This window comes from Nuphar pumila, chromosome 16, assembly GCF_984573655.1.
Source record: "Nuphar pumila chromosome 16, dmNupPumi1.hap1.1, whole genome shotgun sequence".
NCBI classification, from domain to species: Eukaryota; Viridiplantae; Streptophyta; class Magnoliopsida; order Nymphaeales; family Nymphaeaceae; genus Nuphar; species Nuphar pumila.
This window is the reverse complement of record NC_143264.1, coordinates 5,203,048-5,275,136: the sequence shown is the minus strand read 5'-3', so window position 1 is coordinate 5,275,136 and position 72,089 is coordinate 5,203,048. Positions and strand designations below refer to the sequence as shown.

Here is a 72,089-nt window from a genome sequence, read left to right as displayed (position 1 = left end):
CAATCTATTTTTGGTGGAAGCAATTCCACATCGATGAAAGTTTCTTCTTTTCATAATAAATGGGAAAGTCGGTCCGCTACATGTGCATCTGAAACAACAAACCAAGAGTTGTACGACTTTTTTCTTTATTTTTTTGGACTTACTTTATTTTTGGATTTATCTAGTTCGAGGTTAAGTTACCCGTGTCTGCAGTTCTTGGAAGACTTAGATGGAGTCGACAACTATGCATGGGGTTCTGCTTTGCTCGCACACTTGTACAATCAACTTTATCGTGCGAGTAAGGGTATAAAAACCGTTGAAGGGTTTCAGCCATTTGTTACAACAATTGTTTATTACATATTCAAAAATTGTAGACTAAGATCGTTGAAGGTTATAGTCTTATTAATATATTATTTTTGTAGGTCTGGGCGTGGAATCATATTGTCGCCTTGCGTCCTTAGTGTGGCCTTGCAATTTATTATTTTTCCAAGACCGGTCGGTGGGCTACAATAAATATCAAGGAGGATAATGCTAAGTTCATTTTAGATGGTCTACAATTGAATGATGTAAATGGTTTAAAATCGTTTACAATCATTTTAGCATTTATCATTTATTAGTATAAATCGTTGAAATATTTAGCATTCTTAAGTAATCATCGTTGCATAATTTTATCTTCATTAGTACAAGTCATTATCGCATTAGCATTTACCATTCATTAGTATAAATCATTCTAATGTTTAACATTCTTAAGTAATGATCATTGCAGGAATTTGTATTCTTTAGTACAAATCGTTATTACGGTAGCATTTAACTTTCATTAGTGTAAATCGTTGAAATTTTAGCATTCTTAAGTAATCCTCGCTGCAGAATTTTATCTTCGTTAGTACAAATCATTATCGCATTAACATTTAGAATTCATTAGTATAAATCATTATAATGTTTAACATTCTTAAGTAATGATCATTGCATGATTTTGTATTTTTTAGTACAAATCGTTATCGTGGTAGCATTTAACTTTTATTAGTGTAAATCATTAAAATGTTTAGCATTCTTAAGTAATCATCGTTGCAGGATTTTTGTCTTCGTTAGTATAAATTGTTATCACATTAGCATTTACCATTCATTAGTATAAATCATTCTATTGTTTAATATTCTTAAGTGATCATTGTAGAATTTTGTATTCCTTAGTATAAATTGTTATGGCTTTAGCATTTAACTTTCATTAATGTAAATTGTTGTAATGTTTAGCATTCTTAAGTAATAATCGTTGCATGATTTTGTCTTCATTAGTACAAAGCGTTATCGCTTTAACATTCAATATTGTAAATCATTGTAATATGTAGCATTCATTAATAAATCATTTTAATACAACACACTCATCAGTAACAATCGTTGTAATATATTTAACACTCATTATTATTAATTATTTTAATATTTAGCATTCATTAGCATGAATAATTATGTCTATACCTAAACCATAATCTCCAATGTATAGGTTGTGTGGAGATCGTATAAAGATGGGGAGGACGAGGACCAAGAGGATGTTGCTGAGGCTGCGAGACTGTCTAGCTGCGATATTTGGATGTTTAACAAATCTGAAGCCGAGTTGCAGCATGATAGTTAAGTTCTCCTACAAGCTGACTTGGGACAGTCAATCCCAAAGCAGCTTGTGGTATAGACAAGGAAGATGAATAGTGGTGGGGCCAGGAACATGAATTGACACAAACGCTTTAGGAAACAATTAAAGAGCTGAAACAAAGGAGGTGTTAGTGCCACAACATATAATTATAAAGAATAACAATGTGACCTCAACTATTTCAAAAATTATTGAGAACCCATGCATTGAAATCTAGATATTGAGAAGAAGCAACGTGGAAGTAAGGTCCCTCCTGTCCCCCATCATGTCATCTCCCAGCATAGAAAAAATATCTATCGTGTCCCTCCGGCTACAACTATGATTCACTCAATTGCAGTACACGATGATGAACCAACACAGCTCACAAAAACGAAGGTAGTCTCTGCCATATGGTTAGAGATGTTAGAGAGGGAGAATAGGAAGTTATGCAGGCACATAATTTGGGGAGACAAATGTTGTCACAATATGGTACACTGGTAGAGATGATTACCAGTGTTTTTAATAAGATTCTAAGAACCAAGAGGCCACCGAGAAAAGAGAGTCTACCAAGAAAAAGAAAGAGATGATTTGTATGTTATAGTCCACCTGAGTCGTCAAGTGCCACTGAGTAAACATTATATAATTTTTGGGCCCCGATAACTATTTATTGTAATTCTATAATTCTTTATTATAATTCTATAATTCTTTTTTGTAATGTGACATTCTATAGATGTATAATTCTTTTTTTAATAAATGTAACACACAAGTGCCACTGAACAAATCATTATAATGTTCGGCCTTCATAAATAAAAATCGAAGAATCGTTTAGCGTTGTGTACTGTGGAAAATATGATTTTCTTTTACGAGCTGTCTTCCTATCGCATTTAGCAATTTACATAATGATTGATAAAAGGCTGAAATGATTTGTACGTATGAAGGCTACATGCTATCACGATTTGCTTGATACCGATTCGCTTGCAACCATTTATAATTTTTTGTTGTAACATGACATTCTATAGTTATATAATTCTTTCTATAACAGATCACAATTTATTTTTTATAGAGAAAGTGTTCTATCATAATTTGTACAATTACGAAGATAAAGCAAAAATGATTTATCCTATCGCGGTTTGCGTTTATGAGCTTTGTCTATATGAATGATATGCCCTATTGTGATTTACATAAAGACTGATTCATAAAAGGAAAAAAAAAATAAACAAATCAACACGATGTTTAGACTTAGTAAAGTATAAATCGAGATAACTTCAACCATACAAATCAAGGTAACTTTGTAAATAAAATATCAATTTCATTCATAAAGACTAACAAAGATATATCATTGTTGCGGTAACTTCAAAACTATAAATTGACATGATTTACAACAACATTCATTTATAAAAAATATGAGTATTAGTTTACAGTACATCATGACCAATGATTTGACTTAGATACAATATATGACCATCATCATCGAAGGAAATAGACATAATTATTAGCATCATCCCCACGTCCAAATAGTGATGTGCTTCGAATGCAATCCAGGTTTGCAGGAAATCTAGCTTGCTAGTGCAGAAAGCTTCGAGGCAGAGTTGACGGTGCTATAAAATGTATGGGATTGCATCATCATCAATATATTTTTACAGGCAGAGAAAATGGAATTGCACGACTATAGCATATTTGTCATTGTTATATTTTGTGTAAACTTTGATATACTTCACGATAAATACGACACAATCATGGTCTTCTCATTTATTTTAGATTGAACACATATAAGGCTTCGTGTGACCAACATGCGATCAAGCCCTTCATATGTGTTATGAATATATTGATGTATATATCAATGTATAGATGAAATCCAACTTGCTACTGTAGAAAGTTTTGAGGCAGAGCTGACGAAGCTGCACAAGGTATGAATCCCAATAGGCAGAGAAGATGAATTTGCACGACTATAGCATATTTGTCATGAAGTATATTAAAGATTAGGCAAATATTTTTCCAATTGTGAAGGATGGTTTGCACACGATCGAGGGTCCGATAATAGGAATAGATCAAATAGATGGTCATCAATATCACCTCTTGTATATCATGCAGAATATATGGGCTTCCTTTGGTATGACAGCAATGATTGAGGATAATTATGGTTGTTATATTTAGCATAAACTTCGATATACTTCACAATAAATACACTGCAATCGTATATGTCATGAATATATCGATGTATACACAGAAGATAACCACCATAATCATCATCAAAGATTATCCAGATCTTTCCTCACGACGTAAAACAACTAGGATATCAACACAGGTAGAACGAACACCGAAGAGCAAAGAAGAAAGAAAAATATAAGAGAGAGAAGGAGAAGAAGAAGAAGAAGAAGAAGAAGAAGAAGAAGAAGAAGAAGAAGAAGAAGAAGAAGAAGAAGAAGAAGAAGATAAAGGCAAAGGAAAACAAAAAACTTGGAAGAAGAAGAAGTTGTGCTGCCACAGAAAAGAGGAAGAGAAGTAGATTAGGGCTTTAGTCCTGGACAACGAGTCAGGTAAGGTTTTATATAGAACAGGGTTTTATATAGATTTATATTAGGGTTTTACGCATGTGTACCTCTTCTTCTTCTTCTTCTTATGTCATTTTTTTTTCTTCTTCTTTATTTTTCTTCTTCTTATGTCTGAAACAATTTGTTCTATCATGATTTACACAATGACTGATAAAAGGCGAAAAAGAGAAAGAAAAAATAAATCGACATGATTTTTATTGGTAAAGTACAAATTGAGGTAACTTGATAAATACAAATCGACTTACAACCACATTGATTTAAGTTTTATACTATAACAATATTTTAGTAACAAAGGCAAATCGTTGTGGTAAACATAGTCGTCATTGCATAAATTGTGATATTTGTTTTTATATCTATATCTCACAACTATCTTGGATCAATACAAGCTACCTGGATCTGAAAGCACAAGTTGGTATGTTACTTAATGACTTCAAAGTACAAGCCAAAAATGATTTGTCCTATCGTGATTTACACAATGACTGATAAAAGGTGAAAAAGAGAAAAAATAAATCGACACAATGTTTATTGACACGACATTTGCATGCAATTTTAAAAATGAGCAGGATGTGAAACATCGTTTCCGTTATAAATGAGTGACACATCTCACAATTGTAGGAGGGCGTTGCTTAGCTTTGCTTCGTGAGTAAGTAACAAACAAATAAGTTTCCTTTATAATTGATAGGTTTGGGGGCCGAACATATAACCTACTTCATCGCAAAGGGGGTACCGATGTTGAGGAAGGAGACGATGACAACTACATGGTCGGCAACAACAAATCAATGGTATATTTTATAAACCTTGTGATGATTTGTTTGTCTCTTTTATATTGTATATTCAATTTATTTTATATACTGTAGAAAGAAATTGCAATATAATGTGATAGATTGTTTATTGAATATTCTGCTAATGTCAGTGAAACATCAATAAAAAAAAGTTGCCTAAAAACTCAATAAAGAGCTCCAAGAAAATATCAATCGGATGCGAGATAAATTTTTAAAAATAAACACTATCAGTCATTTTGTACATATTAAACTACTATCAGTTATACATTTTCGTATGCCATGGGTATGTATATTAACACGCGCATATTTATTGCAAACAGACTATATATGATTTTATCATGTATATTCAACGCAACACAACAACCAATACTAGAAGCATTGTCAACCCTTATTTCATGGTATATCAGTTCTCTTATATGTTTATTTTCTTTTTGATTCACTCTTGCTGCTTTGTGTTTTAACCTTACTATTATCATTGTTTCGTTCAACAGAGTTTCATCCACCGACTACCATTCGTCAGTAGATTTCAAGATGGACTACAATGCTGGGATAACGATGATCACTCCTGAGACTTTTGGTCAGGTGAAAAGGTAAGTGAAGAAACCTGTTGTCCAAGGATTATGAGACATAACAATCCTAACACGATTTATACTATCAATTTGTAAGATATTACATCGATTTAAGATATTTTTTTGATTCTTAATATTGATTTGTATGTTGATTCTTAATATTGATTTCTACACGATCAATAGAAATCTCCAAATCAATTTGTAAGATATTTTATCATCGATTTTTAGATATTGATTGCTACATTATGACGATCATCTAGGCATTGGGTCTTATACGTGATGGATTTACGAAAACAACAACTATGGTGCTACAACTCATTGAACTTTCACACTGATATAGAACGCGACATTATGCATTTGGTAAGTTTCTATCTATAAGTGTATTGTATCTTGTACGGTGGTTCAAAATTTACTTGCCTCTACATTAACCATAGATGGGATTCCTCAGAGACGTCTTGGGTGTCGACATTGGTGAGCGAAAGTTTTATTGCACAGTCGATGCTCCTTTACAAATTAATGGTGTTTAATATAGTGTATTTGTAATGAAGTATATTGAAGCAATATACAATGAGCGAGAACTTGATTTCGACGTTGTATGGTCTACACTAAAACATGTTTTATTATCCATTATTATTTGAGACTCAGTTTCTATATTGGTCTCACATTACCTTTTTATTATAAGATGATATACCTGAATTCTGCACAGAACTATGCAAAAAATTGATGGAGTTTCAAATTGCTAAAGAGAAAAGAACTCAGATGACAAGAATAACTAGAAGGCAACGAATGACGCGAGCCCTCCAGGAGTAATATGTTGTACAAAGATTTGTAACAGATTTTATAGAGAGCGTATATAAATTTTGTAAGACTGTGTATACAAATTATATAAATCTCTTAGGGTTGAAATATAAATTATGTTACCCCGATTTTACTAAATACGTCAATAAGTTAGACTATTATTTGTAGCAAAGGAAAATCGTTGTCTCTGACATAGACGTCATTGTATAAATTGTGAATCCGGATTGCATTCGAAGTACATCACTATTTGGACGTGGGGTTGATGCTGATGATGATGTATGTTTTCTTTGATGATGATGGTCAAATATTATATCTAAGCCAAACCGTTGGTCATGATGTATTGTAACCAAATACTCATATTTTTTGTAAATGAATATGATTATAAATCACGTCGATTTGTAGTTTTAAAGTTATTGCGACAACGATATATCTTTGTTGGTTTATATGAACAAAATTTATTTATATTTATGAAGTTACCTCGATTTGTACTTTACTAAGTCTAAACATCATGTCAATTTATTAATTATTTTTCTTTTCTGCCTTATATCAATCAATCATTGTGTAAATCGTTTCATGGCCAAACCATTGGTCATAATGTATTATAACTAAATACTCATATTTTTGGTAAATGAATGTGGTTGTAAATCATGTCATTTTGTATTTAAAAAGTTACCATGATAATGGCAATGATACATCTTTGTTTGTCTTTGTGAACGATATCGATATATAATATCACGATTTACTCATATCGATTTGCAATTGTTACTAAAATATTATTTTTATATAAAACATAAATCAATATCATGCTGTAAATTGATTTGTATTGTTAAAGTTACCTCGATTTGTTGAAGTTATCATTGATTTGTATTTATGGGTTTAGGTGAAGAATTGATTGGATTGGGTTGGTTGTGAAATCCATTTATCTCCCATGTACAATGCGATGTTCATCAAGTTGTTGCCGACAAAGACGTCCTTGTGTAAATCGCGATAGGTCATTACATTGTATAATGATTTATATACCAAATAAATCATCATAAAGGCGATTTACTAATGGTATAAAAATTAAGACCCAAATAAGTCTAATCTAATGTAAAGAGTATTTTAGGTCCATTTAGAGACCAAATTGGATTCTACTAAGAAAATAAGATATCAAATCTACTTGAAAACTCAATTAGATTCCATTATGTAAATTAACATTTGAACCCATTTGGAGATCCAATTGGATTCCATTAAGTAAAAAGGCTTTTGGATCTACTTGAGACCTAAATAGATCCCATGAAGGTAAAATAAATTTGTTTGGATCTGAATTCAATTCGAGACCCAAATAGATTCTACTTAAGAAAAAAAGATTTGGCTTTACTTATGATCTAAATGAATTTTTTTAGTGTACTGTGAATTTCACTAGAATATAATAAATTTTTGATCTGTCTAAATTCCAAATGGATCCTACTTAAATAAATGGAATTTGGGTTCATTTGAGACACAAATAAATTTAAGTCGCATATATATATATATATATATATATATATATATATATATATATGTATGTATTTAAATGTTTATCTCTCTCTCTATATATAATAGTTTAGATTGGGTTTGAATTTGATGAGAGCTAAATGTGTCTAAAAACCAAGCCAGTCCAATCAATCCCCCACCTTAACCCATCAATTTAATCGAATATATCACATCCCACCAAATCTATTTGATTATCCTATCGTGATTTGCCTTCACAAGCTTTGTCGATATGAACGATATGCCCTATCACGATTTACACAATGACTGATTCATAAAAGGCAGAAAAGAAAAACAATAAACAGATCAACACAATATTTAGACTTAGTAAAATACAAATACAGATAACTTCAATGATATAAATTGATTTACAACTTGATATCGATTTTAGTAACAATTGTAAATCAATATCGCTGTTTTGTTCACAATATTTTAGTAACAGCTGCAAACCGATATGAGTAAATCGTACTATTATATATCAATATCGTTCACAAAGACAAACAAAGTCATATCGTTGTCGCGGTAACTTCATAAATACAAATCAATGACTCGATAATTATTTGTTGTAATTTTATAATTCTTTGTTGTAATTCTATAATTCTCTTTTGTAACATAACTTTCTATAAATGATTTGTTTTTATGAGCTGTCTTCCTATCTCGATTTACACAATGATTGATAAAAGGTTGAAATGATTTGTTCGTATGAAGGCGATGTGCCATCACGATTTGGTTGATACCGATTGACTTGCAACCGGTTATAATTCTTTATTGTTACGTAACAATCTATAATTATATAATTCTTTCTGTAACAGATCGTGATTTATTTTTTATAGAGGAAGTATCTTATCACAATTTGTACAACCACAAACATAAAGTGAAAAAGATTTGTCCTATTTCGATTTTTCTTTACGAGCTTTATCTATGTAAACAATATTCTTATCATGATTTACACAATGACTGATTCATAAAAGGCAAAAAGAAAAACAATAAACAAATCGATACGATGTTTAGACTTAGTGAACTATAAATTGAGGTAACTTCATAAATACAAATCAATTTTGTTCACAAAGACAAACAAAGACATATCGTTGTCGCAATAAGTTCATAACTATAAATCGACATGATTTAGTACCACATTGATTTACAACAAATATGAGTATTTAATGACAATACATCATGAATACAATTTGACATCCCGATAATTCTTTGTTGTAATTTTATAATTTTTTTTTTGTAATGTGACATTCTATAAGTGTATAAATCTTTTTTTAATGTGTGTAACACATAATTGTCACTGAACAAATCGTTGCAATGTTTAACCTTCGTAAATAAAAATTGAAAAGGCATTTAGCATTGTGTGTTGTAGAAATTATGATTTACATAACGATCTGTCTTCCTATCACGATTTACACAATGATTGATAAAAGGCTGAAACAAATTATACGTTTGAAGGCTACGTGCTATCATGATTTGCTTGATACCGATTGACTTGAAACCAATTATAATTCATTAGAAGCTTTTTTTCTGAAAACTTACCAGTTGACTAGTTAGCAAATACATTATCGTAAAATTTCAATATTTTTTCAAGTTATTTAATGTTCAATTAAAAAAATTATGATATCTTTGTAGAGCATTTGGGTCGACCCAAATGGATATGGAAAGAGTTTTGATAAGACAGGGTTTGGACCAGCCATTAAGAGATTTGGATCATTTTAGAACCCAAATAGATCTTCTCGAATGTAAAAAGTATTTTAGATCTATTTAGAGATTAAATTGGATCCTACATAGAAAATAAGATATCAAATCACACGTTTAGCGATAGGACATTACATAGTATAATGATTTATATACCAAATAAATCGCCATAATGGCAATTTACTAATGGTATAAAAATTAAGACCCAAATAAATCTAATCTAATGTAAAGAGTATTTTAGATCCATTTAGAGACCAAATTGGATACTACTAAGAAAATAAGATATCGAATCTACTTGAAAACTCAATTAAATCCCATTATGTAAATTAACATTTGGACCCATTTGGAGATCCAATTGGATTCCAATACATAAAATGGCTTTTAGATCTACTTGAGACCTAAATGGATCTCATAAAGGTAAAATAAATTTGTTTGGATCTAAATTTAATTCAAGACCCAAATAGATCCTACTTAAGAAAAAAAAATTGGCTCCACTGATGATCTAAATGAATCTTTTTAGTGTACTGTGAATTTCACTAGAATATAATAAGTTTTAGATCTATCTAAATTCTAAATGGATCCTACTTAAATAAATAGAATTTGAGTTCATTTGAGACTCAAATAAATGTAAGTAACACACACACACACACACACACACACACACACACACACACACACACATATATATATATATATATATATATATATATATATATATATATATGCAAATGTGTATCTCTCTCTATATATAATAGTTTAGATTGAGTTCGGATTTAATGAGAGCTAAATGGGTCTCAAAACCAAGCCAGTCAAATTAATCCCCCACCTAAACCCATCAATTTAATCAAATATATCCCATCCCACCAAATATGTTTGATTATCCTATCACGATTTGCCTTTACGAGCTTTGTCAATGTAAATGATATGCCTATCGCGATTTACACAATGACTGATTCATAAAAGGCAGAAAAGAAAAATAATAAACAAATCGACATGATGTTTAGACTTAGTAAAGTATAAATTGAGGTAACTTTAATGATACAAATCAATTTACAATTTGATACCAATTTAAGTAACAATTGCAAATTGATATCACTGTTTTGTTCATAATATTTTAGTAACAATTGCAAATCGATATGAGTAAATGTAACGACATTTTTTAATTCATGCACAATGTAATTTATTTGTTTATTATATACTTTGTGCATGATTTTTAAAAATGAGCGGTATGTGAAACGACATTTTCTTTATAAATGAATGACACATCACACAAGTTTAGGAGCAGCTTTGCTTTGTGAGTAAGAAACAGACGAACTGACATTTCTTTTATAAACGATGGGTTTGGGGGCCAAACATATAACCTGCTTCGTCATAAAGGGAGTACCAATGTTAAGGAAGGAGACAACCACAACTACACGGCCAACGATGTCAAATCAGTGGTATATTTTATAAACCTTATAATGATTTGTTTGTCTCTTATATGTTGTATATTTGATTTATTTTGTGTACTTTAGAAAAAAACTTGCAATATAATGCTACAAATTATTTATTCAATATTCTGCTAATGTTAGTGGAACATACACAAAAAAAGTTACCAGAAAAATCAGCAAAGAGCTCCAAGAGAACATCGACCGGATGCGAGATGAATTTGCAGAAGGAAACACTATCAATAATTTTGTACGTATGAAACCACTATCAGTTATATATTTACGTATGCCATGGGTATGTATATTAACACGTTCATATTTATTGCAAACAGATTATATACAATTTCGTTATGTATATTCAACTCAACAACCAAAACTAGATGCATCGTCAGCCCTTATTTTATGGTACATCGGTTCTCTTATATGTTTATTATCTTTTTTATTTACTCTTGTTGCTTCATGTTTTAACCTTACTGTTATCACTATTTCGTTCAAAAGAGTTTTGTTCGCCGACTGTCATGCGTTATTGGATTTCAAGATAGATTACAATGTTGAGGTAACGATGATCACTGCGAAGACTTTTGGTCAAGTGAAAAGGTAAGTGAAGAAACCTGTTGTCCAAGGTTTATGAGGCATAACAGTCCTAACACGATTTGTACTATCAATTTGTAAGATATTATATCGATTTAAGATAGTGTTTTGATTCTTAATATCGATTTGTGTGTTGATTCTTAATGTCAATTTCAAAGCTTTCAATCAAAATTTCTATATCAATTTGTAAGATATTTTATTATCGATTTGCAGATATTGATTCCTACATTATGGCAATCTTCTGAGCATTGGATCTTATACATGATGGATTTACGAAAACAAAAACTATGGTGTTACAACTCATTGGACTTTCACACTGGTATACCATGTGACATTATGCATTTAGTAAGTTTCTATCTATAAGTATAGTGTATCTTATATGGTGACCCAAAATTTACTTGCTTCTACATTAACCACAGATGGGATTCCTCATAGACGTCTTGGGTGTCGACATTGGCGAGTGGAGGTTTCAATGTGCAGTTGATGCTCCTTTACAAAATAATGGCATCGATTGTGGCATATTTGTAATGAAGTATATTAAAGTAATATACAATAGACAAGAACCTGATTTTGATGCTGTATGTTCTACAGTTAAACATATTTTATTATCCTATATTATTGGGGACTCAATTTATATATTGGTCTCACATTACCTTTTTTTTGCACGATGATGTACCTTGATTTTGCACGAAACTCTGCAAAAAATTGGAGTTTCTAATTATGGAAGAAAAAAAAACTCAAACAACAAGAATAACTAGAAGGCAACGAACGACGCGACCCCCCCAGAAGTAATATGATGTACAAATATTTGTAACAGATTTTGTAGACTGTGTATACAAATTTTGTAAGACTGTATACAAATTTGTAAGACTGTGTATACAAATTATGTAAATCTCTCTAGGTTGAAATAAAAATTCAACAGTTACCCTGATTTTACTAAACATGTCAATAGGTTTGACCGTTATGTGTAGCAAAAACAAATTGTTGTCTTCGACATAAACGTTATTGTGTAAATCATTATAGGACACTATCTGGTATAATGATTTAAGTACAATATATGTACAACGATTTGTCATATCAGGATTTACACAATGACTGATAAAAGGCTAAAAAGAGAGAAAAATTAAATCAACATGATGTTTAATGGTAAAGTATAAATCTAGGTAACTTGATAAATACAAATCGATTTACAACTTGATGCCGATTTAAGTATCAATTGTAAATCACTATCATTATTTCGTTCACAATATTTTAGTAACAGTTGCAAACCGATATGAGTAAATCACAATATTACATATCGATATCGTTCACAAAGACAAGCAAAGTTATATCATTGTTGCGGTAACTTTATAAATACAAATCAACATTTTGATAATTATTTATTATAATTCTATAATTCTTTTTTGTAACATGACATTCTATAAATGATTTGCTTTTACGAGTTGTCTTCCTATCACGATTTACACAATGATTGATAAAATGCTGAAATGATTTGTACGTATGAAGGCTACGTGCTATTGCAATTTGCTTGATACCGATTGGCTTGCAACTAGTTATAATTCTTTGGTATAATGTTACAATCTATAATTATATAATTCTTTCTATAACAAATCATGATTTATTTTTTATAGAGGAAGTGTTCGATCACGATTTGTACAACCACGGACATAAAAGAGAAAAGATTTGTCCTATCACGATTTGCCTTTATGAGCTTTGTTTATGTGAACGATATGTCATATCTCTATTTACATAATGATTGATTCATAATAAGTAAAAAAAAACAATAAACAAATCGACACGATGTTTAGACTTAGTGAACTACAAATCAAAGTAACTTCAATGATACAAATTGAGGTAACTTCATAAATATAAATCGATTTCATTCACAAAGACAAACAACGACATATCATTGTTGTGATAACTTCATAACTACAAATCAACATAATTTATAACCACATTGATTTACAAAAAACATGAGTATTTAGTTACTATACATCATGAATACAAATCGATGTCCCGATAATTATTTGTTCTAATTCTATAATTCTTTTTTGTAACGTAACATTCTATAAGTGTATAAATCCTTTTTTAATATGTGTTACACACAATTGCTACTGAACAAATCATTGTAATGTTCAACCTTTGTAAATAAAAATTGAAAAAATGTTTAGTGTTGTGTGGTATAAAAATTATGATTTACACAATGAGTTGTCTTCCTATCGCGATATACACAATGATTGATAAAAGACTGAAATGATTTATACGTTTGAAGGCTATGTGCTATCGTAATTCGCTTGACACCGACTGACTTGCAACCAGTTATAATTTATTAGATTTTTTTTTTTAAACTGACTGGTTGACTAGTTAGCAAATTCATTATCATAAAATTTCAACATTTTTTTAAGTTATTTAATGTTTAATTGAAAAAATTATGAGATCTTTGCAGAGTATTTGGGTCGACCCAAATGGATATGGAAAGAGTTTCAACTCAGATCAGAATTTGGATCGGACATATAAGAGATTTGGATAATTTTAAGACCCAAATAAATCTTCTCTAATGTAAAAGTATTTTAGATCCATTTAGCGACCAAATTTGATCCTACTAAGGAAATAATTATTTGAATCACATGTTTAGCAACAATGATTTAATACTAGCGATTTACCAAATGGGGGTAGTCGATAAATGCTATATTAGTTAGCACTTCATGTATAAATCATCATCACACGTTTAACATTCATAAATAAAAATTGCACTACAAGAAAAAAATTGTTCTGTATCTACAACGATTACATACCAAAAGACTTGTAAAACTGATACCATCGTTTCACTCAAATTGGTCGGGATGATTGAAGGTTCAAATGTTGTAGTGCACGTCTGTAGGGTATTACTGCATGTTAGAAGTTATACAAATTAGATATTCATAAGTTGCATGTAATGCAATTTACATAAAAAGCAATATAATGTATTACATACCGGTTCATGCGAAGGGCTTGGTTGCTTTTGCTTAGGGGTTGGTTGTTTTTTAGATCTTTTCTTGCCAACCAATTCTAATGCACCTTTTGTTCTCTGACAACTACGATCAGAGGTAGATTTTCTTTTGATACCCTTCGTTAGGTGAATTTTTCTATCATAATCTACAATATTGACTCCTGACATGTTAAAGATGATATTTACGCTTCAGCGCAACTTCTCATGCAGGTCAAGAGAAGCATGCTTTTTACCTTTGTTGTTTGCTCTCATTTTCTTGGAATGGTCTTTATGAGCTGCAACAGACTGATGGTGAATTAACTGCACGTTTTTAAGTAACTCCCTTGACACTTTTCTCACACATACATAGGCTTCTTTAGTTTTTTATATTAAATCTGCAACATGCATAAGTGGTCTATATAGTTGTTGGTAATAGGAATCTATGTGACACTTCTCATCAATAGCAGATGAACTGACATTATTTGTATCCAATAGTTCAATATTTGCTTGTCCCGTCCATCTTCGCATTAAATATGACTAAGGTATTTCTTGTATCTTTTCTTGATTAAGTGCCTTTAATGCATGACGACATAAAATACCTTCAAATTCATATATTTTGCATATACATGCAACTATTCTGTTGTCAATATTGTACATAACATGTACATCTTGCATTTTCATATGCTATTTGCTCTCTCATAGAATATAGTATTTGTGCATATTCTCAGTTTGGATACATCCTTTTATGTTGCAATTCATGACTTGTATAACCTCCTTCTTAATCCATTCAAGTACAATTAGTGTATACAGATCTGCAAGTCACATCAATATTTTTATGCCCAAAGTTAAAGTGCATGTGTTGAAGCATTTCATATCTTGTTCAAGCTCATTTGGTCTAAGACCACTTATAAATAATTCATATTGTTTCATGAAACGAAACATTATTAAACATGAATACAAGGTTTTTTTCAGTGTGGTATGCATAGATTCAACTCTTTGTATGCTTATCAGACCTGCACAAAAGTATTATCTTCCATATGACAATGCCCACATTTGCATATAAATTTTGTAACCACACACAGTCTTTAAGGTTGTACATCTGAATCATTTTCTCCCAATCAGATATAAAGGTGACCTCGTCTATGCTTTGAAGTACACATCTTGTAAACTTTTTATCAAACACTATCTTCTGATTAAATATGTGTTCTATGTTCTTTGTTGCATTTTGAAAGTTATGACACACATATAGGTGAAGATATACATCTGGCCATACATGAGACATTGCAGCTGTAATTGCGTGATCGCTATCTATAAGTACAACTTCAGGGTGCTTCCCATTTATTGGTTGCGTAGATACTCTAAACAACCACTCAAAGCTTTCCTTGGTCTGGTCATACAAAAAAGTACCGCTTAATATGCAATTATATGAGTGATGATTCACTCCAAAAAACTGCGCAAATGGCCACTGCTCAGTATTAATCTTCATTGTCATATAAAAAATAAGCACATCATTGAAGCATTCATAATCCACTATTGACTTTGAATCTGCCCAAAATATATTCACAACATATCCATCTTCATCTAGTTGTATTGTACTAAAGAAACCAAGGTCATTGGTTGATTTCTTCTGTAAGTAATCAACCAAAGAACATATTTCTCCATTCTTCATGCTATTTGTCATCTTCCTTCTCAAGTGGTTTCTTAGATCTATAGGTGTGAATATCACATTCTCACGACCACCATCTATGTGCATGCACAAATTGTATGTCTTCCTTGGTGCAATGCCGACACTATCAGCTATCACTACAAGAAATCTGTGGATTAGTGATGGTCGTAATCCATCATTGAATATTTTAGCGACGGATAACTTTCATCACAATTTCCTAGTCGCTAATTAGCGACAAAAAACATTAGTCGCTACTTTCATCGCTAATTTATGATAAATTAGTGAATGCCATGATTCATCGCAAGGTCATCGTTAATCTGTAGAGATTTGGTTTTACGATAGATACAGATTCGTCACTAATTTCATCGCTAATATAGTGAAGAAATTGCGATGGATTACAATCCATCATAAAATATTGGTCGATTCAGTTTTCTGATAGATAAATATCCGTTCTTAATCTGTCGCTAAATTGGTGGTCGATACTAATTAGCGATGTTTAATATCCATCACTAATCCATCGTAAAAAATAATTTAAATTATTTGAAATATAAATATTGAAAAAACTTTTCTTGTTACACAATTTATATATCCTGTGTATAAAAAACAAACTACACATAAAAAATACATATACAAAGCATCTGAAATAAATTTAACACAAGATACAAGGTGAAAAAAAATATTGATCCACTATAATCCTCGTCAAGTTCTAATTATTTACAAGTGAATATTTACAAAGAGTTTCTTTTGAAACAACAAGAAGGTACAACAAATTCAATTCAACACATGAATCTAATCATCGCCAAGATTCTGAGCATCATCTTCTTCATTGTCTTGATTTGCCCATTCATCCATGCCTCCATCGGCTCCTCTACGCTGATTATCTCCAGCATCCTATAAGAGAAAAGAAAGATTAGTATTGATAAACAAAATATAATGAAATAAATTATATGCAATGCACCTAATCTAAGACAATCAAAGTAACATGAATGAATTGCACATCGACTAGCTAGCAATAAAGTGAAGGACATTAACAGAATTCAGATATGTGTTCTACGCTGACAGAAAAAAATTCATAATGATTCAATCATGCAGATATGTGTTCTAAGGTTGTCAAAAAAATATCATAGTGATTCAAGCATGCATATATATGTTATAAGGCTGTCAAATAAATATCTTTTGTATCTCAATCATGCTTATATGTGTTCTAATGTTGTAAAAAAACTCTCATAGTGATTCAATTATGCATATATGTATTCTAAGGTTGTCAAAAAACTTTCATACTGATTCAAGCATGCATATATGTGTTCTAATATAGTCAAATAATTTCATAGTGATGAAATCATGCTTATATATGTGTTCTAAGGTTGTAAAAAAACTTTCATAGTGATTCAATCATGCATATATATGTGTTTTAAGGTTGTCAAAAAACTTTCATAGTGATTCAATCATGTATATATGTGTTATAAGGCAGTCAAAAAACTTTCATAGCGATGAAATCAAGCTTATATGTGTTCTAATATTGTCAAAAAACTTTGATGAAATCATGCTTATATGTGTTCTAATGTTGTAAAAAAACTCTCATAGTGCTTCAAACATGCATATTTGTGTTCTAAGGTTGTCAAAAACTTTTACAGTGACAAATCATGCTTATATGTGTTCTAATGATATAAAAAAACTCATAGTGATTCAATCATGCATATATGTGTTCAAAGATTGTCAAAAAATATTCATAGTGATTCAATCATGCATATATGTGTTATAAAGCAGTGAAAAAACTTTCATAGTGATGAAATCATGCTTATATGTGTTCTAATGTTGTCAAAAAACTTTTATAGTGCATCAATCATGCATATATGTCTTATAAGGCAGTAAAAAACTTTCATAGTGATGGAATCATGCTTATATGTGTTCTATTGTTGTCAAAAAACTCTCATAGTGCTTTAATCAAGCATATATGTGTTCTAATGTTGTAAAAAAACTTTCATAGTGATGAAATCATGCTTATATGTGTTCTAATGTTGTAAAAAAACTCTCATAGTGATTCAATCATGCATATATGCGTTCAAAGGTTGTCAAAAAACTTTCATAGTGATTCAATCATGCATATATGTGTTATAAGACAGTCAAAAAACTTTCATAGTGATAAAATCGTGCTTATATGTGTTCTATTGTTGTCAAAAACCTTTCATAGTGCTTCAATCATGCATATATATGTTATAAGGCAGTTAAAAACTTTCACAGTGATGAAATTATGCTTATATGTGTTCTATTGTTTTCAAAAAACTCTCATAGTGCTTCAATCAAGCATATATATGTTCTAAGGTTGTCAAAAAACTCTCATAGTGATTCAAGCATGCATATATGTATTCTAAGGCATTTAAACAATTTTATAGTGACGAAATCTTGCTTATATATGTGTTCTAAGGTTGTCAAAAAACTTTTATAGCGATTCAATCATGCATATATATGTGTTCTAAGGTTGTAAAAAAACTTTCATAGTGATTCAATCATGCATATATGTGTTATAAGGTAGTAAAAAAACTTTCATAGTGAAGGAATCATGCTTATATGTGTTCTAATGTTGTCAAAAAACTTTGATGAAACCATGCTTATATGTATTCTAATATTGTCAAAAAACTCTCATAGTGCTTCAAGCATGCATATTTGTATTCTAAGGATGTCAAAAACTTTCATAGTGATGAAATCGTGCTTATATGTGTTCTAATGTTGTCAAAAAACTTTAATAGTGATTCGATCATGCATATATGTGTTTTAATGTTGTAAAAAAACTCTTATGGTGATTCAATCATGCATATATGTGTTCAATCATGCTTATGTCTAATTTATCATGCATTCATGATGGTTGTAATGATTTGATATATATATCACACACACACACACACACACACACACATATATATATACACACATATATATATATATATATATATATATATATATATATATATATATGATGTCATTCAATCACAAGAACTATGATGCATGCATTGATAACTTAATATTTTCATGTGCAAAATCATTCATTTGAAGCATTGATAACTTATCATTCATTTTCATGTGCAAACCCATTCATAACACAATACATTCATTTGAAACATGTTTTCATGATACAATTTTACATAGAAGACACAATCAAATTGAAAATAACTTCATTCAAGCATGAATACAGTCACATCAAACATTGCAATACATTCAAATCATTCATATTAAAACAATGTCAAACATGTACCTGCAACAAACACACTTCAATATCTCGCTAACTACTACCATGACTAGCATGGAATCCGAACTCCAAAAATAAAAACACTTTTATTTTCATACATTAAAATCATGCTCAACATGATATCCAAACTCCATCAAAGCAATCCTAAATATCCACAACCAAGTGAGTGTGAACAAGAAATTGTTACATCCAAGAAATTAAATAACCTAAGATGCGCTTGCATCACTTACTCAACATGGGCATTTACTCGATTTACATGCTATTGCCTTTATATTTTTTTTTATTTCTTTTTGCATTGCATTTTTAGTCACTTGCGATGCTTAGCACTAAGCATTGCGCAATTAGCTCAGGTAGATACATGCAAAGCACATTTATATACGACAGGAGTAACAACTCATCAAGAGGTGGCAAAGGATCTGAGCGTGGGTCGGCTGCAGAGCGAGACAAAGGCTAGGGTTACATCGAGCGAGCAAGGTGAGAAAGGGTGAGAGAAAGGATAGGGGCGAGAGAGGGGCAGGGGCATCGGCCCCTGCCGAAAATAAAATAGGGACAGGGACATTGGCCCCTACCGAAGATAAAAGAGGGACAGGGGCATTGACCCCTGCCAGAAATAAAAAGAGGGGCAGTGGCATCGACGCTTGCCGAAAATAAAAGAGGGGCAGAGGCCAATGGCCCATGCCGAACCAAAAAGAAAAAGGGGGAGGGGGGGGGGGTGCAAAGCCCCCTGCGACTCTTGAAAAGGAGGAGGCAGGGGCCGATGGCCCTTTCCAGACCAAGAAGACAAAAAGGGGGGGGGGGGACCCCTTCCGCCGACCCGCTTGGTGATAGAGAGAGAGATGAGGGGAAAGAAAAAAGGGAAGGGAGGAGACACACCTGGAAGAGGAGGTCGCTGGTGTCGGCATCAACATACGAGCAAGAGGGAAGGAAAGAAGATAAAGCTGGTGCCAACATCGATAGACGAGCAAGTGAGGAGAGAGGCGAAAGGTGGTGTTTGTGTTGACAGATAAGCAAGGTGGTGTCGGCGAAGCTGCTAGAGTGGGAGGCGATCGCCGGAAGGGGGAGAAGGGAGGGTGAACAATGGGGCGAGAGAAAGGGCGGGGGTGTGCGATGAATGAAACAGAAAGAGGGCTCACATTAGAGTTTTATGAGAAATTTAGCGATGGATTAGCGATGGAAAAATTCTGTTGCAAATGCCGTCGCCAATTTGCGACAGAAAAAATGTTGTTGCCCATCCATCGTGAAGTTACGACGAAATATAAGACAAAATTTTTCCATCGCTAATCCATCGCAAATTTTCGATGACGTTTGTGATGGAATTTTTTTGTCGCTAATTCTACAACTAATACCAATTTTGCAGACCGATAGTTTTCTCTCACTAATCTGTCACAACTTTGTGACGAATTATTTTTGTCATAAATTTTTGTCGCTAAATAATATTTTTCTTGTGTATTTCAGCAATTGCAGCATGCGCTTCAATTACTTTATGATGCGACTTTAACATAGGTATCATAAATGAAGCTGCTAATTTATGGTTATGATCACTGATTAAAGTACGAACTATATATTTTCTATTCAGAAGTCTTTTTAACACCATTCTCGTTGGATAGCCATATCTTGCATATGGTTTGCTACTTGTTAGATTTTCACTTGACTTCTTTTAACCTTTTTTAGAACAAACATATGTCTTTCTCACCACGACACCCTATGCATTTTTTGACCAAGAATACCTTCTAACACTGAAGCCAAATTTTAAGGCATAATCATTGAAAAATTTGTATGCAACTTCCTTATTATTAAACTGCATTCTTTCTATAGGAACAGAGTCAAGTGTACTGTCATGATCGTCTACCTCATTATCAAATTGTGTTTCTTCTGCTGGAACAATCAAGTCAAGAGTGAATCCAATGCTTGTACCCTTCTTATCATGTACATCATTAGTACACATGTTCACTTCTTTAGGTGCGTCATTAGTACAGATGTTCACTTCTTTATAACTTTCCAATAATTGAGATACATCATCTTCACTATAACTAGATGATAAGCTCACCGCTGTCATAAGCAAGATATCAATTTGTGTTAGCCAGCACAACATTTACTAAGATTTATTCAAGATGCATATAACAACAAATACCGATTAGTTAAGCAAGTCAAAGAAATGATTGAATGAATCATAGTATAAAAGCAACAACGATTTGTTATTTGCTTATACTATGCATCGAGTTATTATTTATCATGCCAATAAAAAAATGATTTATCATATATGTGTGTTGACGATAGTGATTCACGTGACAACAATTTAATTAGATCTATAACATTATGTAGCGATTTCAATAGAAATCGCTAAAGAAGCAACGGTTTGAATATGCAAATCGCCACCGCAAGCGCGCAACAATATAAATTTTGCATGCACACTTTTTAAAATTATACTACAAATATCTTACAAATCGACACTAAAAAAATACATAATATCTTACAAATTAATATACATATTGCATAATATATTACAAATCAATACGTTAATTCAGCATAATAACTTATAAATCGATATTAACAAACACAACAATATCTCACAAATTGGTAGTATGTTACTACAACCGTGATTTGCACATTGCATATACTAAGTGAATGGACGATACCGGGTAAGATAGAGGCCCTTCCTCGCATCTGTAACCAAGTATTCTTGTTAATAGGACCTAGCGTCTTACAAATAACTTTAATTTTTTAACCATAAAAAAAACATCTACCTGCAATAACAAAACGCCTTAATGGCACTCACAATGACATACGTTCTTCAACAACAGCATAATGACAAAGAAAGGTACTCACAACGCCTTAATGGCACTTGTTGGAATGCTTGTGCGTCATTGTTTTTTTCATACTGTCTAACAAAAATGAAAAAGAAGAGAAGATTGTAAAAATAGATGGCCGACAAATCCCCCTACGATGCCCACCAATCGATCGATTTATAGTTATCTCCACGAGGTAGGAACAAATCGAGAATGTTTTGTAACACAAGGCATAAACAAGAAGACGACAATGTGTTGTAACACAAGCTCGACTTGCAGGAATGTGCAAAGCTATTTATGGGAGGACATTAACGGCAAACACATATCTATCTTATAGGAGGATATTTTCATCAAACACGTATCTATCTTTTTTATATGTTATTTTATTATAAAATCATCATGGGTAACATTGTCATATGAATTATTGTGGGTTCCAAGATATTCCTTAGTACCAGAACACACCAATTTGTCTTTGGGGGAGAACACACAACACCCTCGGTAGTGAGTGAGGTGGTTTTTTACTTTTTGCTTTGGAGTGTCTCTCATGCTGCCCCTTCAACCAAAAATATTAAAAAACTATAAAGAACCTTAAGTTGGCTTGCTCCACTATACATGCAAAGTACAGATTTGATGACAAAATACAAACATAAGCCACCACATGGAAAGGCTTATATTGATTACCAAACCAAAGTACACATATCATGGCACCGCAGACACGCCCACCAGGTAGGGAAGTTTGATTTCATATCCTCCAAAAAAAATAAATTAAAAAATTAAAAAAAGCCCTATTTCATGCCTCTATTATCCTCTGAGTTCTTCTCATCAACCATAAAACACAAGGCATGAACAAGGACTCACTAGAGCAAGGTCTAATTCTTTAGCATCATGGTCTCAACTCCATGGGGAAGGTGGATTACGTATGGTTTTTGGAACCATCAGTACACTTGGTTCATGCTGAGGAGGTGGTGGCAGACGAGGCGGTGATGGCGGAGGTGACAGCGGTGCTGGTGGAGATGGCAGCAGTGGCGGTTGTGGTAGCGGTGGCGGTGGAGATGGCAGCAGTGGCGGTGGTGGCGGAGGTGGCAGCGGTGGAGATGGCAGCAGTGGCGGTGGTGCCGGAGGTGGTGGTGGAGGTGGCAGCAGTGGCCGTGGCGTCCCCTTAGTTTTAATCCTTAAGAGAATAAGGGCTGCAAGGTCACGTATGGCAACCAGCAAGTTGATCAAAACATTGCAGAGAGCCATTCCGTCGGTAAAAGTGTTTGCTGTTGATTTCTTCTGTTGTATAAATAGAGGTTGCGATTGGAATTCCGTCCTTCCTTCCTGCTTCTTTGATTGGTCGCACAAGATTATATCTCTGTAAGACATGCATACCAACCAAAAATGCGGTGACCTTTGTTTACACGGCTACCCTTCCAGCAACAAAATGAAAGGGATTCAAAATTGTCGAACGTACACAAGTGACTTGACTTCACATGAGAGGTGTCAACGGGTCGGGTTTACCCGGACCCGACTTATACCAAACCCTATATGGTCCTGATATGGTGATAAATAATAAGACCCGGGTCCTGACCTTAAGGTCTCATTAATACATGGAGCCGGGTATAGTTTGTGAAATTTTATACCTGATCAGGGCCCGACTCTAGTTCAGATTAAGACCTGTAATTTTTCAATGTAAAAATGATAAAAAAATTATTATTTTACTGAGTATGACATGTGTCTGATTCAAGTAGTTGTTATCGGTAACGAGTATGGTTTCTCTTATGTTGAGTCCAAGTAGAATCAGATTTGGATCCGACATCATACCCAAAAATAGAAGGCAGGTCTGGTTTCATATGGATCAGAACCAAACCAGAACCGTTGACACTAAGTATATATATATATATATATAAAATAAGGTGGGCCTTGAGCAGCTATATATGACCCAAAGATGAGGGCGTTCACATGTGAGTTTGAAATTTTTGGAAAAGTAAGTAAAAAAAGACGGTCTTTCTTCAAATTTTTTTCAATAAGTGCATTTTTCATTTAAAAGTAATAAAAATTGTAAAAAAATATTAAAATAATGGTTCACACATTCATGCCATCGTCTTATAGTGCGTCCAACTAGTGTCATCCATGACACGTACTCTAAATGTAGGGGTATCAATGGGTCGGGTTTGACCCGTACCAAACCCTATAGAGTGATAAATAAGAAGGTTCAAATAGAATTCGGGTCAGAGCCCCGATTAATATATGGAGCTGGGTATGGTTTGTGAACTTTCATACCAGACCGGCCTGACTTGAGTTCTGACTAAGATCCATAATTTTTCAATGTAAAAAAGATAAAAAATATAAAATTATCGGGTCTGGTTCATGTAATTCTTATAAAATCCGGGTATGGTTTCTCTTATGGTGGGTTAGATTGAACCTGGATTCGGCCTTGGTACCAACATCTCGAATCAAGTCTGGGTCTAAACCAAACCCGGACACCCCTTAGCTGGAGTTTTATATGCTGCCATATTCAGGCTCAAAACATAAAAATACCTATTCGAAAAACAACCAACTGGGCAGTATAGGTCCAGTGGACACTAGCCACGGAGTTTCCTCTTCCTGTGGTATATCTATTCTCTACCTGTTACCAGGCCGTGGGTTTCTCTATTTAAATAACGACAATTCAAACACGGCTCCGGTCTCCTTCTTAGTATATTCACCTCCAAGAAGAAAAGAACAAAGAGAACGAGCCAGCCGGTTTTGAATTGAGTCAAAAGAAAGAGATTAGACAACGAAGGCCTTTCATGATGTACGCATATTAATTACATAGGGTATTGGTATCGTATACCACCGTATACAGAGAGTTGAGATCTAAGGAGCGGTTAAGTGACATAGCTAAGTGCCATAGCCAATCACATAACAGCTCCCGGGATCGGAAGCAGATCAGGTCATGCTGAACATGAGCATTTTTTCTCTCTCATGCCGACATCGTGGCCGTCTGTTTGCATTTTGGATGAATGCCACGTGGTTTTGTTGGCTTTTGAGCTTTTTAAAATGCAAATCGGATGGCCACAATGTTGGCATGAGTAAAAACGCTCATGTTCAGCATGACCTGATCTGCTTCCCCGGGATCAGGTTAGTGGGAGATCTAACGGTATTACCGTCAGACGTCCCTAGGACACCGTCGATCTCAAGATGAATGGCATGCAAACCAATCATGTGATTCTCATCACTTACTTGGATGGGTCCCACCCATTTTCCCCATGCCTCTTATGCTTCAGATGGATGGCATCAGGATGGTTTAAAGTGAACGGCTCACAATGAGCCCTCCTAACTTAATCTTTAAAGATGAACGGCATCCAAGGCAACTCTGACCTGCTCCTATTCTTAAAACTTTCATCTAAAAAATCAAACAAGCCCCATCTGTGTCTGAAAGGGCCCACAATCATGGCAAACCAATTAAAATAATTTAAAAATAAAATCTTAAAATATTGATGGTGATGAAGTAATAAATAAAGGTAATAAAAAGTAAATAAATGATGATTGAGAAGATGAATATAGGAGGACAACTTGGTAGTGCATGAAGTGAGGAGGAACAAGAAGCGGGCAAAGGAGATCTAGTCCATGATGGCCGGAATTGTTGTAGAACTCTTAATCAACAAGATTGGATGACTTTTGATGGATGATGTAAAACTTGTATAGGCTCGTTAACTGATAACAAATATAGTTTACAATGCATATATTTTCTATCATAGAGTATAGATTTTTGACGTGTCTTGTTTGCAAGCAAAAATCTTATTGCTTACCCCTTCAAAACAACGTATTTATTTTGTAAATGAGCCAATTTCAGCATATGTAGTAGATTTAAGTCTAAGTTTCCATTATTTTTAATTGAAAAAATATATATTTTTAAACAAGCAAGCTCTAATACAGCTTGTTTAACTAAGGTTCGCCATGAAGGCAACCTTAGGGCGGCACCTCTCCTTGTGGTGGGACGTATCAAGTTCAAAACCCAATGGTGTCTGCCTAACCCGAGCTTGCCTTTAAAAAAAACGCATGATCCCGGTCACCATGTTAGCATAAAGTGGACTAGAATCTCCAGTCAAGCTGCAGAGTTATGTACAACTCTTCCTTGGGTTAAGGGCTTTCTTCTCATACAGGAAATGCAGGTGTTGCATTGATGTTGATTGAGCTAAGTCTCTGAGCAAGTCATAACTGAGACAAAACTATGAAGGCCCTTATGCTCGCAGAAAGAATTCATCCTCTGTTCTGCAATCCCAACCTTGGAGCAGAACACAGTGGCATGATGACAATACCAGCCGCAAGAGGAAAAACATACACACACTGACACACATGCACCCATCCCTCAGCAGTGAAGCACAAGCACCAACACACACTCAGATACCCAAACACTTAAATCACACACACACACACACTTGATAAAACACAAACATGTGCAGTCTATCTACAATACCCAGCAGGAAATTGCCACCATTGTGAAAAACAGCTCATAACAGAGCACAGTTTTTACTTGCGATTCTTCTGTGATGGCGACCGAGAATCACATGGCAAAGCAAACATATTGGCTTACCTCCTCTTGCACGACAGTGAGTACGCTCAATAAACATTTGGTTTTGCTTGTAGAGAAATTAAGATAACAAAAATATGCGGAAACAATATAGGATCTAACAAAGGCACAATCAAATCACAACACAAGGGTTTACGTGGTTCGGTCAACACGACCTACATCCACGGGGCACGGAGAGAATAATCCACTATAATGAAAGTAGAGAGTACAATGTAGAGAGTACAACGTCCAATAGCTTGCCCAAAGCTAAAGATAATAACAACAAAGAAATGACAGGAAGAAATGAATACAAGATTACCTCTCGGGTGCACAACCCGAGTCAAAGCCCACACCACAACCAACACCTCTCCTTGAGGATCAATGCGTGGTGACGAACCTTCTTCCTTCTTCCTTTACTTTTTTCTACTCTCTCTCTCTTACTCTTTCTCTCTCTACACACTGCACACAACCACTCTACCCTTCTCATCTTGCACACAACCTCTACACCCCTATTTATAGATGGCATAGAGTCTTCTAGATATGAACCTCCTAGAAATGAGCCTTCTAGACTCATTCCAGAAACCGAAGAGGTTTTAACTCTTCAACTTCCTGCATTAATGAGAGTTAGGTGGCTATTCCACTTCCCCACATCATTAAATGAGGGGATAGGGCTAACCCTTCAACTTCTTCTACATTAATGATAAGTGGGTGGCTAATCCACTTCCCCATACCATTAATGAGGGATAGGGCTGGACCCAACAATCTCCCCCTCCAGCCCTAGGGGATACTTCAATTCAACTAATCAATTGAAGTTCATGCCGTCCAGTTGCCGACATGTATTTTGTTTCTCCATCGGTAAGGCCTTTGTCAGCATATCTGCACCATTATCATTTGTGGAGATCTTTGCAAGATGAAGCAAATTTTTCTCAAACACATCTCGGATCCAATGGTACCTGATATCTATATGCTTTGACTTTGAGTGAAAACTCGGGTTCTTGGCGAGATGAATGGCACTCTGACTGTCGCAGTACACCAAGTACTTGTCTTGCTCAAAACCCAACTCCATCAAGAATCTTTTCATCCACAACATCTCTTTGCAAGCTTCTGTAAGAGCAATGTACTCTGCCTCAGTAGTAGACAAAGCAATACACCTTTGCAATTTTGACTGCCATGACACAGCTCCCCCTGCAAAAGTGAGTACAAAACCAGATGTGGACTTCCTCGTATCAATATCTCCAGCCATATCTGCATCTGTGTAACCTGTCAAGACAGGCGATCCACCACCAAAGCTTAAACAAACTTTGGAGCTCCCTTTGAGATATCTGAAGATCCACTTTACTGCTGCCCAATGCTCTTTTCCTGGATTTGCAAGGAATCTACTAGCAACACCTACTGCATATGCGATGTCTGGTCTTGTACATACCATCGCGTACATCAAGCTTCCGACTGCTGAAGCATAAGGAACTTTCTTCATTTTCTCCTTCTCCTCGTCACTTGATGGACTCTGCTCCAAGTTCAGCTTAAAGTGACTTGCAAAAGGAGAATCAACTGGCTTTGCATTGTTCATATTGAACCTGTCCAACACCTTTTCGATGTATTTCTCCTGTGATAACCATATCTTCTTGGTTTTTCTATCACGAGAGATCTGCATGCCCAATATTTCCTTTGCTGGCCCCATGTCCTTCATTGCAAAGGTCTTACTCAGTTCCTTCTTAAGCCTGTCAATTATAGACATATCTTTTCCAAGGATAAGCATATCATCAACATATAACAAGAGAATAATAAAATTCTCACCGAACCATTTTATGTAAACACAATGATCTGCAGTCGATCTATTGTATCCATTTTCAGCCATAAATGAATCAAATTTCTTGTACCACTGTCTTGGAGCTTGCTTCAGCCCATACAAGCTCTTTTTCAACCTGCATACAAGATTTTCTTTACCTTTGACTTTAAAGCCTTCTGGTTGCTCCATGTATATCTCCTCCTCCAAATCACCATGGAGGAAAGCAGTCTTCACATCTAGCTGCTCAATCTCCAAGTCCAGGCTAGCAGCAATACCTAGAGCAACACGAATAGAAGACATTTTAACAACAGGAGAGAAAATCTCATCAAAGTCAATACCTTGCTTTTGACCAAAGCCTTTCACAACCAATCTAGCTTTGTACTTTGGTTGAGAGCATTGTTCTTGAGTCTTCAACCTAAAAACCCACTTGTTCTTCAAGGCCTTTCTGCCTTCTGGTAGTTCCACCAAATCATAAGTGTGGTTCTTCTGCAATGCATCCATCTCATCGTGCATAGCTATTAGCCATTGCTCTTTCTGCTCACACTCTTGTGCTTCCTGGTAACTCTCTGGTTCACCTGCATCAGTAAGCATCACATACTCATGTGGAGAATACCTTCTGGAAGGTTGTGACTCTCTGGAAGATCTTCTCAATTGGGGTTCTGGAAGAGGTTGTTCTCTAACTTCTTCCTGCTCAACATGGCCTGCGGGAAAATCAACATCCGCCTCTGCATCATCTTCCTGCACTGTTCTTCCTTCAACTTGTGCCACTGGAGGAGTAACTGGATCTAAGTGGATAGATCCACCTGCAGAAGTCTGAATTGACACCTCTTTCTTGATATCTTCAAGTGTCTGGTCTTCAAAGAATACCACGTCTTTGGATCTGAATACCTTCTGCTTCTCTGGATCCCATAGCCTGTAGCCGAATTCGGCATCACCATATCCCAGAAAAATGCATTGTCTCGTCTTATCATCAAGCTTGGACCTCTTCTCCTTGGGGATATGTGCAAATGCCCTGCATCCAAATACCCTCAAGTGCTTGTAAGACACATCTTTTCCTGACCATACCTTATCTGCAACATCATTTGCTAAGGCATGAGCAGGAGACAAGTTGATCACATCAACTGTTGTCCTTAAGGCCTCGCCCCAGAATTTCTTTGGCAACTTAGATTGTGCAAGCATACACCTGATTCTTTCTGCAATTGTACGATTCATCCTTTCTGCAATTGCATTGTGTTGTGGGGTACCTGGAACTGTCAACTCATGGCGAATTCCATGAATTTTACAATATTCATGGAATGGACCTGTGTACTCGCCACCATTATCTGACCTGATGCATTTCAGTTGTTTTCCTGTTTCTCGCTCAACCATGACATGAAATTGCTTGAATACATCAAGAACCTGATCCTTGGTTTTCAGAGGGTATGCCCAAACCTTCCTGGAGAAGTCATCTATAAAAGTAACAAAATAGAGTGCACCACTGAAAGTTTTCACATCAGTAAAACCATTAACAGTTTTTGTTCTCAGAGGACCACAAACATCAGTATAAACTCGCTCCAGAATGTGAGATTTTCTATGAAAGGCATTTCTAACAAAGGATACTCTATGTTGCTTACCAGCTAAGCAATGAACACACGGGTTTAGACGTGTACCTTTTAACTCTGGGAGTTGCTCCCTCTTAGCAAGAATCTGCAAGCCCTTCTCACTCATGTGGCCTAATCGACTGTGCCACAAATCAATAGAAGAGTCCTCAGTTGTATTCAACTGTCCCTTACATACCTTGCCTTGCATCTTGTAAAGAGTACATCTCTTTCCTCTGGCCTGAACCAATGACCCGCTGCTGAGTTTCCATTGTCCTTGGCTAAAAACACTGTTTCTGCCATCTTCATCAAGCTTTCCTACTGAAAGCAAATTCAACCTCAAGTCTGGAACATGTCTGACATCCTTGAGCACCAACATGTACCCAAGATTGGTCTGGAGATGAATATCTCCAATACCTACAATTTCTAACGTTCCTGTGTTTCTCATTTGGACAACACCAAAATTACCGGTCCTGTATGTACTGAAATATTCTCTCTATGGTGTGGCATGGTACGAGGCTCCTGTGTCTATGACCCAATCTGTATCCTGACATACACAGATACATGGATCATTAGTAGTAGACAAAATCACAAGCTCACCTTCAACTGTGGTTGTGGTATCTTCTTTAGTTTCTGATGATTCTGTCTCTTTCCCTTTTTTCTGATTTTTCTTTGGCTCTTTGCACTGATTCTGGAAGTGCCCTTTCTTTCCACAATTGTAGCAAGTGATGTCTTTCCTTGACCTGGACTTGCTCCTATATCTGCGGTCATTTTTCCTGTCCTTTGACCGACCTCTGCCTTTGGATGAACTCACCATCAATCCTTCACCAGAATCCTCATTCGGTGATGGTCTTCTCCTAATTTCATTGGAAATGAGCGTACTTGTGACCTCTTCCATATCCAATGTTTCTTTTTCATAAATTATGGTTGTCACAAGATGCTCATAAGATGGTGACAATGAGGTTAGTAACAACAAAGCTTTATCCTCATCTTCAAGTTTAACATCCAGACTAAACAGACCAGCAATAATCTTATTAAACACACTAAGATGGTCAAGAATGGGAGTACCTTCCTTCATACGAAGACTATAAAGTTGTTTCTTGAGGTGTAACTTGTTGGACAAGTTCTTGGTCATGTAGAGGCTCTCTAGCCGCAACCACAATCCCGCTGCTGTCCTCTCTTCCATTACGTTACACATGACTTCATCTGATAGACACAACTCAATCACACCAGCAGCCCTCAAGTCAAGATCATCTCATTCATCAACGGTCATGCTTTCTGGCTTATTCGCCTTCCCGACAAGAGCCTTGTGCAACCCTTGCTGTGCAAGTAGAGCTTTCACCCTTCTTTGCCATAAGGAAAAGTTTCATTTGCCATCAAACCTCTCCACCTCAAACTTAGAGCTAACTGATTTAGAAGACATGATTTTCCACAAACCAACTTTGATACCACTTGTAGAGAAATTAAGATAACAAAAATATGCGGAAGCAATATAGGATCTAACAAAGGCACAATCAAATCACAACACAAGGGTTTACGTGGTTCGGTCAACACGACCTACATCCACGGGGCACGTAGAGAATAATCCACTATAATGAAAGTAGAGAGTACAACGTCCAATAGCTTGCCCAAAGCTAAAGATAATAACAACAAAGAAATGACAGGAAGAAATGAATACAAGATTACCTCTCGGGTGCACAACCCGAGTCAAAGCCCACACCACAACCAACACCTCTCTCTGAGGATCAATGCGTGGTGACGAACCTTCTTCCTTCTTCCTTTACTTCTTTCTACTCTCTCTCTCTTACTCTTTCTCTCTCTGCACACTGCACACAACCACTCTACCCTTCTCATCTTGCACACAACCTCTACACCCTTATTTATAGATGGCATAGAGTCTTCTAGATATGAACCTCCTAGAAGTGAGCCTTCTAGACTCATTCCAGAAACCGAAGAGGTTTTAACTCTTCAACTTCCTGCATTAATGAGAGTTAGGTGGCTATTCCACTTCCCCACATCATTAAATGAGGGGATAGGGCTAACCCTTCAACTTCTTCTACATTAATGACAAGTGGGTGACTAATCCACTTCCCCATACCATTAATGAGGGATAGGGCTGGACCCAACATTGCTTTCAATATTTCAGAGCCACTTCTTAGAAGAGAAACTAAAACGAAAAGTAATAGACTTGTGTCGCTGCAACAGCTTCCAAAAAAAACAACCTTCATTCACAAAGGGAAAGAGTAAGCAACCATTTACATGAAAGACGTGACAATGGCATGGCTGCTGTAGGAATACGCCAGATCTGAGTGAATATTCGTGATGTAAATGAATTTCCATAGTGATTTTAGACAGGAGATTCATCTTAATGTTCCTGTAAAGGGAAAACTTACCATCAAAGTAGATTAGATAAAAACCAACACATTTTGTTGCACTTCTTTCACAAACAGGAAAAGAAACTTGAACTGGTTGAAGAGGATTTCATTTGGAAGACTTCATCATACCTGTAATGGAGCTTTATATTCTATATGTGATGCAGAATCATCATTAAATCCGTTGTCCGTAAAAAATCCCACCGACTGCATGTATGATGCTGATTTCAACAATGTGTTGGACCTTGGAACGATCTTCACCTCTCTCCTTTTCAATGCTTTCTATCAGCTCCAAAGGCATCTTCCACAAATACAACTTTTGGAGTGTTGTTAGGTGCTGAATCCCAAAAGGCACACTCTTCATCTTCTTGCAGTGCTCGATTGTCAGCCTTTGCAGACTTGGCAATGCAGTCTCCTCTATAGACAAACTTTGCAAAGTTGCAAGATTTTTAATGTAAAGGTCCTTCAGCTTAGGAAAACCCCCAGCATTACAATGCAATTCTTTCCCATCGTAGGCCTTGTCGAGATAAAGCCACACCAAATTTGGCAAGGATTGGAGTAACAAGAATGGATCTTGGCTTAGTCTTGAAAGGTACAAGTCTAGCCTCAAGAGATTGAAGAGGTAGTTGATCCAGAATGGCAACTGCTCCAGACGCCCAAACAATTGGATGTCTTCAAGAAGAGGTGGGGGATCTGATAAGAATTCCAATTTGAGAGGTTCTTCCTCATCAACAGAAGATATGCGAAGTACACGCAGCTCTTTCATCCTTGCAATGGAGGCACAGAGGTCTCTCCCCTGTTCTCTCCTCACCTTTAATATTGCAAGATTTTTAAGCTGGGTCAACTTACCAATTGCTTCAGCTATCTCAAAAGTAGAATTTAAGCCCGACAGTTTTTGCAGATCTTGTAAGTCACATATTCCCTTTGGCATTTCACATCCTAAGAATTGGTCGATAAAAAAAGGATCCATAATAAGAGGGAAAGTGCATACATAGCGCAGGCTTTTCAGTTTTGATATTTCATTTGGTAGTTCTTTGATTTGACCATATAGGATATCCAATGTTTGCAGGTTCTGCAGCTTCCCTAGCGAGCTTGGAAGATGCTTGATATTTGTTTCCCTCAAATTCAGATACCTCAAATGAAACAAATCACCCAATGCACTAGGTAGCTCTTCAAGGGAGACACCTTGGAGGTCCAATACCCTTATTAATTTAAAATCTGAGCATATGCTAGAGATGAAAGAAGGGATCATGTTTGTATCAAATGTGAGAAAGGAGCGAAGATACAACACAACTTTCTTGCTTAAAGAAATGTCTTTGAAAGTGATGTTGTGGAGTGACAAACGTCTAATTCTTTCATCAACCCTTGCATCTTTCTTTTGTAAACAACTGCAAAAGCCCTCTTTCTCGCACATAGATACAATTACTTCCCGAAGAAGATCATGTACCCGGCATGCCTTTACTCCTCTTCTGTTATTTCTCTCTACAACCTGGAGCAAGCTTCTATCTATGAGCTCCATAAGGTAATGCTTCCCTACCTCCTCTAGCGTCATACCTTGCCTGTGTTCTATGAAGCCCTCTGCTATCCATAACCTGATGAGCCTATTTACTGTGATTAGATGATCTCCGGGAAATATGCCGCAATACAAGAAGCAAAACTTAAGGTGAAAGGGTAACTCATGGTAACCCAATGAGAGGATTGTGCTTACCCTACAAAGAAAAGGATCATTACTCAACTCATAACGAAGGCTATTGTAAACCCTTCTCCATTCATATTGTGACCTCTCCTTATAGGACATAGCACCTCCCAACGCTACAATAGCAAGTGGCAAGCCATCACACTTGTTCACCAAACAATGGCATACTTTGGTAAGATGTGGAGGGCAGGTTCTGTTAGGGTGGTCTCGAAATGCCTTGTTACAGAACAGGATCATTGCCTTTTCATGGGGAAGGGGTTGTACACAGTGGACAAGGGCTGACTTTTCGGTTTCAACCTCTATCGGTGAAGCAATGTTCTTTACATGGCTTGTGATCATGATCCTACTTCCACAACTATTCTTTGGCAATGCGAAATTGATAGATCGTAAAATGCTACCAGTCCATACATCATCTAACAAAAGAAGATACCTTTTGTTCTGCAAATACTTGTAGAGCTCTTCCCCGAGGCTCATCTTATCCATCTTCTCCATGCCGTCCGGAGCCGCCTCGTTCCTTGACTTGCAGAAACCTTTCATGGAGGATATCAAAAGATTGTCAACGTTAAACGACTGAGACACAGAAATCCAAGCATAACAGTCGAAGTGCCTCTGCACCCTTTGGCTGTTATAGACTTTCCTGGCAAGGGTCGTCTTCCCAGACCCTCCCATCCCCACAAGAGAAACTGGATTTAGTCCTAAATCCCCCTCTGTTAACCACATTATCAGTTTCTCAATGTCTTCATCGATCCCCACCACACATGCCTCTTCGGCGAAGCATGATTCAGTGTTTGCTTGCAATCTTCCAGCAGAAGCACTGATCAGATGAGAACACGACGACCCTTCATCCGTTCTGGTGAGCTGATGCCATTCTTTTCTTTTACAAAGAGAATCAATTCTTTTCCTGATAGATTGCACCTCATAAGCAAGATCATGACAGGCCTTGAAACGCTTGGCAGGCCCGATGATCTTTTGGAGAAGACTTGCAGAAGCGTCTTCATTGTGCCTTCCCGTTCGAACCATGAATTCATCAAGAACATCCTCGATATCATATGCAGCATCTCTCACTTGCTTAACCCATGTGCTGACCCCTTCTTCGCCATCCTTCCTTCCATCCACATCCTTTAGGAAGGATCTCATGCTCTCCAACTCCATCTTCATCTCTGCTACTTCGCTTCTTACTCCTCTCAGGGAATCCACCTCTCCCATCAACAGTGATCCCATCTTGTTGATCAAGAATTCGACAGCTATTCGAGCCATCTCGGCCTCCACAGCTCTCCTACCCTGTTCTTCTTCCTCTTTTTAGCAGAACCCAGCACTACTAACTTGTGCTTCTTCCACATTTCTTATTCTTACCAAATACTTGACCATATATCTCACATCATTTATCCACTATTTTTAAAAAAAATAATGAACACCATTTTCATTTTTTATAATCGTCTTCGTTAAATGACCCGGCCATGTTGCTGTAAGTACGGGTGTCAATGGGTTTGGCTTACCCGGACCAAACCCTATAGGGTCCAGGTATGGTGACAAATAAGAAGATCCTATTAAGACTGGGGTCCAGGTTTGATTAATATATGAATCCGGGTATAGTTTGTGAAATTTTATACCAAGCTCGACCCGAGTTCTGATTAAGACTTGTAACTTTTCAATGTAAAAATGATAAAAACTATTATCTTATCGGGTATGGTATGGGTCTGATTCATGTAGTTTTTATCGGGTGGGTCCAAGTATGATTTTTCTTATAGTAGACCCGATTAGACTCGGGTCCGGACTTGATACAATACCCAAAAATCTGGTCCAAGTCTGATTATACCTAAGTCTGAACCAAACCTGACCCGTTGAAAGTGGTAACTAGATGTTGATTGCTCGGATGACAACGTCTAACATTCAACCCTAAACGGGTTGGTGTAGTGGGGTGGGGCTTGGCTGCTAGATGGGCAGTCAAGGTTCAATTATCATCGAGTCATCCCTCTGCACAATCCAATGTGTAGCATAGGCTTTAGGGGCAGGATTTTTGATTTGGACTCGATAAGTACCGACCTACGATCCAAGATCCAAATGGATCTCGATACATGAGGAAGTGTTTCACGGGAGTGAGTTTGAACAGGACTCTGAAAAATAGAGTTTTTGAGACTCATTTACTCTATTTCGACAGAGGCGGTCCAAAAGAAAGTTGTGTGTGACTCGCACGCCTTTCCAACAAATCTGAGATCATCGGATTCAGATCAAAAGTATTTGCTCCACGAACTCGAAACTGAGACTAGTAGTAAGTCAGTGACAGACTCTCCGGGTTCAGTGGATAGCCTGTTCGAAGAGGGTTTCGACTCCTCAGATGGCGGAGTTTGTGAAAACTTCCAACAGATGAACTAAAGGTCAAATTCAGACCTTTTTAACAAGCTATGACTTGGATTTTTATGAGTTTTCTACGAGCCCCTACCAATTTTTGAACTCTCGACACAGTAGGTGATACTTGTTATAAATTGTAATCTGGGATCCGTAACATGCATTCACATCAACATGAATTTCAGACTTGCAAATGTACGAATCAGGTAAAACTCAGAATAGTAACTAGGTTCAATAGTATTTCAACTAACTAATTCAAGTTTCAGATTCACAAGTTATGTAGGAAATATCAGGAAATTGAGAAACTCAAAAATCTACACATGCTTTAAATTCCTAACTTTTCGATAGCAGCAAAAAGATTGATATTTTTGAGACATGTAGATGAAGATTCAGCCACGAAGTTGAACATAAAAGTTTTATAGTTATGTCTTAGCTTTCCATAGAATCAAACAAATCAAATTTTAATAGAGGGAATTGGGAGGAATCCCAAAAATATAAAACACTATTCACAATATTCTGGATGGGACAAAAGCTGACAAGCTCTATCTGACCGATTACTTGATAGGAAATTTTTGGGACCCTTATGGTCGAATTAAGCCATGACCTCAACAGTAAAGTTGAGGGTCTGTGTCTTGGATTTTCAGAAAACCTAAAAACACCAGAATCAGACCAGTATCTAGACAGATACGACCGATTCTTTGGAGTCGTCTCTGACAACTCTGAAATCGGGTAACTCGTTTCTTGACAGAAACCGAGTTAGATAAAACCACGATGTTCACAATCAAGATATAACTAGAAATCACATTCAATAATATAAAATGCTTCTAAACACTCAATTCATTGTCAACAATCAACTTTTTTTTCAGTTTGCAATCGACAAGCAATAATCTTAGCAATCAACAACAACAAAAAACAAGTAGTTAGAAAAACCAAACGCAATATTCGGATAAGGTCAAGAGGGAGTGTTGTTGGGCAGCAACCACCGTCTCATGCCCTTGTGCAGATGTCCAACACCCTCAAGCTAGTGCAGCCATAGGCAGCCACTAGTCGAACTTCACACCAACAAGGGTATTCAACCCAAACCCAAGCTTCTTTCACAAAGAACTTGTAGCTTCTTTCTTCCTTTTTTTTTCAAAGAAACAACCACCAGCCCATGGTCGACTACCACGAGACTCTTAAGCCCTGCTGGAGGGTGGAATGATGATGCTACCTCTCAGCTCCAATCACTCAAAAAGAGAGGGTGGGCTTTTCCAAGTTGTCGCCCACTTAACCCCTTAGAGGCTTCCATTTAAAAAAAGAGCATCATTACCCTCCAACAGCCTTTTTGACCTTCTATGGTCAAAACTAGATTCAAATGAGGGATATTGATGTCCAGCCCAAAGTGGCGCCAACTATGGCTTGGGGTTGAATTAGATCTTGGATAAGATCCAAGATCCAAATGGTGCTTTTGATCCAAAAACCCTTCACGATATTGGGTTTCTAAATTGAAAAAGAAAAAGAAAACTACCGTGAATACCCCATACACCCTCTAGTGCCACAAAACAATCATATAAGGCGCTAGAACTATCCGGATCCATAGAATCCGGCACCTAAAAATAAAATAAAGTTACATAAAATAAAGGTTGAGGACAAAATGTCCAAAATATAATTCCATGAAGAGCGTAATGGAATCGAGCGAAGGATCAAGGCGAGCATCGACTAAATTGTGGATCCACTAAGACAAGGGACGTCTTTCAAGTGGGTAGATCGCCTCAGGTATCGATGCCTAGATCGAGTCTGGAGAGTTGGATTGGGATCCAACTTTGCTTCTAAACTCTGAACCTCTGGATGCTCTGCATCAATTTTTTAGGGTTTTCTGCAGGCATGTCTGGGTTTTGATAAAGTAGACTTAGATTGTAAAATCAATACCTTTGTACAAAGATATGATAAAATCTTAATTTTTGAAAGGTATGATCTAGAGATCCTAATGGTGATTAGGTCCAAGTTTGAGGTCTAAACGATGAACAGTTTAGGCTAGAAAGCTTCTGCAAGACTTATGAAAATTCAGTTTTGTCAACAAACAGATTCTGGATAGGTTGGGGTTTAGGAGAGGGTAAGGCTTTGAGAGGGGTTTAGAGAATGTGTTTTGGTGACTTACACAGTTTACAGAAAGTGTCATACGACTGAGGAAGGGTCTAGTTTATTTGGGTTGAGCTTTGAAACCACGTTTGGTGTTAGAATGGTTTGAGTCCTCACTATAAGGATGAGGGTCAATAGCGATGATTCTTTTCCAGCAAGAAATGATCTCGCTGCTATTGATTAAGCAATAATGGTAAGATTTTTGTCCTCGCTATTAGCTTGATCGATAAGGGTGAGCCATGAATCTCATCCCTATTACTCTACTACGACCATGAATCTCGTCGTTATTAGCTTCATCAATAACGATGAGTTGAATATCTTATGGAATGCCTTACTCCTGCACACAACTTGTTGTTAAAAACATATGTATAACGACGAGATTCTCTAACCATTAGATATTGTCGTTAAAACACTTTAATGATTATATTTAACAGCCAAAAGATCTCACTGTTATAGATCAACAACGACGATATCAGGCTCTCACCGTTATAGGATTTTACTCTATAACAAAGACAATTATGTTGTTATTGATCTTTAACAACAATATCTAACGGCCATATAATCTCGCCAGTATAGAGTGATATTTATAAAAAAGGCTTGTCAGGCTCCTTTTTATAAAAAGGGTTTGGAGTTTCAACATCGAATGAAATGCTCGTTTATTCAAAACCCTAACTTGTTTATCACCGAATATCTCTCCTCTCTTCGGTGTTTCTTCTGTGTGTGTTTGATCATGAGGTCTGCGATTAGGGCTTTGGTGCTTTGTCAATGGATTAGGGTGTAGTTTCTCGTTGTGGTGTATGGTGATCATCTTTGTTGCTTGCAACAAAGCCATGGATGCTTCTTCGAGGGATTTTTTTCTTCTTGTTTCGTGTTTTCTTTATTCATTTTCATTGTTTAATTTGGATTTTCAGTATCATTTTTGGTTTGCATGCTATGGTTTTGATCAAGCTCAAATGAAGGAGGAAGATGAGAGGGCAAGGAGGAAGAAAGCGCAGAGTTGCCCCTCGCAGCTGGTGGAGGCAACCCATGAAGTAGGTCAGCATATTCTGACAATGAAGATTTCTCATAGATTTTTCTTTTTGTCTTTTTTTTCTGTTTTTTTGCTCAATTATTTTTTATTTTTTTATGATCTAGGTTTTGCTTCATTTGGGTTAGGGTTTTTGTGGATTGTTTCATTATTGATTATTTTTAATCATAGTCACCTTTTTAATCTTGCACAGTTTGGGATTCTACCGACTCAGAGATCAGATCGGATTAGGGACGATTCCTGCGACCCACCTCCCTTCCCCCCTTCCTCCCTTTCTAGGGTTTCTTCTTCTTCTTCTCCTTCTTTGTTTCTAGGGTTTTTTTGGTTGGGTGAGTTGTAATGGTGCCTTTTTTTGGATGCTATTGTTTTTTATGTTAAATCAGAGTATTACATCAAAGTCCTATATTGCTGGACTCGAGAACAAGTGTTTGATGAGGTCCCTATGGTTGTCACTCTTCTGGAGTTCTGAATATTGTTGGCACCAAGTGTTTCCTCTTGGAATTGCATAAATGGCTTGGTTCCTGGTTCAATTAACTCATAGGATCCACCCTAAAATATTATGATTTTGTTTTGTGAACAACTTTCTTTAGAGGTTTGTTCCCATTTTGATTTGCAGATTCAGAATTTATTGAGTTTGAATTTGTGTTTTTGATCCCACCATTTTTCAAAGTTCATGAGTTAATAAAGGTAAATCCAGATCTATTAGCATGCATGAAATCCACTATTCTTGAGATTGCAATATCTAAGTTTCTAATTTTCCAATAATATGATGCTTTTGTATTGATCATGCAACTAGGATATGATCTTGGAAGGATATTTATTTTTTTGCTCACATCATGCATTATGCCCTCCAAGTATTTGGATTTCTCAAGTGTGTTTCTAATCTCGACAACAGAAACACAATGCAATTTCTTCAGAGGATGGGAGTGAGGACTCAAGTCGATGGCTTAGCAAACTGGCATTCATTAACTTCTACTGAAATTGTGCACCTCTCAAGGCTAAGAGTTGATATAGAAGAGACCTAGAAACTGTGGTTTGTTGTAGACATAGTTGCTAGTTCTATCAAATTAAGAACTAGCTAAGTTTATACACATCAATAAAATGGGCCAAGTATTTGTCAGACAATAGCCAAGAACTCACCATTCCTTGGAAAATATAGATAAAAAAAGTTACACATTTATCCTTTATGTATTTTTTTTCACTTAATCTATTATGTCAAGATTCCTTATTCACCATTCATGGTGTGCAGAGATACTCTTTTTTGCCTTTTTTCCTTTTGTTTAATGTTGTTCTAATAATGATAAGCTCATGTGCATATTTTCTATGTTTGGTTGCTTTATTGCTTTACTTTTCTCATTTACTTTGGTTTGTTTGGAGGCAGTGTTTATATAAGATCCCATGCATTATATAGCCTTTTTACGTGTATGGTATTATTAATTATCTAACTGCTATTTATTCCTTTTCTGTTTGTTTTGCCTTAGTTATTTTTTCTCATGAGAAAAGAAACTTCATTATTTTTTCTGTATTATCTGATCTCGAGTGGTATTTTTGTAACATCCCAAAAATTTTAACTTGAAAAAATAAAAAAATTATTTAAAGACTTGTAATTGATCATTTTCAGAGTTAATACAAAAAGTACAACAAAAAATTGTTTGAAAAGATCTAAGTTAGTGAACTTTGGGTAGGTTACATAGAAGTAGATGATAAAGAATATTGGATCCCAGTTTTATTGGATCAGGGTTTGTTTTCACACTCACAGATTTAAAAATGAAGAAAACAAAAATTTCAAGACATTTCATTCCAAAACATGAAAATAAAATATTATTTAACAAGTAATATTTCAAAATGTCAAACACATCTAGGAAACAAAACTAAGCAGAATTGTTCTTTGACTAAACTGTGTTATCTCGTCATTGCCTGTAACAACAATCTACTCATCACCTGAAATAATAAGATGGCAGGCTATATTAAATCTGGTAGGTACAACAATGTCACATATTTGTAAAGAACTAGTACATATACGATGAACAATCATGTATTTAATAAAATCATGGTAGGTATCAATAATTGTCATAAAACTTACAAATCTCAAACATGTGCATATATAAATGTCATTAGTAAAAAATAATTCATATTAACAAGGCATATGTTTCATTCACGTAACTATGTGAATTTAAGATCTTTGTTTCAATAATTACTCTCTCTGTAGGTACTCACAGAAGAAAAACAAATCAGTCAGACTGAGACCACACAAAGGTTTATTATTCTATGCATTTTAATACCTCATTTGACTAGCTAAAACGATACCCAAAGGCGACAGTGTAATAATTGTGAGAGAATCCTCTAAAGGTGTATATAATAGTAAAGATGCAGCATATGCCTTCTTCACAAGTTATGAAAAAGTATCAACCTAGGACAAACTTGCGGTAGATCCGGGCCCCTAACTCCGATGACTGGGAACGTTGAGTCATTGTCACTCAAAAGCATGGTAATTAATAATAGTGTCCATCAGAGTTTGTACCACTTACCCCCTCCAAGGTAAGTATAAAGATATGAATGGATTATTAGGTCTTCTTAAGATTTAAAATATTTGTATATGCCTCATACCAGTATCATCTACCCATTCTGAGTAAGTTTTCATGTTTGTGTATTATCATAACTCATTCAATATGCTCATGTGATTTTAAACCGATCTGGCATCTTGTCTGTGAAGGCGATTAAGTGTACATGGGTTTTGCATAACTTGGTGCAGTTTTGCACCTTATGGGTTGTCAAAACCTCAATTCATCTATAAGTTTACAAGTATACAGGCATGTCAATTATATCTTATAGTACAATAATAATATTAATTAATCAGGTTTTTAAAAAAGATCAACACCTTCACATTTGAAAACCAAAAAAGGGTATTTTGGAAAATTACTACAATCAAATCTGGCATACAACGTAAACAATACCCAAATCTCAAGTTGAGGTAACCCAAATTTTCCTCAGATGCATATAAGAGAATTTTATATACGTGCAACTAAAGTCTACACAATCAAAGTACTGCATTTTCACAGTCAAAATATTTATGAATCATATATGCATCAAAACTCATTTTTTAAACAACCTAAAATTTGAAACATGCATAGTTAATGTTTCGTAAAGTCTAACATTCATAAAATGTCCAATACATGTAAATGTAACACATGTGAACATAAATATATTCAACGCATATGAACATAAAATATCCAATGCATGCAGATATAAATATCATATTTTATTCATAATGCCTACGAAATGTAAACATGCATACGTAAAAGAAATTACAAAATCAACATACAAAACATGCATTTGTAAATCGAGATACGAACATGCATTTATAAATAAAATATTCATGCATAAATGTAAATATGCGTCAGTAATAAAGTATGCGTACACAAATCAAATTATTTGTACGTAAATAAATCATGTGCTCATAAATGTAAATATGTGTAAGTAAATAAAACATGCATACATAAATCAAATTATGTGTACATAAATCAAATTATGTGTACATAAATAAATTATATACTCGTAAATATATATATTAACATAGATAAAGTACATATATTCAGACCATACAAATATGATCATCATACATAGTTTTTTACTTTAAAATACGTGTGATTCTTTGGTGAATTTGAACATTGGTGAATGCTTGCTCGTGCTTGGATATTTGTGTTGGAGGTATGTGTGATACGTGTGAGATGTAGTATCGCTTATAAGGGCATGCGAAATGAGGTGATGACAAACTACGATAAGAGGTGATGACAACTTGCAGAAGAAGAACCAATAAGGTGGCTCTTGGCTTGGGCCAAGTCTTGGTCCGACAAAAGTGGCGACGAGGTAGGCGAGCCTCGGCAAAACTGTCAAACAAAAGTGGTTTGGCTTCGATTGAGCCGAGCTAGGGTGGGCTCGGTTCAGTTTCTAGCCATGTGTATGTGGCCACACTCCAAGAATCCCTTGCCAGTCATGATGTGATGAAATATACACATTCTGTTTTAGAAGTTTTAGCTCATGTACGGTTTTAGAGCCACACAGTTTCATCACCCCATCTTTTGCAAAATTATTACCAGTTATACCTTCATAGTTAGATATCATATATTTGATAAACACCTATAGGAAAATCTATTATGGTAAACATCATATATGAGAACTGTGTTGTATATATAGATGAACATGAGTTACCTGTAAACCTTTTATAATTAAAATTCAGAGGTATATATGTAATTTTAGGCATTGATTGGTTATTTAATCATCATGACACTATAGACTGCAGAAGGAAGCATGTTAGTTTTCAAAATCCTAAGACTTTAACCTTTATATTTTAGGATATAAAGAAATTAGTCAGACCAACAACCATCTAATGTCTGAAGGCCAACAAATATATTTAAGAATGATGCATTGGATTTTTGGCCTACATGAAAACTGAGAGGAGAGATGACCTCACTGTGGTAGACATGGAGATAGTACGAGAATATGCGAATGTTTTTTCTGAAGAGCTGTCAAGTCTTCCTCCTAATCAAGAGATTGACTTCTAGATCAACCTTGTTCTGAAAACAACACTAAGGCTCCTTATCGGATGAGACCCACAAAACTAAAGAAACTTAAGGAAAAACTACAAGAATTGTTAGAAAGAGGTTTTATGGGGTGCTCCAATTTTGTCTGTCAAGAAGAAGGGCGGATCACTGCATATGCACATTGATTATCAACATTTAAATGCAATAACTATTAAGAATAAATATCGTTGTCACAGGTTCAACCAATTGCAAGAAACAACATATTTCTCGAAGTTAGATTTGCATTTAGGTTACCAACAACTAAGAATTAAAGAAGAAAATATGGGTAAGACAACTTTTCGGTTAAGGTATGACCATTATGAGTTTTTAGTCATACCCTTTGAGTTGATTAATGCACTAACAACATTCATAGATCTGATGAGTAGAGTATTTAGACCATATTTGAACAAGTTCATCAAAGTATTTGTGGATGATATTATTATTTATTCAACCACAAATGAGCAACATGAGGAACACCTGGGGATAGGTTTGCAGACACTTGGAGAACATCAGTTGTACGCCAAGTTTTCAAATTATACATTTTGATTATAACACGTGTCATTCTTCAGTCATATTATATTCAAAGATAGAATTATGGTGGGACTTGTAAAGATTGAAACAATCACCAATTGGTCTAGACCCAAGAATCTATAGAGAAAGTTTCTTGGGATTGGTTGGGTATTATCGATCATTCATCAAAAGGTTTTCAATGTTGGCAGCTTTGATGACCAAACTCACTAAGAAATACATAAAATTTGAGTGCAAAAACAGTAATTGAAAGTGGTTATGATTCGGCTAAGATCAAGGTACAAATAAAAGGAGCTTGTTTGGACTTGGTTCCATTTAGTTTATATTCGATCATGAGACAGAATATGTGACCTGCAAACATGATCATAAATCTAGTTTATGGGATTTTATTAATGAGGTAAAATCATGTGTGCAACTTAAGGCATTCAAGTTAAAGGTTGTTAAGAGTTCGACATTCCGAGCATAGTGACAAATATCGTGAGATTTATGAAAAATCTCACGATAATATCATGAGAAATTACTTGAAAGTTAAAAACGGTAATTTCTCGCGATATTTTCTAAATATCATGTTTTTTTCGCAAAACATAAATATCATGATTTAAATGTGACATTTACCTTTTAGACAACTATTTATCATGAAAAAAATGTATGTTTTGTTATAAAATTTTATTATTATTATTATTATTATTATTATTATTATATATATGGTTTTTTGGTTCACCGAAATCAGACTTGTATACATGGTTTTTTGGTGATCCAAAATCAATGGTTATGAATGTAGCATTTTTTTTCTCGCTCAGGAAAATATGTTGTTTAGTTGAAAAGACATGATCAAGGTTCTGATTCCCACTAAATCGAGTATGCTAAACACATCTAACGGTTCAGATCTGTCACAAAACACTTAAAACCTACAGGGCAAAACAAGAAATGGGGCCTATATGTTCAGTTATATATATATATATATATATATATATATATATATATATATATATATATATATAATCACTAGAGTATGATAACTAATGTGCTAACTGCGATTTTTATAGATTTTTTGTTCTTTTCTCTTGAATCTAACTGTTCGGATGTGACTTACATGTTTGGTTTTATAAGAACCCACTCTTGAATGATCTGATTTTGATGCATAAACAAGAATTTTTAAGGCTTTAAAATTAATGACTCATAATCTTCATAGGTATTCAAGCATTCAAAAATTGCATTTATTCATCAAAAATACACAATCCAATGGTTGATTCCTAGCAAACTCACCATACCAAGTACATCCACATGGTTGTATTTGCAAAAAAAGTGTTGAAAATGCCCATATTTATAGTTCTCACATTCTAGTGAATATATATATGTGTGTGTGTGTGTGACTAGAATATAACGGAAAATATAAGAATTAATTAATGTGTGAACCGTGTTCTCTTGAATTCAACCATACAAGTGTAATCTAGGGGATTGGTTTTATAAGAATCTTCTCTTGAATCATCCAATTTTGATGCATAAATAAGATTTTTTAAAGGTTTTAAAATCAATTGCTCATAATCTTCGTAAATATTCAAGTATTCAAAAATCATATTTTTATTGAAAATGTGCGATCCAATGGTTGATTCCTAGCAAATTCACCATGTCAAACACATCCACATGGTTGGATTTGCAAAAAAAGTATTGAAAATGCCCATATTTATGGTGTTCATATTCTAGTGACTCGTATATATATCATATATATATATAACAAAAGAGCAATGGGTAGGTGCTAAATGAAATGTTCTAAATTAGCTTTTCAGGATTTATTTTATTTTATTTTTAAATTCTGATCGTACAGATGTGATCTATGTACTTGATTTTATAGGAATCAACTCTTGAAATATTCAATTCCGACACATGGGTGGGTTTTTATAAGGTTCAAAAAATCAACAATCCAAAATCTTTGAAAAAATTTTAGGCTCCAAATATCATTTTTTTCATCGAAAACACATGATCCATGTGTGGATTCCTCGTAAATCGACCATTCCCAACACATTTATGAGGTCGAAACTGTGAAAAAACACCAGAAGGGCAGAAAAACCCATTTAGCATATATCAATTTTGCACCTACCCATCTCTCTCTCTCATATATATATATATATATATATATATATATATATATATATATATATATATATATATATATATATATATATAGTGTTAGGGTTTATATTAGTACAGTGGATTGTAAGTATAATACACTTGGAATATAACGATGCAAGTTGTTTTGACTCCATCTAACCTGGTAGAGGTGTTCACCATGCGAAATTTAGTGGGAAACGACCCTTGAATCATGTTTTTTCAATGAAAAAACATGTCTTTTGAGACGGAAACATTTACAATTGTTCTGTGAGCTACGCAGTTTTCACCAGGTTATTTGATTAAAAAGTTAAAAATGTAAAAAAGAAAAAGCAAAAGAGATGTTTCTTGAACATGGAAGAAACACTGAATATATAGAGAATGAAAGAGGGGTAAAACCTGCAAGTGGAAGCCACAAAATTCTGAATGATTTTATTAATAACACAACACCCTCTATGGGTTTTTACAACCTTTTCAAAATGCTCTTGATTTCCATTAATCTACCAAAGCAAAGAATCGAGGGTTCACCTTTCATCCAGTGATCTCACCTTGTGATTCTCTTTGATGATTCTTTTCTAGCCAAGCTGAGACACTTTCCCATTTGTTTTTTGTTTTGTTTTTTTTGCCTTTTGTACATCTTTACCTAATTGCAACTCCATAGTTTATAGCAAGCTTTCATCACCAACTCCATACTCATAATTAAAGATGTTGAGGTCCAAATCTGGCAACAAGGAAACCACCATCATTCTCTGTTTTTTTTTTAAAGGCAAGCTAGGGTTAGGCAGACTCTTACCAGTTATATAACTATACCATTGGGTATTGAACCTGCAACGTCCCAATACAAGGTGATGTGCACTAGCTGCTCTTACCAAACAAGCGGAGCCCCCCATTGGTGGAAACCACCATCATTCTGACTAACCCATTCATGGCCAAAAGGGAAACACACATTTGGCTGCAAATCTCTCACTTCTTTGCTCACAACATACTCCATGGCTATCACCAGGAGGTGGGGGAGCAAGAAAAGGGCAACTGCTAGGTAAACCCCAAGCTGCCAAAAGCTAGCTGAAACTTCCATTTTCTAAGAGATAGAAGAAGGTTTATTACTTGATTTTTGAGAAGGCAAAGAAGAATTGGTCTGAAATTGTCAAATTCTTCTGTTTGGTTTATATAGGCAAATGAAACAGCCAACTCTGAAAAGTGAAATGGGTGGTACTGCATGTTGCAGGAAGTTGCATGCATTAAACTCACATACTCAACTTGTTCATGTTGGCATCATTAATTCTGTCAGCTACATTTTTTTGCTTATCTTCTCATGGTGTGTCCACTGGGTGTCGTCCCTTTAATTGGTGGGCTCTGTAAGAGTTTGGGTGTTGGTGACCCGGGGGTTTACCTCGGGCTCATTAAATGACCCAGTTCTCAATTAGGGTTTCTCATCATAAAAAAATAATAATAATAATAATGTCAAAATCAAGAATGTTCTAGTTGGTATTAGGGGTGGCAATCGTGTCGGGTTGGCGGGTCAACCTGACGGGTTGGCGGGTCAGCATACCTCAACCCGAACCCGACCCGTTTATTAAACGGGTCGGTTGTGGCAAACACGAACCCAACCCGTTTAATAAACGGGTAACCCGACACGACCCGCCAACCCATTTAATAAATGGGTTGGGTCGGGTAAACGGGTTCTCAGGTTCGCAGGTCAGGTTGGCGGGTCGACGGGTTAATCCGCCCGCCTAACCCGTTTATTAAACGTGTCAGCCGGGTTGGCGGGTTGGCATACCCCCAACCCGAACCCGACCCATTTAATAAACGGGTTAGGCAGGTCGACCCGTTTATTAAACGGGTTGGCTTAAGCCCAACCCGAACCCGCCTAAGAGGCGGGTTCGCGGGTGGGGTTGGCAGGTCGTGTCAGGTTTTGCCACCCCTAGTTGGTATATATTTGGGAGCAGGTGTTGGAGAGGAGAGGAGAGGGGGTAATGAGAGTGAAGAAAAAAATAGTAGATGAGGATGGAATTGTCAACTACATCCTTGTGAAGAAGCGCTTAAAAATGACCTATCTTCACACCGTGCTCCTCTTTTAACACTATTTTCATCTCCCAATACAGGGTTCCCAAAAACGAGGTAGATGGTATTAATTAATAGTAATGATATGGTGCTCCAAGAGCACCTAGTTTTAAATTTTCAAATTTTATGAACTTTTTTTTGTTGATCAGAACTATAAGTGTTATTTAGTAGAAAACAAGTTTTGGATCCTATAAGTGTTATCTAGTAAAAAACAAGTTTTGGAACATGTGATTATAGTATACATATAAGTTTTTTAAAACTTTTAAAACTCAATGGTTCACAATGTATCAAAATTTTATGACTTAAAAATTCATATTTTTAATTTTTATGTCCAAAAAACATGATCCAAAGCATGATTCTTATCAAATAAAGTATGTAAACTATGTTGAGTACATCCATATGGTCTGATTCAAAAGATACAACATACAACTATGATTTCTAGTATGTGGGAGTAAGTGCTCCCGGAGGGGTGCCGTAGCATTACTCATTAACTAAACCGTCAGTAAATAACATGTCCCCTCTCATCTCTGGCTTCCAAACAGGTGACGTGGTATGGTGATCAGGCCAGCATCAATGAGATGGGGAAGGGGGCACCTTCTGTTCTGTTAGGGGGGACAGCCACTATGTGGCTTACCTTTCACTGGATCTGCTCTGCCCAAAAAGAACATTATTTGCATGTAATAAGCCAAAATAAACATGGTTTTGATTTTTTGCTATTGAATTCAACAAATATATGAATTTTGATGGATATCAAAATACGTTTACATGTCAAAAAAATGGATATGATATGAGCTTTTCACCATCCGAATTCAAATCCGTCTAACCCACATCTGATTACTTGGATATGGTATTTGGCCATATCCAATCCGAATCCAAACCATTTACATCCCTAAGTGAGATATAAATTCTACCAACTCTTCCTGTTATTAAAAAAGCAAACAAATAAAAAAGGAAGTTTTCTTAAGAACAATTTACAAAAGGGTTCTTAACTTATCAGCTATTTAAGAACAGACACCTGACATTTTAATTACTACATTTAACTGCCAGATTTTAAAAATATAATTCAGTCAGACTGGGTAAAGAAAATAACTAAAATACCCTAGTTCTTAAAACAGGAGCAAACGGAGGTGGTGATGGGGCAATCTAAGTTTATCTCTTGGGCAATGGTGGTGGTGATCATGGTTTTAAAAGTCGTTGACTTGTTACTCGGCTCATCCTTGAATGACCTGTGACTTGGCCGGGACAAATGACTCGGTCAAGCCATGTTAACTTTATATTTTATATAAATATATGTATATACTATGTATATTTTATCAATATATTATATATAATATACATTATATGACATTTTTATAATATATTTAATATACACTTTTATTGATATATGTATAATCATATTTTTATATATAATATACATAATATTTATATTATATTTCATACAATATATATAATATATTATATATGCATATATATATGCACGACTCACCCATGACTCGGCTAACTCGTCCATGACTATTCGCCCATGACTCGGACAGGTTTTGTTCAAAATGAGTTTGTACTGGTTTTTGACCTAGTGACCGAGTGATTCGGGTTGAGTCAACTGAGTCTCCGAGTTGACCCAACGACTTTTTAAACTATGGTGGTGATAAGAGAATGGGGCAGCCTTCTCAAAATTGTTGGTGGTTGTGATGGGGTGATCAGCCAACCCATGCTCTGTAATCGTGGTGGCCACGGGGCAATCAAGCCTCTCTCTCTCTCTCTCTCTCTCTCTCTCTCTCTCTCTCTCTCTCTCTCTCTCTCTCTCTCTCTCTCTCTCTCTCTCCGGGAACATATCCGCCACCATCTCAACCCACTTGAAAACCGTTCCTCACCTCTGCGGTTCACCTCAGTGGATGTCGTAGGCAATCCGACTGCAAGTCTACAACAACAAGGCTTCAGCTACTGGCTTTCGGCGACAGTCTCGGTCGTAATCTGAAGAAGGCATCAAAGTCTGCATTTCCAACGGCAGGCTCGAACGTTGGATGCCCTAGCTTGTGCCGAGTTTCGTCGGTTGTGCCGATCACCATCAGAGTCCCAACCCTCGTAGGTGTGCCTCTATCTTGTATATTCCCTTTTTCAGAGTTTCGTAGGCCCCTCCATCGGTGCCTTTCGTTGTTTGGTTATGTGCCCCTCATCAAGCCGCTTTTGGGGGCTTGCTTCTGATCTCTCGTTGAGGGTCAACCTGCAAGCCCTACATTTTATCAAGGAAGCCTTGAATGACTGGGGTGCAGCTTTTGTGCTTCGCCGGTGGGGATTGGATGTTGCCTTGCCTTTCAGACTCAATCATTAGTTCTTCTCTAAGCTTTTGGAGTCCCTCCAATCATGCCTAGATGTGGGCTCTCTTCGTATTTCGGACATTAGGTTTTTCCTGCGAACTATTAAGCGAGAACCTCTCGAAGCGTGCTCTGTTAAGGCTATGCTTGTTTCGCCTTTCTTCATTCATGAACTTCCATTATAGGTTGCTGATCGAGGATGGTAGCAGGTCCATCTACTTGGCAAAGCTCCTTCCACGTTGTTCGCTCTAGATCTCAGTTGAGTCATGCCAGGCCAGGGGATTGGTGGTGTGCTGCTTGTTTTTCTCTGAACTTCCACAAACGTTGTGATTGTCATAAGTGTGGCTCTTCTTTTCTCTCTCGTCGTCATCCAGTCTGAAAGCAAAGGTGATCAAACCCCTCACATTCTCATTCGTCGGGGCAAAATCTAGTCACTAAAGATTTTTCTGGGTTGGAGCGTCATCCTGCAAGTCGAAATCATGAACAGCCTCCCCGAAAATTATCCTTCTCACCGTGGGTGCAGCTTGTCAATCTTCATAACCCGACAAATTCATTCCATGCTGTCAAGATTGGGTCTATTTGGGTTCCGGTCTGGCCGCAACACTTTGGGCTTTCTTTTCCGTCATTTTCCATAGTTATGTTAGCCGCATCTTCAGCGTATGATGGCATCTCTCAACCATTGCAAGTTCTGCTAGGGGTGGCCCCAAAAAAATCTGGCTCTGCCATCAATGTTTACTCTCCCGGAGATTTGTCGCTCACTATTTATAATGCATGGAGCTCGACGTCTAATTCTTTTTGCACTAATTTTCATGGCGGACTAATGACACGGTTGGGTAGGCATTCTCGTGGGAAGCATAGGAAAATTTTGCCATCCTCGACATCACAAGTTCTGTCAAGGGTGGGCCCACAAAAAATTTACCATGATAGCAATGTTTTCCCTACTGGAGTTCAGTCACTAATTATTTATCAAGCTTGGGTCCTGGTGTCTGCTTCTGTTTGTACCACTTTCCGTTACAGCTTAGAGGGCGGTTGGGCATGCTTGCGCGTGGTGGACAAAGGATGAATCTGCAATCGTCCCTTATTATTTTTTCCTCCAGACGGTCTGACTATTTGGTTATCAATCTTATTGTGTTTAATGCTAGAACCAACTTGGCAATCAGATACATAGTGCTTGGCTACTCGGTTCCACATCCTCTTTCTGTATCGCATTATGTCTCTGAGGTTTTTTTATTTGCCAAATCTTTTGGTCTTCCGCCAATCGAGGTCTCATCCGGTAGTCCAGCGCAGGGTCAGAGTAGCGACCTGTTTATGCCTTTGCTTCAGCAATGTCCTAGTCCACAACCCCTGGGTCTCACGGTTGTCAATGCAGCTAGGTTGTTGGATATCTCTCTTTCATCTTTGCAGCTGCAAGCTATAGTTGTTGATATGGATTCTACAATTTCAGTTATCTCTGCTATTATTGGGGACTTTCTCTGCCACTCTGGTGGGGCAGACTGCGAGTAGTTGGGCATTTTTGATGGTCACTTGAGGTTGTCTATCAGTGCTAGGGGTGTTCGACAAATCATGCATGGTCAGCGAAGAAGGAGGAGGCCTTCGTCAATTGTTTCGGCTACCGATGCTAGGTCCCCAAGGAGGTCGTCTTGGTGCCACCAACCCCTGGTTTTTTTAGATTTCGTTACATGAAGACTGTTTGTTGGAATGTTAGGGGCTTAAATTGTCCCATGAAACGCCTGTTTTTGGCTAATTGGGTTAGGGAGAAAAAGCCCGACCTACTTGCTTTATGTGAAACTAAAATAGAGGTCATTCCGCTCGAGGTCGCCTCTAGCATCTGGCAGGGAGCTGACTATTTCTTTAAGCCTGCAGTCAATCATGCAGGAGGTATCCTTATCTTAAGAAAGCAGTCTTTAAATTTATCTCAGCTGGATGTGGGTCTTTTCTCTCTATCTGTTGCTTTCAATTTGCAAGCAACTAGTACAAGGGTAGTGGTTTCTGTTGTTTATGGCCCTAATTTAGCCGCCATGAGACCTACATTTTGAGATGATTTGGATATGGTTGTCGTTTCCACCAGAGATTGTCACCATCTTATGGGGGATTTCAATTCTTTGCTATCTATTCATGACTCTAATAACCTCGTTATTCCTAATCTCTCTATGCGAGGTTTTCAAGACTTTGTTCATCGAAATTTTCTCTACCCTATTCCTTTAACATGGGAGCGTTTCTCTTAGTCGAATAGGCGGTCTCGTCCGTGTTGTAGGGTCCTTGATAGGGTCTTTGTCACCCATAATTTATTGGACCTCATTCCCGACGTTAAGTGCATGTTGTTTGCTCCCTCTATCTCGGATCATGGGCATATCATCACTCATTGGGAGGATGGCTTTCAACCCACCAGAAGCTTTGCGTTTGAAGAATGGTGGCTTCAGGAGCCAGATTTTCTCTCGGTTATTGCTAATTCTTGGAACAAACCTGTTGATGAGCATTGAGCAGTGCTCCGGGTTCAAAATAAGCTTTCTCGTCTAGCTAAGGATATCAAAGTTTGGCTTCATAGTCGTAATGTAGAGAAATTTCAGCAAATGACCACATAGGATCAGGAGATTTCTACGTTGTATTAGTCTATGTCTTCTCCTGGCTCTTTTTCTGATTTACAACTTCTCAGTCTCCATGCCAAGTCCTTAGAATTAACTATGCTCTTGAAAAGCTAGAGGGTTAAAGAGAAAATTCGTTGGAAGCAGAGGTCTATGGTAAAATGACTTGCGGCTGGTGATGGCAACACTAGATTTTTTCACTTATATGCTTCTCATCGTCATAGGAGGAAGGTCGTTCCTTCTATCTCCATTGGGGGTGTTTCCTATCTCAATCAGCACGTTAATCTGATAATCTTGCTATATTTTAAGGATTTATATTCTGCTTCGTTAACTGTTGAGGGTGTCTTTGGTAATGTCCTAGTTGGGTCAATTCAGCCTGAACAAGCCAGATCTATGCAAAGAAGGTTCTCTGACGATGAGATTTTTAGGGCCATTAAGGATCTGTCGGGTTGGAAAGCGCCTGGCATTGACGAGTTTCATGTCGACTTTTTTAAAATCTTTTAAGATTGTGTTAAATCAGACGTTGTGAGCATGTTTGATGAGTTCTATCATAACTTCAGACTGCCTTATCATTTTCATGTTGCTATTATTTCGCTTATTCTGAAAGAGGATAAGGCCACTGATATTTCACGATTTCGCCCAATCTCAATTATGAGTGTTCTCTATCGGATGTTTGTCAAGGTTTTGGTGAATAGGTTGAAATCGGTGGCTAACCAGTCCAACACTCGTTCATCATGGCATCCGAGGTTGTTCATTCCTTGCAGCATAGTGGTCAACCTTACTTTGTCCTTAAATTAGACTTTCATAAAGCTTTTGACTCTGTACATTGGCCATTTTTATTTCAAATGTTAGCAAATTTTGGTATTGGTCATCATTTTTCTGATTGGGTGCAGGAGCTGGTCTCAAATGCTAAAACCATGTTAAATATCAATGGTGTTAGAGGAGACTGGTTCAAGCTAGGGCGGGGTTTGTGGCAAGGGTGCCCCCTCTCGCCTTTGTTGTTCAATGTTGTTGCTGAGGGTCTTGTAGTCTTGCTTAAGCGGGCTGCGGTATCATGTTTCATTAATCCTTTGCAGGTTTCAGACTTTTCGGGTCATATTCTTACTTATGCTGATGATATGATCATTTTTTGTCGTACAAATGTTCAGCAAATGCTTAGGTTCAAGCTTATCATTCAGTTCTTTCTCTCCCTATTTGGGCTTTCTCTAAATGAGACCAAATGCTCTATTATCATGTTCAATGTTCATGCCAATATGCTTGCAGCTAGAAAGAGAATTTTTAATTGCACTATTTCTGACATGCCTATTATGTACCTGGGCTTGCCGTTACAAGTGAAACACCTCTCTTCTGCTGCTTGGGCTCCGGCGCTTTAAAAAGTGAAGTGCAAATTGCTTTTGTGGCAGTCGTCTTATCTCTCCATCGTCAGCCGTCTAACCTTAGTCAGACATGTTTTTTCAACTATTCCAGAATTTTTCATGTCTATGTTTGTGATGCCTGTGAGAGTAAAAAAGCAGGTGACGCGCTTGCTGGTAGGTTTTCTATGGTCTGGGTGTCAACTCAAGGGTAAGCGTTACTTGATTGGTTGGCGTTCGGTGGTTTTACCTCGACATATGGCTGGTTTAGGCATTTCTGCGCCCAGACTGCAGAGCATTGTTCTTGTCGCCAAGCAATGTTGGTTGCCCCACCAACTGAATAACCCTTGTGCTTGTTTGCTTCTTGCTAAATATGGGGCTTCTGCTCTTATCCTGGTTCGTCTGAGAACCCGGAGTTTGGCACTCTCGCAATTGCGTAAATCGTGGTTGAGGGTTTTAGCCTGCTTTAGAGACTATTTTGAGGACTCCAAAAATTTTGATCAGTGGTTGCAGTGGGCGTTGGCGCCAAGCAGAGAGTTTCTCACCAAAAATGTCTATAGATTGTTGCTCCCCCCAGGGGCTGATTGGTTGCTCGAGGATGTGCTTTGGGCGAAGGGCCCTTCTCCCCGTTCTCGAGTCTTGGCATGGTTAGTTTTGCACGATAGGATCCAGACCCACAGTAATTTAAGGAAGTGGGGCATTCAACTCCTGAGTTGGTGCGTGCTTTGTCAAGCTGTAGAAGAATCTATGTTTCACTTGTTCTGGTCTTGCCCAATATTTGTGGAACTCTTTAGCAGGACCTAGAGGCATCCGGAAGTATTTGTTAAGGAAGAGTCTTTTGCCCTAGATCTGATCTTGGGCCCGGTTTGTATTAGGCGCAGCACGAGGTGGAGGTTCATCTGGCGAACGTGGTTGCTTACTTCTTGGTGGTTTGTTTGGATGGCACGAAACGATGCTCATTTTCGTCAAATTTTGATTAACATCCAAAACCTAGTGCATAAAATCTTGGTAAATGTTTATGCGATCTTGCGTATGCATCTTAGTGATCTTCCGCTCCCTCCTGTTGACGCTACCTCTCTTTTGCCGCAATTTGGGCAAGCGGCTCCTGCGTGAGCCCATTTTATATGTCCGATGTTATTTTTTTCTTCTGTTTTCTTTATTTGTTTTGACTTTGCTCTTGTTTAGTTCATGGGTTCAACATTTTGTTGATCTTCATGAGTGGTAATGTTGAATTTCTCTCTCTCTCTCTCTCTCTCTCTCTCTCAAAACCAAGGTATTTTAGTTATTTCTTTTATTTAGTTAAGGTTAATTGACTGAATTTAGGACCAAACATGTCTTTGAAATATAAGTTTTAAAAGCAGCCAGTTAAATGTAATAATTGAAACGTTAGGCTGCTGTTTATAAATAGTCGATAAGTTACGGCTCTTTTTATAAATTATTCTTTCCTTAAACATAGGGCAACGATAGAAGTCATACAATTCTTCATGAATTTCATTAATACCACAACACCCTTCTATGGTTTTCAGAAATGATCTTGGTATGATTTTCATTTGACAAAAGCAAAGAATGACAGTGATAGTAAGTACAGCAGGTAGAGCCAGCGCAGGGAGGTTTCTCAGTGTAAATAAAAAAAAATCACAAGTAGGCATAAAAAAAAGTGTTCACTTTTCATCCAATCTTTCCATATTGAGATGCTCTTTGAATTCTTCTCTAGCCAAGCTGAGGAGTTGAGATATGCCTTCTTTTTCTCCTTTTTGTCCTTTTCAACATAATCCTTGGTCTTACTTCCCTGCAACTCTATAACAATATTATTTGCTCACTGCACCTGTAAAGATTGAGGTCCCAATCTGACAACAGGGAAGCCACCTTCATGCTCATAGCTAGAAGGGAAGCACACATCAGGCTCCAAATCTCTCACCTGGTTCCACCCAATGTACTCCATTGCTAGCACCAGGAAGTAAGGAAGCAAGAAAAAGGCAACTGCTAGATAAAGCTCAAGCTGTCCAAAGCTAGCTGAAACTGCCATTCTTTAAGAGAGAGAGAAGAAGGTCTACTACTGAGTTTTGAGAAGGCAAAGAAGAAATGGTTTGAATTTGTCAGATTATCTTGTTTGGTTTTATAGGCAAATGAAACAGGGTACACTTTGACAGTGAAAGGTGTGGGAGTGCATGTTCCAAGAGGATGCATTGAACTCCTATACACAACTTGTTTATTAGCCTGATTAATTTTGTCAAAGAAAAATCTGTCAACCACATTTTTTTGTGGGTATGATCTCTTGGTGTCAACATCAACAGAGCTCTAGTTGGCACATGGGTGTCATTGACCTATGTTTCATATCTGGGAAACCTCAAAAATGTTTTAGGAACTTTTGGTGCAAGAATCCCTGAACCAACATATGCATGGCCCCAAAGCCATCATTTGGACCCAGACTGGTATGTGTCCAAAGCCTTGCTATTTAGAAAAATGACCTAGAAAGAAAGAAGGCTCAATACAGCATATGGAGCCAAATCTTAGGTCGTAATCCAAGTCCATTTGTATACCCTACCAACGGGGCGGGGGGGGGGGGGGGGGGCTCCGCGCTGTTGGTAGGAGATGTCAGTGCACGTTTCCTTGTGGTGGGGCGTTGAAAGGTCCCATTTTTCGCTAGGACCTCGGCAGTAAAATAACTAAAGATGCTAACATGTTCAAAAAGCACATTTTAGCATTTTTTTCACTTTTTTGCGCTGAACGTTCATCAAGTCCGCGATGGATGGCCAATGTGAGTCCGCTAGTAGTTATGCACCTCATGGTTGCACACATACTATATATATATATATATATATATATATATATATATATATATATATATATATATATATATATATATATATATTCATTTATTTATATTTTTAGAGTTAAAAATAATAGAATTTGGACCCTAAACCTGCCAAGCACAAATTGACCCATTTATAAAATAAATAATTGTTTTCAACTTGTAAGTTTGAACTCTAGAGATATTGCTTGCAAGCCACCATCTTCACTCTACCATACAAAATATATGTAAAAAGATATTTATTATTAATTAAAAAATCTATACCAACACTGGTTGTTTGTGCTTGAGCTTGCCAAGCTTTATCTTACGAGTTTGAACGAGCTTTTTATGAGCCGAGCCATGAGCAACTCATCTCATTCCCCATCCCTGGATGGGGACCACAAACCTACGACATGTCCGTGTTATAGTGCACATCACAGGGTCTCATCATACGCCATATGGGATGATCCAGTCTCCATCTAGACATGAAACACATTCACAGATGTAGATCCAGTTGGGTTTCCAAGTGGGGAGTTTTAAGAAATGGGTCCATGCTTAGAAACAGAAGACACTCGGAGCAATTCATGCATGTGTCTAGGTGTTTGTATGCGGCATGCCAAGTTGTTGCTCTTCAAGTTGAGTCCGGTTCCACTCATCCCCTATGACATCCCCATCTTCATACCCCTCTTAAATCTTTTGATGGTTGTAGTTTTGATCAAATCTTAACTTGATTCAGTATGGTCAATTTAATAAGAATTAACTCTTGGATCATATTTTTTCATTAAAAAGAAACATGATTTTCAAAAAATCCTTCGCACTAGTCAGATTTCGACGATTTAAATGTCGATCTTCACTGAATGAATGTCATAGATCATATCTATGGAGTCTGATTTGATCAAAACAACTTGCATCAATGAAATCATAATGAGGGGTATGAAGATAGGGATGACAAAGGGGATGAGTGAAACCAATTTACTTCAAGTGGGTGAGAGCTCATTGGATTCATGGCCAGTTGTTTGACGAGTGTCTTCCCATGGTTGTGGTAGTTGATAGTTCTGTTCCTCATAAGCAACTTTTCTTATGGTGTGGGACCCACGTGACAGCTTGATAAATAATCATACCATGTCAATTGAATGAGGTCTCATGGCTTGAGTATCACTTTGGAGATGTCTCCAAGTTTGCCAAAAGCATGCACAATGTTGTAACCATAGTCACAAATCTCATGAGATTTATTAAAATCTTGCAAAAATATTGCGAGAATTTGCCCACAATTAAAAATGGTAATTTCTCATGATATTTTCAATTTCTCGCTAGTTTTTCATCGGAAACATAAATATCATGTTTTAAATGTGCTATTTATTTATTTTATTGGCTAATTATCATGAAAAAATTGTGTGGTTTTTATTTTTGAATATTTTTTATTTATATTTTCTTGTAAAAAATTTATTTTTTATATTTTAATTTTTTTATTGCCAAGATTTCGCGAAAAAAGCATGATTTAAAAAAAATCATTTCTAACAATTTTTTGGCAGCTGATATTTTGCGGTTTTCAATTGTCACTATGGTTGTAACATGCTGCCCTACATTGAATGCGCAGAGCGACCAGTAATTCATACCAGTTTGAGCTATTAGGAGGAAGATGTGCTCACTCTACGAATGCTCAACTGCAGCACAGCCCTAGGGATTGCAGTGGACCCGGGCGGGGAAGGGGACAAGGTCTCCACCCCCACCTCATCTAAAAATCATGCCCTCCATTTTCGCATGGGTTTTGATTTTAACCTCCATCTCCATTTCATGTTCTCCATCCCCGGTCCAAATGGAGCGGGGCAGGGCGGAGCCCCATTTTTCCTCGATCCATTGTCATCCCTAAAGAAGAATTAGAAACGGTGTGGGATAGGGCTAGGCTGGGATTGGGGCTGGAGAAAGCATAAGTCTATACCCTTACGGGTTTTAATTTTAACCTTCATCCCCGCCTCCATCACGCACGACATTTCAAGTCCTCCATCCCCGGTCCAAACAGGGCAAGGCGGGGCGGGGCCCGTTTCCCCCGGTCCACCGCCATCCCTGCACATCCTTTTTGAATCAACGCATGCCTTTGTCTGTTTTAGGCCCAGTGTTTGCTGGTAAATTTCTACAAGTTCTTATGGTATATATGAGTAGGGCATAGATGTTTAAGGATAGGTGATTATTGATGCGTGTTTAATGGGGTTTTTCAGATTTTTGCTTTATTTTAAATTATGACCATATAGATGGGATCTATGTACTTGATTTTACAGGGATCAGCTCTTGACGGTTTTTATAAGGTTCGATAAATCAAATGTTCAAAATTTTTGTAATTTATTTAGGCTCCAAATATCATTTTTTTCATCAAAAACACGATCCAAATGTGGATTCCTCGTAAATAGACCATGCCCAACACACTTATGGGGTCGAAACTGCGAAGAAAATATCGAAAGAGTAGAAAAACACATTAAGCACGTATCAGTAAGCACCTACTCTTCACTTTTGTACATCAAATCAATTTAGAACAAAGCTTGTTTCTTAATAAATAAGCAATGATAAACACATCTATTGGTTCAAATCGAGCATAAAACTCTCAAGCGACCTTCGAGCGTGGCCTCTGCCACGTGTTCACGGCAGATGCCTCGCTCAAAGGTTGCTTCATTCATGTAAAAACTGCCATTGTTCGACGAAACTCTCAACGCGGTTGAAAGAACCATTACCAATATCGAAGAAGAACAAATTTTAAAACATGATATTCGACCTAACCTTGATGCTTTGCGAGATGTGCCGGCCAGGGTGACCGAACTTGTACCCATTCATAACCAGGTAAGGGAGTTGTTCTCCCTGCTTAATGTTTGAGAACAAGTGAACGATCTCATGCCTTTGCTCAAAGAAGTGCATTAACTGTGCCCTAACGAAAAAATGAGCTGAACCAAGAAACGATCATAACTGTGTAAAATCTGTTGTGATCCTGAACCATGTCAGTATACCTTTTGCCACTTGATAATGGTAAATAAGATATGTCAAACATGATCCAGAGGTTAGTTTTTACTTTGGATGATCATATATGTGTAAATTATGGGGCAGTTTCACCGTGAAAATATAAAAAAAATAAAAAAGTGTAAATTAAGAGTAACAACAACAACAACTACGCCTTCATCACAAAACAATTGGGGGTCGGTGATATGAACCAAAAAAGAAAATCATTCTGGGTCTTCCACATGAATCCTTCTTCTCCAATCATTTCTATCCAATGTCATGTCCTCGGTGAGGTTCAAAGCATTCATATCCTTTCCTATCACCTCCATCCATGTCTTCCTAGGCCTACCCCGACCTCTTTTAACTAATATATTTTCTCATTTCTCCATCCTTCTAACTGAAGCATCATTAGGCCTTCGCCGAATATGTCCAAACAACCGTAAACGATTCTCTCTCATCTTATTTTCAATGAGTGCAACGCCTACCTTCTTACGATTCTCTCTCATCTTATTTTCAATGTGTAAATTAAGAGTATAGCTTCAAAAGTTACGAAACCCGACAAGAGTTTAACATTGCGAGGGTTCGGCTAGCTTAAATTACAAAATAGAGGTGCCAACGGGTTGGATTTATCAGGATCTGACCCAGACCAAACCCTATAGGATCTGCGTATGGTGATAAATAAGAAGACCCCATTAAGAATTGGGTTCGGAACCAAAAGTCCGATTAATACATGGATCCGGGTATAATTTGTAAAATTTTATATCAAACACGAGGCCGACCCGAGTTCCGATTACAACTCGTAAATTTTCAATGTAAAACTGATGAAAAAATATAATTTTACTGGGTTATCCAGGTCTGGTTCATGTAGTTTTTACCGGTTCCGAGTATGGTTTCTCTTATAGTGGACCCGATTAGACCCGGATTCGAACCTGATAACATACCCGGAAATCAAGTCCAAGTCTTGTTCCACTGGGTCCGAACCAAACCAGACCCTTGGCAACCCTACTAATATGGTTCTTATGAAGAGCACGTTCGTGTGTGAGGGTCAGCATTGAACCACAAAAAGCATCTCAGACTCACCCCTCAAGATTTACAAGGTACTGATATGGTTCTTATGAAGAACACGTTCGTGTACAAGATTTAGGTATTATATTTATTTCAATAATCTTGCCTGGCAAATCCTAGACCCACACATAGTTGTAAATAGAGGCCTCAATTCATTAATCTGCTTTCTATTTAAGGGTAATTTTCAACAAATCCCCCAAATTTACAAGGTTGAGCAATTTACAAATTTACAAGATTTAAGGGTAAATATTTATCCCAAAAATATTTATCCACCAATTTTTTTTTCACTTCTCAATTACCTCTCAAACTTCTAATTTGGGTTGAGCAATTAACACAACAAAGTAACTTCTGCCCTACTTGAATTTTAAAAGGATGAATTTTCCCTTACAAAAACTAGCTACTGCTATTTTTTTTTTCTATAAAGGACGGGGAAACCACCCTAGAGGGATGTAAACCCCGGCGCACCACTCGACCCCAGGGCAGTGTGACAAATATCGTGAGATTTATGAAAATCTCGCGAGAAATTGCCTGAAAGTTTAAAATGGCAATTTCTCACGAGATTTACAAAATATCGTGAGATTTATAAAAAAAACATAAATACCATGATTTAACCGTGATATTTACATTTTAAACGGCTATTTATCACGAAAAATAATTCATGTATTTTTTTTAATAATTTTTATTGATATTTTCTTATAAAAATATTTTTTATATTCTTAAATTAATTCTTTTATTGCCAAGATTTTGCCGAAAATGCGAGATTTATGGATTTTTTTCAATTTCTCGCAAGTTTTTGAAAAACGAGAAATTGCCGATAAAAATGTTTGTCACTATGCCCCAGGGAGCCACTAGCTTCAGCTTAATACTGCAAAGGGGATAACGCCTGAAGGAAACGAACCCCAACTGCTCATATGATAGCCGAGGCCTGTTCCAACTATGTTAACCCCTTGGGTCTAGCTAATGCTGTTTTAATTCTGGCATTTTATGCATCACCAAAAAAAATATATCTGGCTTTTTATGTAAACCCAATCATAACTTTCTCTTATTGGAAAATAAAACCATTGGCAAATATAAATCTTGAACACTATGATGGCCCTTAAACCCAGCAATAAAACCACACTATGCTTTATTGTTATAAGAAAATTCTTGTTATTCATAAGAAATTGAAGTTGCATAGACATTGTTTTACTGGTGATATGGCATTTTCCTTGGTGGTATCCCAGCGGCAGAGCCAGGGGTGGGCGGTCGCCCACCCCAGAATTAGAAACCGAGTCGAAATATGATACGACTCGGGTCTTCTTCTTCATTCTGCACGATTTGGTGGTTGCATTCTTTCCTTATCAGAGCAGGGTGGTGCAGGAGTGAAGATCAAGCCTCCCTGCGATACAAAGTACCCTATGGCACCAAGACGCAGGAGACGGTGGACATGGGATGGAGCCAGCCGAGGGAGTTGCTCCACCTCATGCTGTGGCGAGGGCTGTCCCCTCCGAGAGGGAGCTGAGGAGGCACCTCAGTTGGAAGACCTTCGGCTTGCTGCTGGATCATCACCGAGAAGGAGGTGGCTCAACTACCGAAACAGGCTTTCGATCTCGATCTATGATCTTCACCACCACGGAGGCTTTGAGCCATTGTGCCACCGATAGAGGTCGATCATCACCACCTGAAGTCTGCCCACCCAACGAAAAACTTCTGGCTCCGCCATGTGGTAAGCTGGGTCCTGTGTTAAGCTGAAGGCCCAGGATCCAATTCCTCTGCCACATGGGGCGGCTGGTAGGGGTCCCCCTAACCCCAGCTTGCCTTTCAAAAAAAAAAGTCCATATGCATCCCATAATAATGACATTTGGCATTTAGGTTCAATTTGTGAGGCCAATAATTACAGATTTGACAAAGCTTTAAGCATAGTATCAGGCCAGTGTTGTCAGTATCGGTTTGTTTGGCCAAGTGAATCGGCCGATATGATACTCAAGTGAATCGTTTTGAATCCATCAACAAAATTAAAATTATTGAGAAAGTGACACTGTTAAAACCATGGAAATAATATTAAAAATAATTTTGAGTATTTTTACATTTATTAAAAAGTAGCCTGTTCAGCTCAGTTTCGTATCAATTTTCTGCCGATACTGACAGCATTGAATCAGACTGTCCTGATGGACTGCTAACCTTATCAATTACAGCAACCAACATTGAATCAGACTGTCCTGATGGACTGCTAACCATATCAATAACAGCAACCTAAAAGCATCTTTCAAATCTCCAATCATGCTTTTTAGCACCTTTGCCTTACCGCATAGAGATGTTGTGCTTTTCGGGATTCTCTACTGAATGGCCATGATCGAATGTGAAACACAAACCTACTTTATCAATTATTGCATTTCTTTTCACAACAAACTTGATCTAGTGATGATACTAGACAAATTTTATTTTATTACATTTATCCTTCTGCAATACGGTGGAACTTGAAAAGTATGTTATTGGTACAAGTAGACTCTGAGAATCTGTTTGGATGATGCTCAAAGCCTAGTTAAAATAATGGAAAAAAAAAACTTTGGGTATTAACTCAATTTGACAGAAAACCAAGTTGGGTTCTCTGTCTGAGTGCAACTGAAAACTGGTTTTGTGAAAACTAGGTTTTTAAATTTTTGTATTAAACTCTGAAAAGCTGTTTGGATGACACTCAAAAACCTAAAAAAAAAGATTTGGGTATTAACTCACTTTAAGCCTCAAAACCAGGTTTGGTGGTCCATGTGGGTAGGGATGGCAGTGGACCGGGGGAAAGCAGAGCCCCACTTCGCCCCATTTGGACCAGGGATGAAGGGCATGAAACGGGGATGAAGGTTAAAATCCATCCCCGTGCGGGGATGGAGGCGGGGATGGACTGACGCTTTCCCCTGCCCCGTCCCCGTCCCGATCCCCGCCTTGCCCCGCCCCATCCCCAATCCTTTTAAGGGATGACAATAGGTCGAGGGGAAACGGGGCCCCGCCTCGCCCCCGTTTGGACCAGGGATGGAGGCGGGGTGGAGGTTAAAATCCATCCCCGTGCGGGGATGGAGGTTAGGATTTTGAGACAGGGCGGAGGTGGAGACCTTGTCCCCCGCCTTCACCCCGGTCCATTGCCATCCCTACATGTGGGTGCAACTTAAACCTGGTTTTGTAAAAACTAGGTTCTTGAAAATTTGTACTAAACTCAGTTTTGCAAAACCTAGGGGTCCCCAATTGTGCTGATTGATGATGGAAAATGCAGGAGAAACATTTTGTCTAAGTTAGATGAAGTGAGAATGCCCTTTAAATTGATCATTAAGATCTTGTATATGAGGTGCTTAGATTGAAATTATTTCATAAATGTGAATGATCTTGCACCTGAAAAGCCTCAGATAATGAGAATCTCTCTCAAAACATCACCTGAACCTAAAACATTTTCTTTTTTGTGATTATCAAAGTGGTTTGACTCTCATCAGACTTAGCTTTCATGGATAATTTTCCTTGGTTTTTCAAAAGTTGGCAGCCAGAATCCAAGTGCAAGAGTATAAGGTCGACTTGGTACAACAAATTGTTCATCACAATTCCACACATATAAACAGTAATTTTAATTGAAAAAAAATTGCAAAAATGTACATCAAGATGGACGCTGTCATACTTTATAGGTGTATCTTTCAGGGACTTGGAGCCTAAACTGTCACAGGAAAACTGAAAGACACACATTTTTCAGCCCCCCTCCAACAAGAAAGGCAAATATATAACTCTCCATTAACATCTACAAAGACAATCAATACAACCCATGTTCCCTTATTTCAAAATGAACAGAGTTACCCCCTCTGACGCAACATCTACAAAGGCAAATATATAACTCTCCATTAACATCTACAAAGGCATCCAATACAACCCATGCTCCTTTATTTCAAAATGAACAAAGTACCCCCCTGATGCAACATTGGCTAGAGGTCCAATTTGATACCTTGTTCAGTTTTTCAGGTCCATCTTCAAACATCCGGCCAGCTCTTACTACCTTGTCGAATCCAACCGGCCGCGGTTGAATTCGAGACTTATTTCATCCTTGCCAGCCCAACTAAGATCAGAAGGGAAGCAAGAGTCCGGGGGTAAATAATCGACTTGGTTGTTCCATGCAAACTCCAGAGCTACTAGCAGGAAGTAGAGGAATGAAACTAGAGGGACTGCTAAATACAGCCAGAATTCTCCCATGTTAGCAAAGGCCATTGCAGGGAAATAGATATGTCTTGATACAGGTGAGAAGGAATACTAAGGATTTCCTTATATATCACTATGTGCATTATAGTTTGCATAAGCATGGTGCTCATCTAGACTGCTGATCTTTTTGAGCTAATAATTAATTTAGATTTGTGATCCTCAAGGAATGTGAATCATTATTCATCTACAGTCATATTGGTTTACTTTTTGTGGGTGAGGACAAGAAGACTACACCCCCTTGTGAAATTATGGCACTGTGGATCCAATAGGACAATGAACCTGTAACGTCAACTTTTGTAAGTGGGTATTTTTATTAGTCACCAACATTTTATTTTCTTGAAAGATGGCATCCATTTTTTTTTTTGAAAAATCCAAAAAAACAAAATTGGATGCCCTTAAATAGCATTGTGAGCTCTATCTGCAATTGTCCTTCTCTGGCCCCACTCATTACTCAACCAAGACAAATTTGTAAAGATTATGAGCGCAAGGGGGCTGCACCATAGAAAAACATAATGTCGATGTCTTGAAAATATCGCGATATTTGAAAACCGGATATAACCTCGAAAAGATCGTGATAGTTTAAAATATCTCACCTGTCTTGAAAATATCATGATTTTATCGCGACAATGGTGTGTTATTAACGCAATAGTCTTTCTTGGGTTGGTGATGTTAACCTTGCCTAATCTCAATGGAGTAGTGCGCCCCTATGTCTTAGGAATTATTGAAAATCTTCTTACTGCTTTTGCAAATGTGGCAGCACTTCATTGGGGCCCTCAATGTGAAGATTTTGTTTAACATCATCCTCGACTTTCTGGATGGAGGTTATTTTTATCATTTTTTCGAACCGTCGTTTTCCTTTTTTTGAATAGAGGACATTTTTGTTATTTTCTTGAATCGCCGTTTCATGGCAAGAATAGCAAGAAAGGGTACTTAAGTCTTTGCAATAGCATCGGACTCCGATGCTAAGTGATGCCGACACACAAGGGAATATGAGCCCCATGTGCTTACATACGTAGCGCTCATTGAGACCCCCGAACACGCACTGTAGCAAAGAGTCGGTCTTCAGGGGAGAACACACACCACCCTCACACTGAAAAGAATTCAGTTTCTCATATTTTGGAAGTGGGTTTCCCAAGGCTTTTCCTCTTTTGGAGTTTCTTGCCTCAATAAATTTAAGTTTAAAAAAAAATCAAGAAAATAATGCTCTCTCTCTCTCTCTCTTACAAATGGTATTGGAGGCCTGAGACAGAAACAGGAGTAGAAAGAAAAAGCTAACCATGCTGTGGTCACCACTCACCAAGAGAACTTTCATGAGACACGTAAAAGCACAAAATTTCACTCCAAATCCGGGCAAACAAACATAACTCCCATTGACGTTTCGTTTCTTTTGGCTTTTCTCCTCAAGGACTGATTGAATTACCATATTGCAGTAAGTGAAAAGTTTTTATGGTGGTATAAAATGGCGTGGAACTCAAGTCATGAGATTCACTCTTCAGTTTGAGGTGCACACACACACAACTATAATTAATAACAAATGCTTTGGCATTCAACCGCTGAATTGTCCTAAAATGTTTCCAATGAAGCGCTACATCATCAATTTTAACGTTAAACTGGAGTACACCCACATGGTCTATGGCTCATAGATAGGAAGGTCTCTCCTACACTTAGTTTGAATCTCCAAGAGGGTGCCTCCATTCGCAAGGCAAGGCAGGATCAGGCTCCCTAGGAGTCATGGAGGGCATGGATGAATTGAGATCAGGTGCAATGTGATTGCACACTGTAAGTGTGTTGCTACACCTGATAGCCCAACATCTGCTGTTGAGCCCGACAGCTGACAGACTCTATCCTAAAGACGGTGGGTGACATTAAAAGTGTGGGAGTTAAGGGGGCGCAGATGAATTGAGATCAGGTGCAATGTGATTGCACACTTTAAGTACATCTGCTGTTGGCTGTATCCCAAAGAAGGTGGATGATGTGGGAGTCAAGGGGCGCAGATGAATTGAGATCAGGTGCAATGTGATTGCACACTTTAAGTGTGCTGCTATACCCGATTGCCACCATCGAACACCACATCTGACAGGCTGTATGCCAATGATGGCAGGTTTTCAGGTGCAGCAGCACACTATAAGTGTGCAATCACATTGCACCCGATCCTCCCTTGGAGCCTATGGAGTTTTACACTGCAGGGATGGCGACTGTAGGTAAGACAAGCTTGGACCAGCATGCCCAGGACTCCAGCCCCGAGTTCGACTTCTTCGTATTATAAAAAAAAAAAAACAAATTAACATTAAACCTTTGGTGGGAGCTAACATTTAATAGTATGAGTTTAATGACAGCATAAATGGTTGAATGTTAGATTAGGATATCTTAGGCTAACATAGCAAGCGATTTAATTATCTCTAGCTGTGAATGTTTTCTGGTGCCTAAAATTAACCAAAATAAATATAGTACCTCTAGAAATTAAGAAAACAATTTCACCTAATTACTACCAAAGTTTAATTTGAAACGAAATATATATTATTATAATTAAAGTTCAACAACACTCAAGTGATCACCAACTTTAAGCTCCATAGAAATCGACAATGTCTTTTTGCTACTAGGATGAGAAAAGAACATGGAAGAGAGAAAAGTACAAGAAACACCTGAAGAACTTGCCTTTGTGCCAAACAGTTTTGGAAGCAGAATAGTAATAGAAAGGAAAGTAAGGAGGGGCTAAAGAAGGGCTTGGAGGGCCTTGGCAGCATCCTGGAGTTGGAGGGCAATAGACTTGTGGTGGACACGGTGGTGGCACATACTCCGCTGGTGGTGGCGGCGGTGGTGGCGGTGCTATCTCTGGAAAAATTGGCGTAGATGGTGGTAGTGGTGTTGGTGGTGGCTCAAGGCAAGGATGTTGACAAGTGACGCAATTATCACGAGGGGGCTTGCATGAACCATCAGATGCTTGACTCTTTCCAGTGGAGAATGACAAACACAGCACAATGAAGAAGATGAGTGTTGTTGTCAAAGTCATGATCTTCCCAGCCATTGACGCCCAACAAGAGAGAGAGAGAGAGAGAGAGAGAGAGAGATGCAAGCAAAGCAACGATTAATGAGAACTGAGAAGTTGGTGGAGAGAGAGAGAGAGAGATGGTGGCTGAGCGCCACCTTGGCTTGAGGTATGCAAAATTAATGTGCTACCGTTTCGTTCATGATGCTACAGTGGCATGCATTGCTGAGATGACATGCACATAGTAAAGTTAGAGAGCAGATCAGGTCCAAGGGAGAGCAGTTACTGTCATACACATTGTATATGATGTTAGATTCAATCACCACCGCACATCTCACTTGATGGAGGTGTGGGTGGGGCCACTCACACACATACTGGCGGTGAGGATTTAATATAACCGAGATTTGGTTATATACAATATGACAGTTACTGCTTTCGATCTAAGGAGCTTTGGGTGGAAAAACCTCAAGGCACCTGGATGCCGTCCAACATGGAGATGAATGGCACCCAAAAACCCATCCAAGAGGCTGGTTTTTACCTAGATGGGCCTCACAAAAAATTATGGTGTCGTTTTATTTTTGTAGATGAATGGCATTAATGAGAGATAAATGGAGGGCTGAGAATTGTCCAACACAGGGTGCTTTTGGTAGGTGTTGGGTGCCGTTCATTTTTATGATGAACTGCATCCAGGTGGCTTGGACTGTTGCTCTTTCCAAGGCTCCTTGGACTTTAGCCTCTCTCTCTCTCTCTAAAGTCCACTTAAAAAAATCATGTCAGACACGTGTAAGGCATGTGTCGAACACGTGCCATTGTCGATCTAATTGTGTTGGACCCAGATCCGAGCTCGAGCCTGACTCGGACCCGACTTCTCGAAAGATCGAGAAGCATACGTCTTTAAAAGACACAAGCCTTCTGGCGAAGGGCAAAATCCCTCGCCCCTTTCTCTCTCCTCACTATGCCTCCCATCCTTCGAGCAGACGCTGGCGGCCGAAACTCACGGCCATCCCTCTGAACACCACCACCTTCTCCTTCTTCCCTGCTGCCACCGACGACCACTGACTATCGGCCACCCCCTCTTCGATCGCCGCCATCTCCCCTTGTTCCCTCTACGACCTCCGGTGACCCACCGCTTGTCCCTCTGCTCCAGCAACTCGGTCGACATCCACCAGCGACCATGCCGGTGAGCTCGCTTGTGCACTGCCTCCCGTACCGTCGCACCCTTTCTGGGTTCTCCAGCAGCGCTCTGACGTTTGGTTTGTTGCCCTCTTCTTCTTCTTCTTCTTCTTCTTCTTCTTCTTCTTCTTCTTCTTCTTCTTCTTCTTCTTCTTCTTCTGTGTTTTTTCGATGACGTTGGAGTTGTCACCGCCGACCTCCTCCTCAGGTAAGCTCCCTCTCTATCTCTCTTTCCAATCTGTCGACAGGGGGCTCCACCCCTCTGTTGCTAGTCTTTTTCGGCAGGGGGCTTCGCCCCCGCCCTTGTTTTTGGTCGGTCGATAGGGAGCTCCGCCCCCTAACTTTGTGTTTGCTCAATCGGCAGGAGGCTTTTCCCCCTACCTTTGTTTTCGTTCGGTCGACAGGGGGTTCAGCCCTTTTCACTAATGTACAGGACTACCCAAAAAAATGAAGATCCAGTCCTAACTTAGAATATATAGTTAAATGATTTGGACATCTTAGTGTCATACAGATTTTCTAGCTGCTATAAAACAATCACCAGAGAGATCCTTATACAGTGTATTTCTCTTTATGCTATGTCAAAATGCCTTAGTGACATTAATTTGATATCAGACAAATCCATGGTAAATGAAGACACCTTTGATGAGCATGATTGACAATCCAAAAGAGCACAACAAAGGAAATATCCATTGGATAAGGCAGTAGACATCAAGTATGAGAATAGGTCACATTTCCCATTGAAATCCACTTATAGCAAAAACAGATCAATCATGATTTCACATGCAAGTTCCAAGTGAACCAGCAATTTCGCTTTTTCATTTCTTCAGGGAAAAGGTGAAGTTATTAAGGCACATAACACCCCAACTAGCCTCGAGTAAGAGACTGTTACAGCCATCAGATAATAAACCAGTGTCAAGTCCCAAATTATTTTGGTGTATCACACAACCTGATGCTAAGCATTGTGGCATAGAAGTATGGGTTGGAACCTCCATTATCTTATTTATAAGGGATATATAGACTCCACAAATTAGGTAAGAAATGTATGCTCCTGAAGGAGAAAGTGGATGCACAATGAAATTTTACACACATAGAGGCATCTTAACCACACACATATTAACCCAAGCTCAAACTTCTCTTTTGAGGATCCACATCATACAACAAGATTTCACCAATAGAAAGTCCACAATGTTCCATTCATATGACAATGTTTATTAAACCACGTAACCATATGATTTCAAAAATATTTTCAACAAGAACTCTATATTCAGCTTCTATACACTAGCTACAATATTTTTTTTCTACTTCTCCATAAGATCATATTTCTGTCCAAAAATATGCAATATTCTGAAACAGATATTCTAGTGTTTGGATCTCCTGTTGAATCTGCTAAGTCAATACATGTACGAACCAACTCATCGAGTGCTCATGGGTATGACGTCTTTTTCTGAAACATTAACTTGCCATGAAGTATATTTGTATCATGGTCATACTCATACATATTTGTTTTTCTTCTCACAGACATACATGCGCAGAATCATCCATACTTTAGGTTATTCATGGAAATCGATTCTTACCCTAGAACAAGTACTTATCAATCTACTATTATCGTGAATAAAATTATATTTTTCTGTGAAAAAGGCACATCTAGAAATTTATTTCTTTGAAAGCGTGAAAAGAATCAAAACACACATGTAATAACTTATTCTTGCATCTTTCTACAACAAGAGT

At 37.2% G+C, this 72,089-nt stretch overlaps 1 long non-coding RNA gene across 2 annotated transcripts; it reads right to left on the bottom strand.

Annotated features, from left to right (window-relative positions):
• Nucleotides 1-16,855: 16,855 nt before the first annotated feature.
• LOC149812765 (uncharacterized) lies at nucleotides 16,856-47,992 on the bottom strand. Of its 2 annotated transcripts, XR_016428310.1 has the most exons (3): nucleotides 47,648-47,992; nucleotides 47,403-47,575; nucleotides 16,856-17,045 (listed from the first exon to the last, which is right to left on the bottom strand). It is a non-coding gene; the product is annotated as an uncharacterized LOC149812765 (long non-coding RNA). The 2 variants fall into 2 exon arrangements; XR_016428309.1 differs by lacking the exon at nucleotides 16,856-17,045 and having other exon boundaries at nucleotides 47,263-47,575.
• Between the last annotated feature and the right edge of the window lie 24,097 nt (nucleotides 47,993-72,089).